Source organism: Periplaneta americana, chromosome 3 (genome assembly GCF_040183065.1).
Source record: "Periplaneta americana isolate PAMFEO1 chromosome 3, P.americana_PAMFEO1_priV1, whole genome shotgun sequence".
NCBI lineage: Eukaryota > Metazoa > Arthropoda > Insecta > Blattodea > Blattidae > Periplaneta > Periplaneta americana.
In genome coordinates, this window is record NC_091119.1 from 124,941,961 (window position 1) to 124,999,331 (window position 57,371).

Below are 57,371 nucleotides of genomic sequence, written 5' to 3' on the forward strand. Positions count from 1 at the left end.
CACGGAATTAGAGGTACCACGGAATTAGGCAACTTTTCCCTATATCAGATGGAAATATCCGGTTAGAACTCCGGTTTCCGATCTTAAGCTTCTCCTTTCTATAGCTAGAATTTTTTTGGTTTCCCAATTCTTGGTAGCCTATCTCATAGCTGGTGTAGATCTCCAAGCTCTCAGTAAAGCCCTCATCAAGTTGTCATTGGAACCTGTTTGATTATAGGCCTACAGGGTGTTAAAAAAAAAGTATTCAATATTTTAGGAGGTGCTAGTATGCATCAAAACAAGAAAATAATGTCTAATAAACATGGGTCCTACAACACATACTTTCTGAGATCTGAACACTTGTTCATAGGAGGTGCTCAATGTGACGTATATTATATATATATATATAACATTTATTTTATAACATTTTCTTCAGTAACAGATGAACAGATGTGGATTACAGACTAGTTTTAAAAATATCCATCGTCAACCTTCACTACTGTTGAGCACGAAGAGTTGATAGATATTTTTTCAGTCTCCACACTGAAAATGACATTCTCTTCCAGGATTCTACCACAATTAGTTCTGGAACAGTGTGGCAAAGTAGTGCCGAGAATTAAATAAGAAATCTATGACAGTAATTATTTCTCTTTTTGCCACATCGCAGCTTTTCGAGGAAGAATTTTCAGCTTTGGCGGCAATAAAATGCAGATATAGGAGCAAAGTTAACGTTGAAAAGGAGATTCGCTTAGCTATATCAGAAGGTGTCCTCGAATTCGATGTTTTAATGTGACGAGAAATAAACTCAATAATTTCATTGAGACTCGTGTATCTCTGTTAGGTAGTTTCTAAAATTATTGTAAAAATGTGTAACCCGAATCACGAGTGTCACCATTGTGAAAGACATTCGCATTTGATGATGTTTGTATGAAGAGTCTCATATCACGTCCAATGTGTTTTCTTTTTCAGAACAAGTTTCATGTACGAATATCCATCCATCCATCCATCCATCCATCCATCCATCCATCCATCCATCCAGCCAGCCAGCCAGCCAGCCATCCATCCATCCATCCATCCATCCATCTATTTATTTATAGTTCACAAAAAAGTACATAAACTTAATAAATTACAATTAACGTACACACGAATAGTAATTATACACAATAAATATACATTAATACCTCATTTTCCATTATATATGTATTTCAATTCATATTGGCTTTAATTTGCACTTACGTCTAGTTTTAGTGCAGGTTTCAACCTAGCACGTTTATTTAAAACAAAACCTTAAAGCTTATTTACATATTACTTTTGAAAATTCTCTTTCTTATTTTTTTTACTCCACAATAAACAAGTGTACATCAATCGTTCCTGTTACTCTATTTATGTTTAACATAATAACTTATTATTTTTACATAATAACTAATTATTTCAAATAGTAAATATCGCTTTGAAGTTAGCAGATGTCGACATAAAGTCAACAAAATTATATATATATATATATATATATATATATATATATATATATATTTATATTTATATATCGGATTTATAAAATGAAACCATCTGCCCTTCAATAAGGATGACCACAAGGGTTTTTTTTTCATTTAATGTTTTATTTAACGACACTCGCAACTGCCGAGGTTATATTGGCTTCGCCGGTGTTCCGGAATTTTGTCCCGCAGGAGTTCTTATACATGCCACTAAATCTAGTGACATATGAGTCTGTCACATTAAAGCACACTTAAATGCCATCGACCTGAGCCGGGATTGAACTCGCAACCTCGGGCACAGAAGGCCAGCGCTATACCGCCTCTGCCACCTAGGACGACTGACCACAAGGATCGAGAAAACAAATATATATAAGTTAACAATGAAACAATTAAATTACATACAGTAAACTTCAAAAGAAAATTAAAGTGAAGGTGAAATCATATTACTTGAAATAAAGATGAAATTGCAAAATTTGAACTGAATCCTTCAGAATTTCTCTAAGGATTTTCTCAATGTTGTAAAATGTGAATCCCTTTGATTTTCCGTGTACTGACCAACGATTAGTCATGATGTTATACTGCTTACTAAAATAAGGAATGCAAAGTTCATAGATCAGTCTCTTTTCATCATCAGTAAGTTTTGAATATTGTGCATCTCTTTCATACCTGATAGTCGGATCTAGTATTGTTCCTGTGTTCTTTTCTATCATTGACAACAATATCTGCTCGTCTTGTTGAGTCATCTTCCGAGATACAATGCACTTCTTCATGAACTTCTAATTCTTGTTGTCTTAGTATGTCAGCAAGCATTGTCCTTACCCTGTGATGGCGGTTGTTCCGCAGTAACTCAGTCTTTCGGCATAAACCCAACACATGTCCTAGTGTTTCAGTCTCGCCACAGTGGAAAGGCGAAATTAAAACCATAAAATAAAGGACAAGATGTTTCGCCAATATGATCAAACTGTACACAGGAGGTCATGTAGGCTTAGCTCATCGATTTTTTCTTATTCAGTCACTTTTATAGTGTTATTCTAATTTCGTATTTTTACATTTAAAAGAATGCGAGTTAGTAATATTAATGGCTTTTTCCTTACAAAAGCACCAAATTGAATATGAATAATTTCTTCTAAATTGTGAATACAATGACGTCGCACGGAAAATGTGACACGTCAAAGGTCGCGCTGTCTCAAAAGGTTTGCGAATCCCTGGATTAAGATACTCTCCTTCCCATACATCCTTATCAGGAATAATGCAACCCGATGTTAACTGTTAACTGTTCATTGCCGCTTATTAACTGGTGGTTCACGCCGCTTTGCGCTCCTGCCTCACTATAAAAACACGTAGTGTAAGTCTGCTGCTACCTTTTAGTTGGTTATTTAACAACGTTGTAACAACTACTAGATAACGTCAATGGGATTCATGATAGCGAAATGGTATTTGGTGAGATGAGACCGAGGATTCGCCATAGATTATATGATATTCGCCTTATAGTTGCGGAAAACCTCGGAAAAACCCCAACCAGATAATCAGCCCAAGCGGAAATCGAACCCTTAAGCGCAACTCCGGATCGGCAGGAAAGTATCTCAGCCGACTGAGCTACGCCAGTGGCTATTGCTACTGATGCCGACAGTTTGAAAAGGTGAAAGCCTTAACTTCCCGTTATTCAGTGGACTTCCATAGCCTGTAATAGGGATGATTATTTTTACTTTAATGATAATAGTGGTTAGAGCACTGGACTTATAATCCTGTGGACCCAGGTTCGATCACCGACGTACCTCTGATTTTTAACTTGTGTTGAGCAAACCCGTGGTCCAGGTAATACAGGAGTTTTATCCCTTATCGCCTGTGACATCCCAACAAATCTCCATCATCATCTCATCTCATCGCGGGTGTAGCGTAGAGCAGCCTCCTGTGGCGCACCCTGGGCAACGACTCTGTCGGCAAATTGGTCTACGCAACTGGCTTCATACGGGTGAATGATGAACAGTTAAAAAAATAAATAAAAGAGGATAAGGAAACTGTGATGGTGAACATAGTGACTATCGTTGTGCTTTTGATCGTGATTATAATTGAGAAGGACACATAGCTCAGGTTGTCGTTGATGCATAAATGTCCTTCTGGCAAATTTCTCTGTTATGCCTATTGCAGAAATGTAAAAATTAATTTAGGAAGTATAATAATAGCAATAATAAATGCCGATGACGAAACTGCTTATTGATGATCGTGATTGTCATAGTGGTTTTGATTGTCATTATAATTGCTGTATAAATGTAAAAATCAATAATTATGATGATGATAATAATAATAATAATAATAATAATAATAATAATAAATAACCATAACGAAACTGTTGTATTGATTATTGTGATTATCTTTGTAATTTTGATTGTGATGATAATTACTGAAGAAATGTGAAGATAAATTTATAATAATAATAAAAATAATAATAATAATAATAATAATAATAATAATAATACTTATGGCTTTTAAGGAACCCGGAGGTTCATTGCCGCCCTCACATAAGCTCGCCATCGGTTCCTATCCTGAGCAAGATTAATCCAGTCTCCATCATCATATCCCACCTCCCTCAAAGCCATTTTAATATTATCCTCCCATCTATATCTCAGCCTACCCAAAGGTATTTTTCCCTCCGGCCTCTCAACGAACATAAATAATGATAATAATAATAATAATAATAATAATAATAATAATAATAATAATAATAATAATAATAATAGAAAGTTACACAAACACAGAACTGTACGCATTATATTCTTCACCTGACATAATTAGAAACATTAAATCCAGACCTTTGAGATGGGCAGGGCATGTAGCACGTATGGGCGACTCCAGAAATGCATATAGAGTGTTAGTTGGGAGACCGGAGGTAAAAATACCTTTGAGGATGCCGAGACGTAGATGGGAGGATAATATTAAAATGGATTTGAGGAAGATGCGTTATGATGGTAGAGACTGGATTAATCTTGCTCAGGACAGGAACCGATGGCGGACTTATGTGAGGGCGGCAATGAACCTGCAGGTCCCTTAAAAGCCATTTGTAAGTAAGTAATGGAACTATGATAGTGTGAAGGTAAAGCGTGAATTACGTACAAAGGGTGGGGTGCTAACAGGGAAACGGGAATAATACGAGAAACCCTGCTTTAACATCCTCTTTGTTCACCAAATATTTAGCTTGGATACTGGAGTTTGAACTGGAGTCCACAGCATGGATTCTAGGCACTATATGAATGTTCGCCACGGGCGCTTTATGTATTATAAATTTAACAGAATTTGCCCAAGTTCAAACCCAGGTTCTATCAGTAAAAAAACAAGTACCAGTAACTGGCAGGGGCTCATAAGAGAAAAAGAAAAGAAATGAAACACATGAATAACGTTCATTACGTCGCGCGGCGATCACTGCACATTTAAGTTGTTAGATTAAAAACTCAGATACCCAAACAGCGGACTCCCGCTATCGGATGCACTGGAAGCTCTTCCACTCTGTAGGCCTACATACGAGATTTATTCCGCACGTGCTACATGTCCCGCTCATCGCGTGGATCCGATGCTTGGTGACGTGTACACAGAGCTGTCTGCGTCCCTGTCAGGGACAGAACAGACGTGCCGTTGTCTCGTTTCAACTCCGCAGTACGGGAATGCCACAGCGGGCAGGAAACACCTCGTTGTATGCAGACTGCAACAGGAATGTTTTCTTTTTACTGTCTTCATACCAGTGTATGGATAAAAATTTGTTTTTAAATTTAAACTGAGAAATGCGTCTCTTTGCATTGAGACATCTCGTCATCGAGGTAGTCACCCGCCAGCGTCCCGACTCAATCACGCCGTCTACATGTCGTCATAGCTGGAGTTCGTCGTGCGTTTACCATGATTTAAGATTGATACGATTTTCAACGTGGTTGGAGATACAGTGTGTTTCACTCGCAGGAGACACCAAGCTATTCATTGCTCACTACAGATATGCAGCAATAGAATAGCTGCCGAACGCAACTTCGGATCGGCAGGCAAGCGCCTTAAGGTACGATCACACGTCGCTACTTTTGCAGCGCTGCAGTACAAAAAACTGCGCAACTCTTGTACTGCGACGTGTGAACAACGGTGCAACCCGAAAAGTAGCGGCTGCCGAACCTGCTGCTCGCTACTTTTCCATGCTGCGCGCAACTTAAAAGTAGCGACGTGTGAACAGAGTTCTCAGGGTTGCAGCCGCAGCATTTTTGATATCGGTTTTGTTGAAACTTTTGCTGCGGTTGCAACCAGTGTTACCACCCAAATGTGTCAATGATACTTTTATTGTTTGGATATATTTTAATGTTAAATGTGATTAAAATAAATTATTTGTAACAGTTATTAAATACACAACACTGTCTGAGCATAATTGGTGACGATATAATGCATTTCTTAAATTTTCCATATCGTAGTTCCAAACAGGAGGGTTGCCAACATTGATTACGTGAATATACTGTTGGTTATCATTTAAGTATGTTGGCGTTTTTAAAAGCTTTAAGTAAAAATAATGTCAATTTCTGAATACTAGATAAGACAGAAAAGCAAATAATAGATAAGGAAGCTTTCGCATGAGTTTCTTAATAATGCGAACATAACCACAAAATGTATATTGAGAAGTCAACACGGAGATGGGAACCTGCAGCATGACTGCGGCTGCAAAAGTAGCGCCTTGTGTGTGAACAGACTCGCAACCTCCAGTTGCAACTTTTGCAGCACTCGGGTTGCGCAGCACGAAAAGTAGCGTGCAGCGCGCTACTTTTGGCTTACGTGTGAACACGACACGCAACTTTTGCAGCTGCAGTATAAAAGTAGGCGCTGCAAAAGTAGCGACGTGTGACCGTACCTTTAGCACACAAGTGGCAATGTCAATCAGACGCGGGCAAACTAGTATAATCATGATTACATCCGGTAACGGAGAGGGTTCTGACGTCACGTTCCTCCCACCAACTTCTACCCCTCTGTTAAGTCGATGTGACGGATTGTTTTTGCAATGTTGAATACTCATAAACGCCCATTCCAGGTAGATTGGGAAGAAAAATTATTCTGTTGTGCTCATGGAGAAAACGTGATATGCTTACTATGCAACAAAATCCTTATAGGAACGGACAGAAGCAATATATACAGACATTATATACATGCCATAAGAATCACAGCTTAATTACAGGTAAATAATCGTAGTTTGAAGTTTAATACCTACACAATAAGCTAAAATAATAATATTAGCTAGATCATTTTTCTGTTTTCACAAATTTTTAAACAAAATTTCGCTCTATATTTTCTATTTTCTTTTCATTCCTCTCTATATCAATTTATAGGGCCGGAACATACGGAGCAGCTTGAAAAATTAAAAACCGAAATATTAAGTAACCAGAATAGAGAGGAGGCGAATGCCTTGACTCAAAAGCAAAAGGAAATTCTTGCCAGTTACATAGTTGCACGGGAAGTCGCGAAATGATTTAAAACTTATAGTGACGGAGAATTTGTTGAAACATGTTTGATAAGTGTGGCGAGTGTTATATCTCCTGAAGAAAAGGAACAATATGAAAACATTAGTTTGTCTCGTCGTACTACAGGGAGAAGAATAGAAGATATTTCATATCTGGTGGATGAGCAATTAAAATCTAGTACTTCCCAATTCATAGTGTATTCACTTGCTTTAGATGAAAGTTCGGACATTGCTCAGTCAGCATGGATCTTAAGGTAATTATCATTTATTTTTATATCAACTTCTTATAATAAAATGTGTACAATTAATTTAATAGTAAAACATTGATGAGAGCATGCTTAACACACGGCAGAGATAATGTGTGCTCATACCTTATATTATGTTTCTCGTAGAGTTCGCCACTGCACATGAAAGGGGTATAGTACATTCCCCTACCACACAAACTCTCCTCTGTGTGGCGGGTAGTATCTCAAGATCTACCCACCACTGCACTAAGGCTGGTATTCATAGTCGACACTTTATATCACCACTTTGCAAAGTGACACTTTTGACGAAAGTGGCTTTTTCATATTAGTGGTATTCATAGACGATTGAAGAAGTGCACTTTACAAAGTGTCACTTCACGCCAGCAAAGTGTAGAGTTACAATTTGGTTGATAACAGAAGTCCCACAATGCCTTGCAAAACAAGTGAACAAACAATAACAAATTAATGTGTAACCCACAGATTATAATGCTTGTGATTTGAGTTGAAAGCCTAATTTATCGCACGAGAAAGAAAATATATATTTAAAGTTGTTTTATTTCAGTTTCTAGTTTTCGCTGCCGATAGTTTAGATTATTTCAGTCAGTTCAGATATATAATATTTTATTAAATAGATAGTGATACTGCTGATGAAATTAGGTTAGGTTTTGTACAGTACATAGCCGATCCATTGATTTATATAGTTAGATTAAGTTTTGTACATATCTTTTTCATTGATTTATATAGTTAAGTTAGGTTTTGTATGTATCAGTTCCACTGATTTACATAGTTAGGTTAGATTTTGTACATATCTTCTATTGGTTTACGTAGTTAGGTTAAGTTGGACTGAGTAGGTTAAGTTTTGTGTATATATTTCATTTATATCGTTAGGTTAGTTTTTGTATGTACCTGCTTAATTGATATATCGTTTTATTCCCTTTATTTTCATTTTTGTCTTTTTCGTGAATAGTGAATAGAGATCAAAAGAATGAAATAAGCACATTAGGCCTATTGTTGCTATTATTATTATTATTATTATTATTATTATTATTATTATTATTATTTTCGCTCTCTCTTGTTTCCATTATTGGCTGCTCTTCAGGAATATTTTTAATGCCAAATTTTTCTACAATGCAAAACAAAATAGGCCTAATGATATGAGATCTCTTTTCATAGTGAGGTTATGACTGCACATGAACTAGAGACAGTATCTCAGCAAAAGCAGCCTATCAGATGTATTGCTTACCGGCATGAAAATATATATTATCAAAATAATGATTATATGAACATCAAGATAAATCTTATCTCATAATACAGGTAGTCAAAGAAAATAAAAATCGTTTTAAACCTAATATAATTACGAATCTGCTTAGAAAGCAGGCATGTGAGATCTCGCAATGCTAATTTAAGATAGTTATGTCTACATTAGATTGAAGTTAGTTTAATATTATTTAAGTTAAAAAATTCGTTTCCGTAATAAAAATTAGGTTATATATGAATATCTACCTACATATCACTTCAACGAATTGAGGTTATAAATATACGAATGTTACTACAGAAATACCTTAACTATAATACTACAGATATTAATGTATGGTACATAGCTGTGGCGTAGAATTTTAATGTAGTCAATAACTGTATTATTGGAGGCACTGGCAAACCTCTATTATTCGTTTTTGTCAACAGGTCATCGAAAAGATTAGCAATCTCAATAACAGTTTTTTTATCAAATCGGAATCGTTTTTTTTTAATTCTATATCATTATAAAATTCCACGAGATTGTCTTTAGGCCTATCCCTAATGTAGCACTTTCGTACATTGTCCACTAATTGTGCCACCTCTCCCGCATGTTCTAATAAATAATTCGACAACTTCCAAGATGTCCGCCATTTTTCTACAAAGTGACACTTTCGGCTCAAAGTGTGGTCGGAAGTACACTTTCATCCAATGTGATCCTTTGCACCAAAGTGTCGACTGTGCAACGGAAAAGTGATCATCTGCGTCTTCCAAAGGACACTTTAATCGAAAGTGTCGACGATGAATACCAGCCTAAAACTTCCTTCAGCGTACACACTGAGCGTATTCCGAATCTCAGCGCTGAGCAATCTGATCGCATCACGGTGTTCCGAATTTCACCGATGGCGTCACTGATGCTCCACCGGTGTCGCACCAGTGCCATCAGCTTGCAGAGGTGGTGGCAGTCTCCATCAGCCGCCATCAGTGAATCTGATTGGTTCTTGTATAGGGCGGGAATTAGCAGACGAATGACATCGTGCACTGTTGTGTCATGGCGGTGTGTTCTGCATTAGTTCTGCTGTATTGTTTGTAATGTGCACAACGTAAAAACAATATGTTAATGGTTTATGAGCGAACATGTTAACGGACCAGTTATTACTACTGGTTCAAGAAATAAATTGTTTATGCTCTCTTTTCTTTGAACGAGCAAAATTTTGCTAGCGTAGCACAGACAACTTATACAGTCGCCATGACAGCCATCGATCCTTCCAGCAGTTTTGTTCCTATTTCGCTGCAGCGTGACGTCATTGTTGTCCACCGGTCCGGTGAGATTCGGAATACGCTGACTGCTAACGGTAACCGAATTCACTACATTCCATCAGAATATAAGAAGTATAAGAAATAAGACTGATAAACTCCTTGTATCTTAGATTGCGAACATTTAAATCCGAATGTGCTATGTAGTTATGTACCTATTGCCGAACGTCATATGAAACAACAGGAAATATTGTCTCTCTCACTGGAAGGATATAAATTAGGTGCTAGTTATTGCATACAAACTCTTCAGGATGGAGGCGTGAGTATATTTCTTAGATTTGACCTTAATTTAAAAAATATTGATATTTCACATTTTTGCAAAGTTGTGCTGTTGAATTAGAAAATGAAACATATCTCTAATGTCTATATAGAGCAACATCTGAAGACTACGAAAATTGTATTCATTTATTAGAAAAGACACTGGAATACTTACAGAAACTGAAACGTGAATGCATTATTTGCGGAGACATCATTGTCGATTACCTAACAGAAAGAAATAGGAAAGATCAACTAAAGTCATTGCTAGCATCTTTCAATTTAATGTACACAGTAAACTTTCCGACCAGAATAGGAGGAGATTCAGCTACTGCAATAGACAACATATTTATTGGAAAAGAAAGAATAGGTATATCTCAAACAACCCCAATAATTAACGCTCAACTCTCAAATATAATAAATATTAACACGTCATCAAGAAACCAACTAAAGTGAGATTCAGAACTATAAACAGAGAATCATTAATTTTTTTTAATAAATCTTAAAAATGAAACATGGGAATCAGTATACAGTCAAACTGATATGAACAGTAAATTCAACGAGTTCCATAAAACATTTCTAAATATTTTTGAATCCACTTTTCCTGTAAAGTATAAAAATGCAACAATATGCAACAATAGATGGATTACACAACGTATTAAAATCTCATGCAAAGCTAAGAGATCATTATACTCGTACATATAGAGCAGAAATAATAATGATACAAATTAAAAAAAAAGCACTATAAAATTATTAAAAGATATTACTTACTTACTTACTTACTTACTCACTTACTGGCTTTTAAGGAACCCGGAGGTTCATTGCCGCCCTCACATAAGCCCGCCATTGGTCCCTATCCTGAGCAAAATTAATCCATTCTCTATCATCATATCCCGCCTCCCTCAAATCCATTTTAATATTATCTTCCCACCTACGTCTCGGCCTCCCTAAAGGTCTTTTTCCCTCCGGCCTCCCAACTAACACTCTATATGCATTTCTGGATTCGCCCATACGTGCTACATGCCCTGCCCATCTCAAACGTCTGGATTTAATGTTCCTAATTATGTCAGGTGAAGAATACAATGCGTGCAGTTCTGTGTTGTGTAACTTTCTCCATTCTCCTGTAACTTCATCCCTCTTAGCCCCAAATATTTTCCTAAGAACCTTATTCTCAAACATCCGTAATCTCTGTTCCTCTCTCAAAGTGAGAGTCCAAGTTTCACAACCATAAAGAACAACCGGTAATATAACTGTTTTATAAATTCTTTCAGATTTTTCGACAGCAGACTGGATGATAAAAGTTTCTCAACCGAATAACAACAGGCATTTCCCATATTTATTCTGTGTTTAATTTCCTCCCGAGTATCATTTATATTTGTTACTGTTGCTCCCAGATATTTGAACTTCTCCGCCTCTTCAAATGATAAATTTCCAATTTTTATATTTCCATTTCGTACAATATTCTCGTCACGAGACATAATCATATACTTTGTCTCTTCGGGATTTACTTCCAAACTTATCTCTTTACTTGCTTCCAGTAAAATTCCCGTGTTTTCCCTAATCGTTTGTGGATTTTCTCCTAACGTATTCACGTCATCCGCATAGATAAGCAGCTGATGTAACCCGTTCAATTCCAAACCCTCTCTGTTATCCTGGACTTTCCTAATGGCATACTCTAGAGCAAAGTTAAAAAGTAAAGGTGATAGTGCATCTCCTTGCTTTAGCCCACAGTGCATTAGAAACGCATCTGACAGAAATTGACCTATACGAACTCTGCTGTACGTTTCACTGAAACACATTTTAATTAATCGAACTAGTTTCTTGGGAATACCAAATTCAGTAAGAATATCTTATAAAACTTCTCTCTTAACCGAGTCATATGCCTTTTTGAAATCTATGAATAACTGATGCACTGTACCCTTATACTCCCATTACACAAAGTAATCCAAAAAAAAACTAAAGAATTACACTATAATACAATACAAAATTCTAACAACAAAATCAAAACAACTTGGAGCATTTTCTTACAATAACTGATTACCTCAACATCCACCAAGATAATGTTACTAACAGTTTAGACTCTTTAACACAATATTTTCCGACAAAATTCCCAAATATTCAAATACTTCCAACAAACAGACAAAAAAATAATTGGAATTATTGAAAATCTAAAGTCAAAAAACTCCTCCGGGTATGATGAAATAACAAGCAAAATATTAAAAACGAGTTCACGAATTATAGCTGGACCACCAAGTTATTTATGTAACTATTCAATGTTCAATGGTATATTCCCTGAGAGATTAAAATATTTAGGGCCGTATTCATAGACTTTTTAGCAGGGGCTTCCGGTGGATGATCAGCGTTTTTCGTATTCATAAACCAGTGTTAGCGATACGATATGATTTAAATTCTGTACAAGTAACCAGTGGATAGCCGGGGCTAGCTTAGTACGCTCGTAGCTCGTGCTGCGAAATGTCTATGAATAGCACCCCAAGCGGTTATTCCTATCTTCAAAAAGGGAGAAATAACGTCTCCAGAAAATTACAGACCCATATCACTTCTACCAGTCTTCTCCAAAATTTTTTTAAAAAGTATCGTATGAAAGATTATATCATCATCTAGAAAGATACAACATTTTAGTCCCAGAACAGTTTGGATTTAGGAAAAATAAAGGCACGGAAAATGCAACAATTAGTTTAACTGACAAGTTAATAAAAAAATTACAAGTTGGAAGGATTTTCTGTGATTTATCCAAAGCATTTCACTGTGTAAATCATAAAATGCTGCTAGACAAATTAGATTATTATGGAATTAAAGACATTGCACACCAATAGTTTCACTCATATCTCATAGATAGGAAACAAAGTCGAAATCAACACAACTATGAAATCTACTTCGACATGGAGAACTATTAATAATGGAATTCCTCAAAGATCACTATTAGGTCCCCTACTTTTTCTAGTGTTCATAAATGATCTTGCCCCCTAGTAAAAGATGTAGGTCATCCCATATTATTTGCAGATGACACAAGTATAGTAATTACAGCCAGTAACTCCAACACATTCCAATCTTCAACAGAGGAAATTCTCCTCAAAATATGTGACTGGTTCTCAGTCAATAAATTAGTATTAAATTGTTACAAAACTAACATAATTCAATTTAAATCCTGTCCAAATTCAACCTCGCAAATTTCAAGCGCAATAATTAACAACAGATCCCTAACAGAAACAACAACAGCCAAATTTCTTGGTTTAAAAATCGATAATGTGTTAAATTGGAAAAATCATATTAAAGAAATTGCCCCCAAACTAACTCCAGCATGTTTTGCTATTAGATCTATGCAAAAGATAGTAAATATCAATACCTTAAAAAGAATGTACTTTGCACACTTCCACTCGGTAATGAGTTTTGGAATACTATTCTTCGGAAATTCCACAGATAGTAACAGTATATTCCTACTACAAAAAAGTAATTACAATAATAGTAGGTGCCAAATCTAGGGAATCACATAGAACTATTTTCAAAAAACTACAAATAAAGCCCATGGCTTGTCAGTATATTTTTTTTCATTAATAGTCTTCCTCGCATGTAATCGTGAAAACTTTGTAACTAATTCAACAGTTCATAGCATAAATACGTGTAACAAAAATGACTTTCATACTCCATCGGCAAGTCTATCGTGCTATCAAAAAGAAGTGCGTTATATGGCAGTAAAAATTTTTAATAGCCTCCCTATGAATATAAAAAATGGAATTCAAAAGATAAGATTATTTAGGGGCAAATTAAAGAAGTACTTAATTTCTCACGCCTTCTATTCTGTAGGTGAATTCGTGACATTCAACAACGCTTCATTAAATTGATTTTAAAACTTTGTGTTCTACTAGTAGACAATATTGTAAACCTCTTCTGTATATATTTCAACTAGACTGTGACTATAAATTAAGACTTTATAGTAGTATTAATTTTTTGACTTGTTCCATATTCTAGCTGTGAAGCAATGTACGAATACCATGGAATGTTAATAAATACAATACAATGGCAAAGAGGCAATGTTCTTTGCAGTTCAATGAAGTTATCCTCCACGAAATCTCGGAAATGATAGGCCTAATATTATAGAAAGCCTCCAACAAACTGTGCAAAAGCCGCTAAATTCTATATTTTCAATCGATTGCTTTAAGACAGCGTTTCTCAAACTATGGTCCGCGAACCACCTGTGATCCTCGAGGTCTGTCCTTGTGGTCCTTCAAAAAAGACAGAAGAAAAAATAAAATTCAAACGAATTGCGTATCACACTATAGCTTAAAATCTCAGAGTTTGGAAATGACACATGGCAATCGAATTTCACTTTTTCTCCCAGTACTTCATTTTATGAAATTTATTACCCTACCTGTCTATCGACTTCCCACTCTACTCTCAGCAACAAAAGAGGGATTTAAAACATTATATACGTGGTGTTGTCCACACCTGTGGAGTAACGGTCAGCGCGTCTGGCCGCGAAACCAGGTGGCCCGGGTTCGAATCCCGGTCGGGGCAAGTTAACCTGGTTGAGGTTTTTTCCGGGGTTTTCCCTCAACCCAATACGAGCAAATGCTGGGTAACGTTCGGTGCTGGACCCCGGACTCATTTCACCGGCATTATCACCTTCATTTCATTCAGACGCTAAATAACCTAGATGTTGATACAGCGTCGTAAAATAACCCAATAAAATAAAATAAAATAAAATAAATAAAAATACGTGGTGTTTCTGGACATATTTTCCCTGCACGTCTGGCGCCGCGCCTGTAACCAAGCCAGAGACCACCCGAATTCATAACAGAGGACCAAAGTACCGGACCTTAATTCAATTTTAAAATATAAATATAGGCCTATTGGTATTAAAATATGCTACGAAAATGATAAATTTGCTTTCGAAGGGAACAAGAGTAAGGTGGTCCGCGGAACTGTTCTGACTTTAAAAAGTGGTCCCCACTTCAAAAAAGTTTGAGAAACGCTGCTTTAAGAAAATGTAGAATAGGAGATGGTTAAATTAGAAAAGTGCGTTAATTTTATTGATTTTTCCTCGCAGTCTATTTTTAAAAAGGGCTCGGGACACACATAAATATTTAACAAATGGCTCGCGCGAGCCCTCTCCAGCACACCCCTGTTTGTAGCAGATAAATAATTGCCTTGGAATGTCTCGCGAAGCTGGAGGAGCAGTCCGTAGCGGAATTGCACTATGTCCGCTGACCGACAGGCACGAGCCACAAGACGACCCTGCCCGCGACACAGCAACCAGCCTCCATCCATCAGTTTCATCTGCCAACTTGCTGCTTGCAGGGCTCGAGGGAGAGGGTATCAGTTACTTGACTTAGCGAGGGCAGGTGTCAGCGTTGATTACTACTTCGCGACGTCAATCTCTGTAAGCGGAAAAAATAAACGTAGACAGCATCCCCTGTCTACCTGTCTGTCTGTCTCTCTTGTATTTTGCATTTTGTCTTAACTACAGAACTACCTACCTTAATTGTATGTCTTCCAAGCTGTTTGTCTTATTTATCTTCCAGTCTGCCTGTCTTAGATTCTGCTTGTTTTACCTGTCTCTCTTTTTTCCAAATTGCCTATCTTATCTGTCTTACAATATTTCTGTCTTACATGTCTTCTACTCCGCCTGGCTTACATCTCCATCTTCCATACTGCCTGACTTACCTATCTTCCAGTCTGCCTCATCTTTCACACTCTCTATCTTCTCTCTCTCTCCAAGTCTACCTGTCTTATATCTGTTTTATTCTGCTTGTCGTATCTCTCTTTCTTTCAGTCTGTCTTCTGTATATATTTCAACTAAACTGTGACTATGAATTAAGACTTTTTAGTGCTATACAAGGCCTCAAGGAAGAACATTGTAACTGACATTTTGAAGAATTTGAGTTTTAAGCGTAGACCTAAAGGTTTTATAAGAGACTATCTGTGGTATAAATATGATTAAAATCTGTTCGATGGTTGGGCAGTAATAGCGCAATACTGAAATATTGTAACCAACATTGGTACATTTTATATGCAGAATAATATTGTATCTGACTTAAGAATTTTTCAAGTCTGTATTTTCGCAATACTGACCCGTTAAAATTATTGTGACATACTATAATCTTCTCTGTAGGAAATGAAGGAATAATTAAATTAGTGGATGCAATTTGAAAGTAATGTATTTGCATTCTGCAACATGTATGTATGTATGTATTTATTCACACTGCAATGGACTTGTTAATTAAAATACACTTAATAATAATACCAATAATTAATACAAATAATTAATACTAACAATAATTTATAATAATAATGATGATAATAATAATAATAATAATAATAATAATAATAATAATAATAATAATAATAATAATAATAATAGGGAATATCCTAAATTAAATGAAGCACGATCACTTAAAATAACATTTAAAATAAATCTAATTTGTATCTTAAATCTAAGTTCGAACTAAAACCCACTAGTATATGTTCATATCTGCACAAGTACCTTTCCACACATTACACTCATTTCGCTGTCAACTCACTCACTGCACTGGAACTACGACACATTTCACTGATTCTATCTTGATTTCACTAACACTTCAAAAACATTTCACTGTTCAAATACTTTGCACTGCCACTATAAACTATAAAGCTTCCCTGGCAGGAACACGTTTCACTGACACAACACACTTCACTGACACAACACACTTCACTGACACAACATAATTCTTCACTGATACAACACTTCAATAACAAAATATCATTTACATCCTTTACATACTGTGTATAATGTAGCCGTTTTACATTACAAATAACATAAGAAAAGTTAAAAGAAAAAGAACCGTTTCAACTCTCAAGAAGACAGTCCACTTTTATTTACATTTTACCTGTTGGCAATTGAGAAAATAGTGTGTAGGTCTGCAAAATGATTTTCCTGCATTCTCTCGATATTGTCGTGTCCTCTACTACGAGAAGGGCGGATAGTTTATCTTTGAGAAAATCGCGAGTTATATCCGAGAAAATCGCGGGTAATCCCACTTCTGAAAACCAAAATATTTTGTTGTGCCCTTTAGGCATAGCAACAAATTTATCAAGACAACACAAACGGATTAGACACTGCATTGTACTTCCTAACTTTCTGACATGATTTATATACTACACTTGCTTATGGATAAGAGGGATTCCTTATTTAGAATGTGATCTAAGGCTTTCGAAATAAACACAAGTTTGAATATTCACTATTACTAAGTTTATTAACAAAAGGACTGGACTTTGACTTCTTGTTGACTTCGCTAAACTGTACGCTGTAATCTGTAGCAACAGGAAGCCTGTCGCGTGTTATAACTTATAACGTTATGAGCATGTCGTCACAGATTAATCTGAATGTTTTAATAAGACAAGTACGATTTCATTACTTTCAAATAAAGTGAAACTATATTGCTTATGGTCATAACAAAGTTATAATGTTTGCCATAATCCTTGCGCACAACAATATAAATTATATGTGTGTAACAGCTATGCAGAAAGTTGATAAAGGAACAAAATTAATTTGTGATGCGATGTACAAATACACTGGAATGTAAATAAATATAATATACTATACTATCTGTTTTCTACTTTGCTTGTTTAATCTATATGTCAAACTTCTTGTCTTATTTGTCTCCAAGTTTGAATGTTTTTTCTCTCTTTTTCTCTGCTTGCCGTATACCTCTGTCTAATTTTCCATACTGTCTGTTTTAGCTTCCAGACAACATTGCCAATCTTCAAACTCAAAACTATGGAATTGTTGTCTAAAAATTATCACATTTTCCACAAAATTATCGCAAACATACAATATTAATAATAATAATAATAATAATAATAATAATAATAATAATAATAATAATAATAATAATAATAATATCATACTATCAACACTTTACACAATTATAAATAAACTTTCAAACACTTCTCGCACAGAATCAGTGATTAACCGATTGGCAAATTATGATACAAGCTTACTACTAACTGGGAAGCTCTCTTCTGAGAATCTTGACGAAAAGGGGGTAGATCTAAAACATTTATTCAGAGAGTATCAATAGAATAGAAGAAACTTAAATGTATTTCATTATTGTAATAATTTCTTTATAAGAAAGCAAAGTGGAATGAATACAGAAGAATAATATGATTAAGGAAAATTATCGCATTATCCTACAAGTGTTATCACATACCGCAACAGTGTTAAAAAAACGCATAACGCGATAATTTATCACATGATTGGCAACTCTGCTTCAAGACTGCCTGCCTTACTTGTTTGATGTAGGTATCTTTCACACTGCCTGTCATATCTGTCTCCAAGTCTGTCTTAGCTTCCTTTTGCACTGTTTGTCGTGTCTGTCTTTGATACTATCTTTATAACTGTCTTCCAGTCTGTCTGTGTTATCTGTCCCCTAACCTTATCTTACCTATCTCTCTCACAGTCTTTCATTTCTCCAAATTCCTTTTTCACATATACACGGTGTGTCAGCTTTAATGTTTAATATTTTAGGAGCGTTTCAGTCCAACATGCCTACAGTAAATGTGAATTTAAATAATTTAAAAGATTATTGTTCCAGAACAAAACTTCTTGCGGTTCCGAGCATTATACGATGGAGAGTCAAAAAGTAACCTTAATAATTATTGTTCTATTAATATTGGATATGTATAATAAGACTATAAACACTGCATCACTTATCAACATAGTATAATAGGAACACTTGCATTGAACGAAGTGTTTGTAGCCTTATTGCACATGTTCAATTAATAAAACAATTATTAAGGTTACTTTTTGACTCTACCTCGTACCTCCAACTATCGCTCATGTCATGAGCACAGTCTATGAATTATCATTAAAGTATATGGATGCATACTGCTCATAATTTGCTTGCTTAATGTTAAGAAGAAAATACAATTATTTTGTTTTTCTAAGAATGTACGATAGTAGTTAGGGTTCTTTTCACCACTGTATTGTACTTCAAGTTTTGTATCTGTAGCTCCATACAAGGAATAAAACATGATTATGTCTTGGAAATTTGGTTTGGTTTTGAATGCTTATAAGTATAATGACCATGTATGACATACTCTCCATAAGTGAGTAAGTAAGTTTTGAATTGTATCAGTTTCATAAAAAAGAGATTAAATGTTTTAAAAATATTTATTTTGTTGGAAAAATGAAGTAGGGTCTAAAAAGTCACAACTATTTTAGGCAGTACAAAAATCCTCCAATAGATCTCTTTGTACATATTATATAGTATAATTAAATATCATTTAATAATTTCCATTCAGCTCTTTAAGTTAAAATACGCATTTTTACAAAAAGTTTAAATCTATCTACTAATAATATAAACGGTAGAGTTCTCTATGTGGTAGAGCGATAGGCGTTTCAGTATTTTGTTTATGTATGTATGTATGTATGTATGTATGTATGTATGTATGTATGTATGTATGTATGTATGTATGTATGTATGTATATTGAATTTGGTATTCCCAAGAAACTAGTTCGATTAATTAAAATGTGTCTCAGTGAAACGTACAGCAGAGTTCGTATAGGTCAATTTCTGTCAGATGCGTTTCCAATTCACTGCAGGCTAAAGCAAGAAGATGCATTATCACCTTTACTTTTTAACTTCCCCTCTAGAGTATGCCATTAGGAAAGTCCAGGATAACAGAGAGGGTTTGGAATTGAACGGGTTACATCAGCTGCTTGTCTATGCGGATGACAAATATGTTAGGAGAAAATCCACAAACGATTAGGGAAAATACAGGAATTTTACTTGAAGCAAGTAAAGAAATAGGTTTGGAAGTAAATCCCGAAAAGACAAAGTATATGATTATGTCTCGTGACGAGAATATTGTACGAAATGGAAATATAAAATTTGGAAATTTATCCTTTGAAGAGGTAGAAAAATTCAAATATCTTGGAGCAACAGTAACAAATATAAATGATACTCGGGAAGAAATTAAACACAGAATAAATATGGGAAATGCCTGTTATTATTCGGTTGAGAAGCTTTTATCATCCAGTCTGCTGTCAAAAAATGTGAAAGTTAGAATTTATAAAACAGTTATATTACCGATTGTTCTTTATGATTGTGAAACTTGGACTCTCACTTTGAGAGAAGAACATAGGTTAAGGGTGTTTGAGAATAAGGTGCTTAGGAAAATATTTGGGGCTAAGAGGGATGAAGTTACAGGAGAATGGAGAAAGTTATATAACACAGATCTGCACGCATAGTATTCTTCACCTGACATAATTAGGAACACTAAATCCAGACGTTTGAGATGGGCAGGGCACGTAGCACGTATGGGCGAATCCAGAAATGCATAAAGAGTGTTAGTTGGGAGGCCTGAGGAAAAAAGACCTTTGGGGAGGCCGAGACGTAGATGGGAAGATAATATTAAAATGGATTTGAGGGAGGTGGGATATGATGGTAGAGACTGGATTAATCTTGCTCGGGACAGGGACCAATGACGGGCTTATGTGAGGGCGGCAATGAACCTCCAAGTTCCTCAAAAACCAGTAAGTATGTGTATATGTATATATATATATATATATATACACACACAGTATATATTATACAGTATATATATGCATCTTATATAGTATGTGTGTATGTAGAGAAACAAAATTTTAGCCACCTGAAGTTTCCAAATTCCAGTTTCCAGTGCTTACTGAGCATGCTCAGTGTGTTATAACTGGAACTTGGAAAATTCAGGTGGCCTAAATTTTGTTTCTGGGTCTATACAGTATGAATGATGGTGAAAGTGTCCTTATTCTGCTTCAATACATGTTTTACATCTCCGAATAGTGTTCTGAAATAATCGTATAATTTCTTCTTGCGAAATGTTCATAAATTACTTGTATATTTACTGCCACTTTTTGTGTAACTTAAAACTACAAAAGAAAAAAAAAAACTCGCTGTGATACACTTTGCACCGTTCTCAAACAGTTCGAAAAAATACAATAGCTTGCAGTATAATATGCACAAATGAGTAATCCCTTCAATGTTCTAAAAAAATATAAAAACACAATAGCTTGCACTACATTACGCGCGATTGAGTAATCCCTTCAATAGCTCACAATAGACTGAGGTTAACTACATGCTTACAACTTCCGACAAGAGCTCTTGAATTTCGTCACTGAGGGAGACAAGGTTTCTGGGATTCTCGTGGCGTCACACACGGAAGACTCTGTATTTTCCGGAATTGCAATGGTGTTCCAGAATTATTACAGTGTTCTAAATTGTCTGTATTTTCCGGAATTTCAATAGTATTCCAGAAGAATTACAGTGTTCTAAATTGTCTTAGTTTCTATATCAAACATAGAGTATTTTTAAAAGATGTGTGCAATGTACACCACAGTTCTGGGCGGCCTACGTGCCCTGCGAGTCCCAGTTCCTGGACGCCGTGCAGCTGACCCTGGAGCAGATCGACGTGATTCGCCGCCTCACCGAGAAGTACCACCCCACGCTCATCCTGTGCACCTCTGTCGAAGGTGAGTACTCGTGTTAGAAAAACTTCGAACCAAGTATCTCTGCACATTAGATCTCTAACAGAATATGTGAGGTATAGCTATTGCCCTCTGCCATCTAGTGCTTACCATCAAAGCCGAAGACGTAGCTATAGCATTTGGATTGCATTCAAAAGTATTGCTTGGTCAGTTTATCTTGAATAAGAAGCAATTAATTCCAAGTTAAAAAGAAAAAAAACTCAAATTTCACAAGACATACGAATATATATATATATATATATATATATATATATATATAATTATTTAATGATTTAGTAGAAATATTAGATACTCTCAGCAAACCGAAGTTTCTATTCTGTCTCCCTTTTTTGTCCTCGGAGTCTAGTTGTTAGCCTACTTTTAGATCCAAGATCTGCGGGTTCAAGCCCGGCTGAGAGCGATGAAATTTTAAAGATAATAAAATCCTTAGCATTGCTTCTTTCGGATGCCTAAAGTTGGGAGGAACGTATCGTTAATTTAAGGCACGATAAAGAACCCTGTCCCAGAATGAACGGACTCGAGATAAAAATTTTCGGTCATTTCTCACTCACGTCAAAATTCAGCTTTGGACGTAGCCAGTGAGCCTATATGAAAGTATAAGAAGGTGTCAGCTTGTTTAACCCTTCACCTGTTATAATCCATCCAATCGGCTCCAGTTGAGACTTTTTAGTAGATCATATTGAAATGATTAAATTATAGCAGTAGTAAATGGTGTCTAAGTCATTTTATCATCGGCACATGAACCACAAGAGTAGAAACCACCTGTACCCGTTACCAACCCTAATTTGTGTACAGTCCGTCTAACATATAAACGTAAATGATGACGGATAGAACCACAAGTTCCCCTCCTTTCCATTCAATTAAAGACAGCTTCAATCAGCTTCTTTTACACTTGCATACCACTAGAACCTAGACCTAAGAACTTGCACAAGTTTAGATAGTAAGAACCATTACTGTTCGCTTATAAAATAAGGATACTCGTTTAGGGTTTTCTGTGGTTTGAGAGGGCGCGGCGGATCGAATAGTGCGAACAGATTGTATAATCTTTTCGCTGTTAGAATAATCCTACAGTAAACAATAACACTTGACTGAAATGAGACTTGATTGGTCGCAGCTTGATGCCACCGATTCTCAGAGCGTGATCCTGCCCACTCCTGTACATTCTGTTTCTTTTAAACATTTCCCGTTACTCGTCAAAGTAGACGTAACCTCACTACTATGCATCCGTTTTCTTAAGAAATAATGACTTTCTACTTAATTAAATTATTTTAAACTTTCGTTTAAGGTGTCAATAGCTGTTGGACTAACGTATTATTCCTTTCTTGTATTCAACCACACTCACTGAGGATGCAGAAGTCATAATACCACGTGCTTAAGCAGACAACAGGTGGCCCGGGTTCGATTCCCGGTCGGGACAAGTTACCTGGTTGAGGTTTTTTCCGGGGTTTTCCCTCAACCCAATATGAGCAAATGCTGGGTAACTTTCGATGTTGGACCCCTGACTCATTTCACCGGCATTATCACCATCTCATTCAGACGCTATATAACCTTAGATGTTGATAAAGCGTCGTAAAATAACCTACTAAAATAAAAAAAAATAAGCAGACAACAAGCTGAAGGACAAGTGACGCCAGCTTGTTAGAACAGACTACCTTGGTATTGCTCTTTCTATTCGTCCGCTTCGTTAGGAAATTCTTAGTAAATAACGAACATAAAAGTATTACTCGACCGAGGCCAGTGGAGTCCTGCAGCCCGGAGCGCCACTTCTACTGCTCCTGCGTTCGTAATACGTCATCGCGATAGTTCACATTGCGCCCGCTGCTCCACTCGCCTCGGTCGAGTAATATCTTTTATTTTATATAACGTTGCACATATGAGACAAGTTACATGTTTTATCGTATTTACCTGCTAAAATTCAAATTTTCTTTTAAAATAAATACAAGGTTATGGCCTTCAAATACAAAACTGTATTTTCCTGCGTCGTATAAGAGTTTAGACTAGTAGCCAATCACAGGTATGACGGCCACGTGCTTGAGTTTACATTAGGATTATTGTAACAGCGAAAACATTATAGAAAACGGTAGAAAGGGAAGAAATTCGGTGCTGCCCTAGGACTCAAGAACGGTTGGGCGGACTGTACAGCACGTCTAATGGCTATTGTAGGCAACATCATCGGTTCTTAAGGCTCAACTCACACAGACCACAACTTTGAGATTATTTTGCAGTTTTTGTGCTGTCGGCGGAACTGACCACACGCGAACTTCTTTTTTGTGGTCGCTTGAAGTCCATATCGACCACAGACAACCACACCGCAAGCTTGCTATTTGCCTAGAAAGCGTCTATCGTTTCCAAGGATACGGTGTAAAAGCGTCTGTCGTTTCCAAGGATACGGTGTAAAAGCGTCTGTCGTTTCCAAGGATACGATGTCGGCGGCGAGTGGTTGGCGTGTGGTCGGCGTGTCGCACGTGTGAGTTGCACTCGAACACCGACAGCAACAATTCTGTTGTTGTGCTGTGGGTGATACCGACGTCTCACGACCACAGACGTCGACAATGACTTCAGTTTGTGGTCCGTGTGAGTTAGCATCATCTGTTTCCATATAATTCAATACTAATTCCTGACCGCCCACAGCACTACCACATAGAACTGCAAAATAATCGCGAAGTTGTGGCCCGTGTGAGTTCAGCCTAAATCACTAGAGACAAACTTACAAGCTATCTTTTCCTCCACAATACGTATGCTGAATTAGCCGTAGTCAGACCCATATTTACCAATGGGCAGACCGGGGGGGGGGCATTTTTTGCCCGAAGGGCCTACGAAACATTCGCGAATTTTGTAATGAGTGAGGGGAAAAAACACTTTAAAAGTCGGTACTTAACATTTTTTCATGTAGTTCTCTCCGAAAAAAAAATCATGATACGACATTCGAACAAGCCGAAAACGAATAAAAGAATACTTTTGCTACAACAAAGCGATTACGAATTCATCTGTGAAACGGCACGCGGTGTTGTTTTCATTCTCAAAGCAATAATAAACATGTAGCATTCATTAAAACAGCCAGTAATATTTGTATGGACTTAGGCTAAAAGAAATAGCGACAATGACATTATTTTAATATAAATATGCACCAATATGTCAAGATTAAATCCCAAATATCTCCGCAGTGCATATGAAGAGAAGGTATATGTCACTGTTTATAGTGATTCGTCCGTCGGGGATGGGGACTTTAAGCTTGGCGGCACCCTTGGTGCTATTCGACAGGAGTAGGCGACGTGCCGGCACCGGGTTTCCCTTTCTCCCTTCCTCACCTTCATCATCATCCTCACCCATTCCCTGCACTACACTTACACGAACACTTACACTCAACCTAGTACACGACATAACTCTTCACAGATATACATCATGCATAACGTGGTCCGCCGGAGTAGTGTGCAACTTGGAAATGGGTCTATACGCATTATACGGCACCCAAATCACGCAAGTGAAGTGGGTAGGCATTAAATACACACATTTAATATTATAAAAAAATAGTGAAAAGAAATTGACAGATTAACAGTTACTGGTCGTGTATTTAGGGTTTAATATAGCATACCCGATCAAACAATTGCAAACGCCCTTACTCATTTTTCAAACTGCGCAGTGCTCACTGTTGAACTATTTGTGACCCACTGCGCGGAAAAGGACCTAAATTTGTGAAAGCAAATTTTACAGGAGAACAAAATAACGAGTTTGCGGTGTAAAAACTGCATTTCTATGTTTTGACATATTGCGCTACCTGTAGGCTCTCTTTACATACTAAACTATAGGCATCCAACAAGGAAAACTCAGTGCGCAGAAACCAGCGGGAGTGACTGTCTCCCACAGATGACGTATGCTCCCGTTCCCAACATGCTCTCAAGCCTACTGGAGGGGGTAAGAGGGGTATAACATGCGCGGCGCGAGGAGTTCGAGCTGAGTTTTGCTTGTAAGATACCTATAGGACGTAGTTTTATTATTGGTCACAAAATCGCGCAAAATGAGTTTTACTGACTGAATGCCGACAGCAGAAAAGGGACCCAAAGTCGTTCCTGGGATTATAACATTGCCGATTTTAGGTCCCTTTCATTTTGTATTATAATCAGCTGTTGTCTTTGATTTAATGCCATGGAGAAGGAAATTAATGTAGAAGGTTTAAGTGGCGAATTTAAAACTTTTTTACTGACTATTTTACATCACGTGACAGTGAAAGTGGAACAGAAAATGACGTGGAGAATGACAAATCTGATGGCCAGCTAGAATACATTGTTTCAATTATTTTAAGTTCTTTATGTTTTCTGTATGTATTTCAAATATAAATTCTATCCTGTAACTTAATGTTTAATATATGTGTGTGTTGCATTTCATATTAATTTGTTTATGTTCACTTTACGTTCAACTCATTTTATATTATCAATCAAACACAGCGTACAACATAGGCCCTACTAACACATAAATAAGAAAAGTTAATGTTATTTTTACCTTCTTATTTCATGTATAACTCATAATAACTATATAGTGCTTCCTAAATACCTAAATCTTTCATACAATTGCTAAAAAGAAAAAAAGTGAAAACTTTAATTGCATTTTTCTCGAAACACAGGCTACATAATGTAATATCAATATTCAATAAGTATTATATTAAAAACTATAGCACCTAGAACCATGATTTTTTTAAGTGCTCAGTATTTCATCCTCTTTTTGAAATCACAAAAAACAAAAAACAAAAAACAAAAAATGAAAAATCCTACTTTAGGTTCCATTTCCTGCAACTGGTCACATTTACGTTTATTTGCAGTTGCATATGCGAAGTGATGGTTGCCTGGTAGGTTGGTCAGTTGGTGTGTCATTTACTGATTAGTTAATTATTAAAGAATGAGCTGCCATAGAGTTAAATTAAGTGGTACGCAATGCAAAAAACAATAGGAAACACTTCATTAATTTCATCTTTTTATTAGTTACGTACTGAAATATAGTTTCAGTTTTGTTTGGTTTTACTTATTTTTCATTTATTTTTATTATATTTTATTTTGTTTTTCGCTTGCTTTTCAGTAGCTTAGGGCGCTCACCGATAGGCAAGTGGGTAGAGCGTCAGCTAATGACCCCTCGTGTAGGCGGCACGGTAAGTAAGAATATACTTCTTCAAATATTTGCTATATTGTCCTGAAAAGAATGGAGCCAGGTACTTTGGAATTGCTCCTCGTTTTGTGAAGATTTAAGTAGGATTAAATATCAGAAAATTGGGCAAACAACATACCTACCTCTTTCCTATCTCAATCCACTGCTGAGGAGTAACGGTTAGCATGTCTGATCGTGAAACGAACGGGCCCGGGTTAAAATCCTACCCATTAAGAGCAAAAGCTGGGTAACTTTCGGCGCTGGATTCTGGATTCATTTCACAGGCATTATCACCTACATATTACTCAGACATTAGACAACCATCGGAGTTGATAAAGCGTCGTAAAATAAACCAATTTAAATTTTCTTCTGCCTCAGTGCATTTATACAAAAGAACAGAGTCTGTTTTTCTCGACGGAGATTCGGGTTTAAATCTCGGTGAGTTTTTGATTTGAATTTGTACCTCAAAAACAACGTTCCATCTTCCCTCCTATTGTGCACTCAAGGAACCGCTATAATAGGAAAAAGACTCCATTTCAGCGCATCATTTCTTCCTAAAAGAGCATGCTTGAGTGAATGATGTGCAGTCAAGTGCCCCCCCCCCACCATTGGGAGTTAGGACTACATTAGTTTTAATGTTATTATCTTTTTTTTTTTTTCCATTGATGGATATTATTTATTGAAGTGTGGTAGTTTCAAATTGCACTTCTGTATCATGATTCTCATGTATTATCCAATTATAGGAGAAAATGAATAATAATCCCTTACGCTTATAAGTTCTATACATCTGGGGAATAAAGTAGAGCGGTCGGAGCGTGGTGGCGACACCACCATACTCCGACCGCCATTTATTCTGGGTAAAAATCCTGTACTCAATTTGATAGGAGCTGAGTGGAACCTAAAGCAGTCCTCTAGACCGGCAATAGAATTCACGTTGTAAGGATAGCAGGATTTCATAAAGCCTTACAGTCCTACACACCGGCAATAGAATTCACGTTGTAAGGATAGCAGGATTTCATAACGCCTTACGTCCTATACACCGGCAATAGAATTCACGTTGTAAGGCTAGCAGGATTTCATAAAGCCTTACAGTCCTATACACCGGCAATAGAATTCACGTTGTCATTCTAGCAGGATTTCATAAAGCCTTACAGTCCTATACACCGGCAATAGAATTCACGTTGTAAGGCTAGCAGGATTTCATAAAGCCTTACAGTCCTATACACCGGCAATAGAATTCACGTTGTAAGGCTAGCAGGATTTCATAAAGCCTTACAGTCCTATACACCGGCAATAGAATTCACGTTGTCAGGCTAGCAGGATTTCATAAATTCTTACAGTCCTATACACCGGCAATAGAATTCACGTTGTAAGGCTAGCAGGATTTCATAAAGCCTTACAGTCCTATACACCGGCAATAGAATTCACGTTGTAAGGCTAGCAGGATTTCATAAAGCCTTACAGTCCTATACACCGGCAATAGAATTCACGTTGTAAGGCTAGCAGGATTTCATAAAGCCTTACAGTCCTATACACCGATAATAGAATTCACGTTGTAAGGCTAGCAGGATTTCATAAAGCCTTACAGTCCTATACACCGGCAATAGAATTCACGTTGTAAGGCTGGCAGGATTTCATAACGCCTTACAGTCCTATGCACCGGCAATAGAATTCACGTTGTAAGGCTAGCAGAATTTCATAAAGCCTTACAGTCCTATACACCGGCAAAAGAATTCACGTTGTAAGGCTAGCATGATTTCATAAAGCCTTACAGTCCTATACACCGACAATAGAATTCACGTTGTAAGGATAGCAGGATTTCATAAAGCCTTACAGTCCTATACACCGGCAATAGAATTCACGTTGTAAGGCTAGCATGATTTCATAAAGCCTTACAGTCCTATACACCGACAATAGAATTCACGTTGTAAGGATAGCAGGATTTCATAAAGCCTTACAGTCCTATACACCGGCAATAGAATTCACGTTGTAAGGCTAGCAGGATTTCATAAAGCCTTACAGTCCTATGCACCGGCAATAGAATTCACGTTGTAAGGCTAGCAGGATTTCATAACGCCTTACAGTCCTATATACTGGCAATAGAATTCACGTTGCAAGGATATCAAGATTACATAAGGCTTTGCAGTACTATATACCGCCAATAGAATTCACGTTGTAAGGCTAGCAGGATTTTATAAAGTCTTACAGTCCTATATACTGGCAATAGAATTCACGTTGCAAGTATATCAAGATTACATAAGGCTTTGCAGTCCTATATACCGCCAATAGAATTCACGTTGTAAGGCTAGCAGGATTTTATAAAGCCTTACAGTCCTATACACCGGCAATAGAATTCACGTTGTAAGGCTAGCAGGATTTCATAAAGCCTTACAGTCCTATACACCGGCAATAGAATTCACGTTGTAAGGCTAGCAGGATTTCATAAAGCCTAACAGTCCTATACACCGGCAATAGAATTCACGTTGTAAGGCTGGCAGGATTTCATAGCGTCTCACAAGTCCTCTGGATAGGAAATAGAATTCACGTTGCAGAATTTTATAATGTCTTACAGATCTACCACATAGAAAAAATAATTTACGTTGTAATTTACGTTGTCTTACTAGTCCTCTACATCGGAAATGAAATTCACATTGTAAGGATGGCAGAAGACTAGGCTCCTAACGTTTCACAGTTCCCTTACACTGGAAATAGAATTCATAATGTAAAGAAAGCAGAATTACAAAACGTCTTATAGATCATCGGGAATGGATGTCGTTGAATGGGTAGCAGAATTTCATAAGATAATAATAATAATAATAATAATAATAATAATAATAATAATAATAATAATATCTGTGGCGTTATATCCCTTTAAGGGACCAGACCAACCAGCCGGTTGCTGGCCTCACGCCCACATGCCGAAGCAGAGGTGGACGATTATCCAATAAATTTGCAGGTATCGTGTGGTTAGCATCCGTTATAGCTGGCTTTCGTAACCGAAGTTCGCTACCTTTGTAACTCCCCAAGTGCATCACGATGCTGAGTGGGCACCTGTCCCATACACTGGTCGAAATTTCATTAGAAAATATCTTCCCACAAGAGTACTCGAACCGGCGCGCATTCCGTAATCCGAGTCTTAGTCAGGGTGTCTTAGACCACGACGCCACGGCGCGGGACTCGTAAGTAAAGGTAAGAAGTTCGTACCAAAACAAAGATTTCAGAATGTGTGCAGCTACGCACATAGATCATCTCGGCTCTATTGCACTAGTTGTCTGCTGTGTATACTACGTATACTCTGTTAACATAAACAACTCACACTATGTTCGTAAATGTGGATGGATGACTTTCGTAACTACATTAAAATAATATGCACAGTAGAGAAGTAGTTTCATTACGTGCTAACGTTTGCAGTGGAGTTGTGCAGTTTAGTGAGCGGTTTTTTTAACATGGCAGAATTTAAATCTTCCAATGAAAGGAAGTTGAATGCAGTAGCTCAGGATTTACTGATAATCATATAAGCCTCTCAGCAAATGGAGAAACATATTACCTGGAAATTATGTAATGTCTTTACATTCTGTAAACAGTGAATATTATTTCAGGGACACTGTACTACGAAATATTTATATACAATACTTTTCTTTGCATGTGGATACAACAATCAAGAGAAACATTCTACTTCAAAATTTGACTCAAAATTTACATAATTTTTTGCTTTCTCGACTTATGTATGATGTTGGTATGTTTCAATATCCCTCCAAACAATCGCCTGCAGCAGTCACTTTGCTGCAGTCCAGAAATATAAAGTGACTGATGCCACGAGATGTGAAATAATAATTATTGTTCAAATATATGTACCAAACTGCTGAAGTCCCAATAGTCATTAAAGCAAAAAAATGAGAAGTGTTCTTAAAACGAATTATGGATTTAATGTTAAGTGCCATATACGAAATGCACTATTAGATTCTGTCTGAAAAAGTCTATTGATTACCCTATTTAACTTCCTTATTTGGATTTTAACATTTTCAAATTGGAGCAGATATATAAATATGCATTATTAACTTTCTTTCATAAGAACAAGAAAAATTTCAACACATACTGGAATAATCATAATACGGGAAGGAACATATTATTTAATTTCACAAAATCCAAAAGTTCAACGGATGCTGGTATGAAACATGGGTTCAACTATGGCTTAAAACTATACAACTAATTTCTCTGTACCCTGTTTTAGCTAACATAAGTACGATTAAATTTAAAACTTAAAATTAAAGAAATTATTGAGGGAACTTAACATAGGGTTAGATAATGAATTGCTAAAGATTAGTCTCATATACTTGTGAATATTGGTTATGTTATAAACTTTTTCAATTGTGATTACATGTTATAATATAGGCTCTTGTTTTTGTAATCTGTTCTATTTTATTGCTTATAATATGTTTATTTTGTCTTCTTCTTTCTACTTATCTACAGTGCGGTTTTGAACTCCCGACCATGAGTGTTTGCTCATACGAGGGTAAATTCTTTAATTTATATTTCTGTTTTGTTTAAATATTTGACATGTTCATTTTTGTTTGATGTATATAATAGTGTTTTAATGTATTTTGTTTCTGTTATGTTTAATATGTGTTTTTATGCTCGACCATGCCGAAATGTCCTAATTATACACCCGGTAGCTGTCCTTTAATGCATGTCATTAAAGTACACCTACTCATTAAAGTGCAGGTCTTCAGCCAATGATAACTCAGCTTACAGGTGTTCAGCCAATGACAAGTCAGCTTTGTACAGTTATAAAACCGCAAGTATCGATTATTCTCGGATATGCAATCGAAAGAGAATTAGCGAAAAGTCACGGAGGCTGGAAATCCAATACTGTCGCAGAAGGTTATGTTCTGTTACTATAATAATTAGCGTTAATTGTAAATAATATTCAAATAAATTCAATTTGTCATCTCGTTTTTCAATGTCGAATTCAATAATCAAGGTTATAATATTATAATATTATCAAGTTTAACGGGACTACGTCAAGGTCAATGACATTATTGTTCCTCGGAAAAAATCAATACTTTCGCGTCTGCGCACATCTCACAATTCACGACCTAGAACAAGGTCACTTCCGATCTTGTCAGATACCTACAAATAAAATGTATACATCTGAATACCGGTAATTTCAAGTTAGAAATATGGTCGAGCATAAAAAGTCGTATGAAACTCGCCTATAATGGTAATTAAGAAGCTCGTATGAAAATTATGAAACTCGCTTGCGCTCGTTTCATAAATATCCATACTCGATTCTTAATTACTATCATTATAGGCTCGTTGCATAATGTACTATTATAGTTTCTTGATAATTAATTGTAATAATAAAATTTGACAAAGCTGTTGTTCGCTTGGTGATACAATAAGGAATACTGTACCATATTTCAGATTTGCTCCAGTTACGTCTTGCGTACATTTTCAGGGTACAAATATTATTTTTCTGAACATAGAAAAGTATATTTTTTTATAAACTGAAAAAGTACATTATTATTATTAACTGTAACAAGGTTAAATACATATTATTAGTATTTTGTTTGTTATTCTTATATGTATGGGTGAATTATTTTATGTTAAAAATTACGAAAAATGTAGGCCTAATTGCCAATTATTGTTTCTTACGCAATGTTAATTGTTCATTTTCTTTCTGACTCTAAGGCCATGGATCATTGGCACAAAGAGAAGTTTGGTTACCACCCGACTATAAATGTTTCTTTTGCTGGTTTGTTGACGTTGAGAGCTTCGTCGCTGCGGTAGATATATAGTCCAAGCTCACACAACTTAACAATTTTGTACGAACTTCTTACCTCCCCTCATAAGACTTCAGTCAACTTTTTTGTAGCCCCTTAAAAGCAGCAGTAACGAAAATAAGATTCTGTCTCATTGTGTGTTCCTTGGGTATCTCTCTAGTAGAAGACATCCCATAAAACAATCTTTTGACTCTGCTGGTAATAAGTTGAACACAAGAATGGTTATTTTCTGTATCGTTTTTATATACTTCATTGAAATATCTGCAACTAGCAATAACTGTGATCATCAGACTGGTACAGAAAAGGAAAGTGTTAAGAGCTTGCTCCCGTATGTTGCAGAAATAAAAGCAGCACACTCCAACGGGCAGTTGTGCAGCCTGATTGGAGTGGAGGGCGGACACTCGCTGGCCAGCAGCCTCCCCGTGCTGCGCACGCTGTACAGCGTGGGTGTGCGCTACCTCACACTCACCTCCAACTGCAACACTCCGTGGTCAGTCCCACTCCTGAGACAAGTGGCTCTTAAATGACAGCGTTTCTTTCCATCCTCCTCTATTCAGTTCTGCTCTTCTTCTACTTTCGTATGTTATCTTTTCCCGCCTGTTCTATTTGTTCCTACGATGTCATTCTTGCATTCTTCGTTTCTCTTTTTTCTTTCTTTTTTATTTGGCTTTTTTGTCAGTTATTTAACTACGCTGTATTAACTATTATATTATTAACGTCGATGGAATTGGTGGTGGTGAGATGGTATTTGGAGAGATGAGTCTGAGGATTATATGATATTCGTCTTATATTGGGAAACATCGCAAAAAAAAACTAACCAGGTAATCAATCAGCCGAAGCGAGAATCGAACCCATGCCCGAGCGCAACTCAGCAGGTAAAAGCGCTACCTCCTGAGCTACGCCGATGGGTGCTTTTGCTTTTCAACTTTATCATCCTTCTCTTCTCTTCTCTTCTCTTCTCTTCTCTTCTCTTCTCTTCTCTTCATCCTTGTCTTTCTACTTTTCTTATTCTTCCTCCACATATAATCGTTCTTTTCCTTCTCTCTGTTCACATTCTTTTATTCTCTTTTCCTTCTTATCGTGTGTTTCTTTTTATATTTTCTCCTCCTACTTATTTTTCTTCCCGTTTTCTTTTCAATCTCTTCATTTTTGTTCCTCTGCTACTCCATCTTTCCTCTTCTTTTTTCCTCGTGTTCTTCTTCTTTCTTCTTCACCACATCTTATGAACTTTAAATTAAAATATTGGCAAGGAATTTAAGGAAATCCAAAGGATTGCGTGAAATGTCTATATTCCAATTAAAGTAATATCGCAGACTAGTATATACAGTCACGAAGCTTGAGTTGATGAGCGTACTGGAAACAATAGACTGTGCAGGTACTATTTCACATTGTCTGTAATGAGGTGATAGTAGCGATTCTAGTGGTTAGCAACTATTCATGGATGCACATTTACTACGTATTGAGCTTCGTGACTGTATATACTGTAGTATATACAGTCATGAAGCTCAATACGCAGTAAATGTGCATCCATGAATAGTTGAACTAGACTGTGGTAATATAATACATGTATTCTTGTACTTCTATTTAAATAATCGTAAGTTAGTAGAATACGAAAATGTCTTACAACTTTTTTCCTCTTGGCAGGGCTGATTCCCTCCTTGTAGACTCTCCAGGAAAGAAGCCGGAACACAACGGACTCACAAATTTTGGGAAGGTTTGTACGTTAGAGGAATTTTGTTATAACAATGCTGATCGTAGTGCTGGTTGTCTATGTAATTAGTACAAATAACAATACTTTATTTCGGAATATGTGCTGTATGTCTTTCTTCTTCAGAACTCTGAAGAATTCTTCAGAAGAAGGTCAATAACAGACCGAAACATGTTACCCAGGTACAATAATATTTAACACGAGAAAGACATATAATACATATTCCGAAGTGATATAGTGTCAAAAGTTGTGTAATCAAGATGAATACTTCATTTATAAATCTTGTCATCATCATCATCATCATCATCGTCGTTCAGTAAGCATAATATATTATAACTCCCTTCCAAAGAAATGACTGTTCTGTTTCAGAGTGTAGTTAAAGAAATGAATCGATTGGGCATGCTGGTAGATTTGTCACATGTAGCAGTACGTACAATGTTGGCAGCACTGGAAGTGAGCAGAGCTCCGGTCATCTTTTCCCACTCGTCAGCAAGAGCTCTCTGCAACACTACAAGAAACGTACCAGATCATGTTCTTAGGCTGGTGGTGAGCGAACTGACAACTGCTGTATTTGTAGTCTTAAATCTCATTTTCAAACGGGACAGATTTAATTTTATAATATTCATAATCACCACCACCAATTAATATAGTTAATTATTTTATTACTTGCATGACTATTCTTAATCCTTAAGATCTTCCAAATTCAGCGGCCCATACTTTGATCTCAGGCGTGAGCGAAGATTTACTATATCTCCATTCCATGTGACTGGCTATTTGTCCTTTGACTGTGAATGTCCCGTGATGTTTCCGCTGAGACTCTGCGTCCTGTCAGAACCAGAGAGATGCGCAATATGGATATGTCTAATGCTCATCAAACGAAATTCCCTCTTGCTGTGGCTTATTAGACGGCATAACAGGGGAAGTAAAACAGAGAGCCTAACTTCGGATTTCTCTTATATTGTAACCTGCATGATTGATTTGTCTGCAAAGTCGGGTTATATACTGTATAAATTTTGAAGAGAAGTGAGGAAAGACTACTTCTCTGCCTTGCTCCTTTATTCATAAAAATCCACAGAGAAATCTCAAATTCCATATTAATGTCAATTAGATTATGGGGATATAAATATTATAATATTATAAATAGCTGTCATAATTTGATCTAGCGTTCTATCATTTTCCATTGTCTCCATAACTTTGTTTCTCTTAGCAGACACAGTACTTACTTATGGCTTTTAAGGAATCCGGAGGTTCATTGCCACTCTCACATAAGCCTGCCATCGGTCCCTATCCTGAGCAAGAATAATCCAGTCTCTACCATATCCCACCTCCCTCAAATCCATTTTAATATTATTCTCCCATCTACGTCTCTGGCTCCCCAAAGGTCTTATTCCCTCCGACCTCCCAATTAACACTCTATAAGCATTTCTAGATTCATTCATGCGTGCTACGTGCCCTGCCCATCTCAAATGTCTGGATTTAATGTTCCTAATTATGTTAGGTGAAGAATAAAATGCATGCAGTTCTGCGTTATGTAACTTTCTCCATTCTCTTTTAACTTCATTCCTCTTAGCTCCAAATATTTTCGTAAGCACCTTATTCTCAAATACCCTTAACCTCTTATAATACAGTATATTTCAGAATTCAACCGAAGAAAATTTTCTTGTTATAGAAGGATTGTAGACAAGGAATTTGAGACGGGGAAACCAGAGTATCCGACGAAAAATATTGGAGTTACCAGGTGTTAAATTGTTTACATTTGATACTCATAAACCAATATTAAAATGAAATAGGGGTATTTGAACGTTCGACCTCATTCTCTGACAGAAACCATCTACAGTGTTTACTGTATCGATTGTGCCACAAAGACATAGCATCATTGCGTCCGACACATTTCAAAATGCACCGCTATGCCACGTATAGGTTCAATCAGTGGGGTACTGGCCCACAAAATATTTCACGCCATTATGTACAAGTTTGAACCTGCAGACTCTTAGTTCCCATCTCAAAATACTTACGTAGGACCCTACACAATCCCTTAAATTTCATCGGTTGAATTTTGAAACATCCCGCATAAATAATATTAAATGTGTCTTAATATTAAATTCTCTGTTTTTCTTAATTAAAATTGTCATTGTGAAATAACTGTCATAGCAAGATCGACTTCTTCGAAAACCATTTTGTTCTTCATTACATTTGCTTTCATAGCAATCGTTTAATTTATTATGCATTATATTTGTGTAAAATGTACAAGTATAATCAGAGTTAAGTGATCAAATTTGTCTGTAATTATCACAGTCTGTTTTCTCCCTAATTTGTAAACGGTTATTAGTCAATCTCCAGGGGGTTGTGCTTTTACTAAATATAAATACCTAGGTACAGATATTTATTAATAAAATTAATTTTGTGTAGTTCTCATCACTGGCGAATTATGTCTTACTAGACCCGATTTTTCTCATCCCATATCTTCTACTCCGTCTGTAATATTGGTGTTGTTGTTATTATTATTATTATTATTATTATTATTATTACTATTATTATTGTTGTTGTTGTTCTGAACGTTCGCTCATGTTCATTCTAAAAACTTGTCGAATCAAATTACTTTCCTTTCAGAACGACAGCATAATACAAATTTTTGAACCAGAAGGAGAATGAGAAAATTTTGGAAAAAATAAAAGTAGAATCAGTCACTTGAATAATTGCTTATCCGTAATTTATTACATATTTATGGGATCTATGTAATTTTAATAAAAAATGGACTAAAACGAGTATATGGCTAGGTGATATTGTCCATTCAATAATATGTTTCTTTCACAGGCCTTAAAAGGAGGATTAGTCATGGTCAATTTCTACTCTCAGTTCCTTACATGTCGCAACACTGCCACTGCTGATGATGCTGTTGGTAAGCCTAAAATCTCTATTCATTTCCAGTAAGAAACAGTTTTATAAACATAAAATTACATTATAATTATATGAAATTTTTAACTGAAATATATATTTATATACGTATATATGTACACTTAAGCCCTTAGGGGTATTGATATACATACAGTTTACCTTGGATCTTTGATACAAACAAAAACGAATGCGGTTAATATAGAAAAGAGTATGTTGTTTTATAGTTACACCACAGTCTAGTATATAGGCCTACAGTCACGAGGCTCAATATGTAGTAAATATGCATCAATAGATAGTTGCTAACCACCAGGATCGCTAATATCGCCTCATTACAGACAGTGCGAAATAGTACCGGCACAGTCTATTGTTCCTAGCACCCTCACAACTCAAGCTTCGTGACTGTATATACTAGACTGTGGTTACACCATGATTGGTAATGAAAGAAAAGTTAACCCGATTCTGTATTTACATTTTTTAAAGAAATTATGTCAGTTAAAAAATTTCATTTTGATAAAATTGAGTATCGGTCTATGATAAAGTAAGCCTACCTATTTATGAAAGGGTTGTCTGGCAAGGAAATTTATATGGATGTGGCGAATACGTTGAGGGATCATTGTCTTTTATATTCCATAATAAAAAATTGTGTTACGGAATTTAAAGAGGAAGAGCGGAAATCAAAGGTGAGCACCGTGTTAGAAAACCTGTTTCTGTGACCAGTCCAGAACATCGATACCATGTATGACATGATTTTGAAGGATCGACGAATTGACTGGAACATATCAGAGACTTTGAAAATTTCATCGTACATCATGATTTGGGTATGAGAAATGGATCCCTAAATTCCTAAAGGCTGATCAGTAACAACTGAGAATGATAACTTGAAAGTCACTTTCGCCGCCGTTTTGAAGAGAATTCTTCATTTTGATCGTATTATAACTGTCAACAAAACATGGATCAGTCATTACGATCCAGAAGCGAAAGAACTGTAGAAGGAATGGAAACAATCTGGTTCTCGCGCATCAGTTTTTTTTTTTTTTAAAGACCAAGTAATTATAACATATGGTACTACGTATAACGACAAAATTAAACTGTATTATTTTTCATTATTAGCTAAGGACCGGGGGGAAAAGAAACTGTGATGAAATATCGTAATAAAAGTTCCAAAGTTGTGCTATTCTTTCAAGACATGCACCCGTTCACAAGTTCCTGATTGTGTTGAAGAAAATTGATGAAGTTGGATTTGAAGTGATTGACCATTCCTAATATTCGACAGATTTATTCCCCTCAAAGTATCACCTATTTCTGAAACAAACGAACAAAAATTTGAACGGGAAGAATTTTTCATCGAATGAAGCAGTAATCATTACCATAGACAAATATAACATTACTAGGGACCGGATATTCAGGTGCTAAAATTGGGAAAATATTTATTTTAATGTGCTAAGAATCGTTAAAATATGTGAGAAAACGGAAAAATAATTATGTTTTAATTATTTTATGTGAATATAAATTATATGCAGTACTTACCAGCATAAATTATGCTGACTCTCCAACTGCTCAAGAATTACAGTAGGCTACACAATGAGATTCATCCTCAAGTTGTCCATCAGAAATGACACGATTATCCCGGAACACTGCCTTGTACTGAGAAAAAACCTCGATGTTTTTGAGGCGAGAAACCATTAGATGACTGAACCACGAATGGATCTTCAATATAGGCTACAAAGTGGGGCATAAGTCATAGCCTGAATCAAGTCTAGTATACACTCACGAAGCTCAATACGTAGTAAATATGCATCCATAGATAGTTGCTAACCACTAGGATCGCTACTATCGCCTCATTACAGACAATGCGAAATAGTACCGGCACAGTCTATTGTTCCTAGCACCCTCACAACTCAAGCTTCTTGACTGTATAGCCTATACTAGACTGTAGTAGTATTATGCGCGGGTTTCGATTGTCATTAGCAGGGAAAGGATTTATATGTAAATACATATTTACTTATAAAGCTAATATAATTTATATTTTGCATTATCTTTATGTTTCACAATGTGTAGGGTTGAAAAATCCTACTTTTATTTTCCATATTTTTCCATATTTTAGAGTTTAGTACATATTTTCGTTAATTTCCATATATTTTCCATATTTCATATAAAACAGTCCATATTATATTAGGTTTAACAATAAAACAAAACAAAATTCCATTAACTTTTAAAAATACATTTCAACAATAGAGATTTAAACACATGTTCAGTAATCCCTTTAACATCAGAGTTATTTGAAAATTAGCAGTCCTATCAACAATGGGAAAGTAAGTTACAAAACTGTATTAATTTAATTTAAAATTTTTAACAGACTTCAGTTGTGCAGCTCAACAGTTAAATGCCAGTCAGAGTACACATAGGTTCAGTTTTGTAAATCATACTATAAAGACGGTAAATATGCCAAAAGTACGTCATTCAGTCAATTTAAAATCAAAACTAACAAGTTACATTTCAGAATTTAAAGAAGATGGTTTATCAACTGACAATAAAATATTATTTTGTAATTTGTGTCAGTGTGCAGTATCATCTACACAAAAGTTCCTGGTGCAACAACACATTACAACTAGTAAACATCAGGCCAACAAACAACTAAATTCCAAGCAGAGACAATTGTTTTTAACACAACCAACAACATCGAATGTAAGATCTGAGTTTAACATCAACCTGTGCCGTTCTCTCATCTCTGCTGATATTCCTCTCTACAAACTAAAGAATAAGGTCTTCAGGGAATTCCTTGAAAAATATACTCAACATACAATCCCGGATGAGTCAACACTTAGGAAGACGTATGCTCCATCCATCTACGATGAGACAATACAGAAGATAAGAGATGAAATTAAAGATAGTTCAATTTGGGTTTCCATTGATGAGACTCCCGACAAAGAAGGTAGACTTGTTGGTAATGTAGTTATCGGTTTGTTAAGTGAACAATATTCTGAACGAATTCTTTTACATTGTGATGTTCTAGAAAAGTGCAATAACAAAACTATAGTTAAACTGTTCAACGAAGCTATGGGTATCCTGTGGCCAAAGGGTATTATGTACGATAATGTGTTATTCTTTATTAGCGATGCTGCCCCTTATATGGTCAAAGCTGGACAAGCATTATCTGTTGTATATCCTAAATTGACTCATTTTACTTGTGTGGCGCATGCATTTCATCGTGTGGCAGAAGTGGTCAGAGACAATTTCCCTAAAGTAGATTTGTTGATTTCATCAGTGAAAAAAGTATTTCTCAAAGCTCCCAGTAGAGTTAACGTGTTGAAAGAAATGTACCCTGAAATTCCATTGCCACCAAAGCCAATTTTAACTAGATGGGGTACATGGCTAGAAGCAGTTGAATATTATGCCGAACATATAGACTCTATTAACAATGTTCTCCTTGCATTGGACTCTGAAGATGCAGTCTCAATTGATACTGCGAAAACAGTTACCTGTGACATAAGTGTGAAGAATGACTTAGCTCACATTCAGCATACATTTTCATGCATCATAAAAACGCTCAAAAGTCTCCAAAATAGGCACCTTTCACTATCTGAAAGTTTTGAAATTATAAATAGTACTGTGGAACAACTGAATCGTGGTAGAGGTAAAGTTGCAGATGCAGTAAGAGCTAAGGTGGACACTGTACTTTCAAAAAACCCTGGATATGAAGAACTACAAAAGGTTGTTGCTGTGATGAGTGGTGAATCAACAGTGAAGATTAACTTGGACTTATCCCCAGCAGACATTGTGAAATTGAATTATGTACCAGTTACTTCTTGTGACGTCGAACGCTCTTTTAGTCAGTATAAATCTATCCTCAGAGACAATAGAAGAAGATTCACTTTTCAGCACTTGAAAGAAATGTTTGTAACCTATTGTTATGGTAACAGACAATAAAAATTGTGTTTTGTTGAAACTACATTGGAAGATAAGGTACGTCCATTATATTTTTTGTTTAGTTTGATTAAAATGTACCAATATTTAACGTACATAGTCATTTTTTTATAATTTTAAGTCCATATTTAATTCCATATTTTGGTAAAAATCCATATTTAATTCCATATTTTGGTAAAAATAACTACATATATATTTACATATTTCATATATTTTTAGTCCATATAAATCCGTTCCCTGGTCATTAGCAACCATGGCATCGTGCATTTTCCGTTGAGACTTAAAAAAGAATAATGAGTCACCCATCTCTGTGCAAAGGATATTTCGTCGCCACTTCGAGCTAGGACGTCATGACAAAGTCCCCGACCATCGGACGATTGTGAGATGGGTAGAACAATTCCGTATCACTGCATCATGCCATGACAAAAAAAACGCTTCGCAAAACACAACAAACGTTTGAGGAGGTGCAAGAGGTCCAGAACACACTACTCCGAAGTCCTCAGAGATCTGCCGTTAGACACACTTTGGCACTGGGAATGTCGGCATTTGAAGAGTGTGATATTGACCACACATCCTCAAACATTAGCTAACCTCAAGGACAAGAACTTATGGATAAAGTAGTTGTGTAAAGGTTTTCTCCAAATTACTAATTGGATTCCCCCTGCCGTTCTCATTCACCATGCTTTATTATTGTAATGTCTATTACCAGTGGCGGCTCGTGAACTTGTGGATTGGGAGAGCTGCAGTAGATTTTAGTACATACAAATTTCACTTCTTGATACCATTACTAATAAGTATAGGACAAAATAAATGTACTACATATCGAAAAACCAAAACTTCCTGACTTAGTTGGGAGATGTCTGTGGCATCATTTGCTAATCGCTAAAAAAAAACTAATACCATCGATTTCAGTCTGAATTTCAGATCGGCAGACACTCAACTTACAACCTACCAGTTCATTCTGAATTGTCTTAGAATTACCTTTCAACAGTGGCATGTTCCAAATGATTTTTGAGAGGATCATTTAGATTACTCGCGAACTGTAGCAACCCACGAAATACACCAGGGTTCTTCGAATCGTTTTTTCATCATGTCCCCTAAGAGGAAGTTTATATTGGCCACAAAATTTGATACAATCAATATTTTTTAAAAATAATTTCACGATTTTTTCTCACTTCTTGATTATGATTGAGAATGTTTGTTCTGTTCATTTCACTTAATTGCACAGCAATATTAGTTTTGCCTAACATAGCCAATGAAACAACATTTTTCAGGTGAGACTGCAAAGATTCGCGCATTTTGCTTTTTAGGGGCAGATGTCCTAAATGTGTTACACCACTCCTAGTCCATGCATCATCACTACCGAAGAAGAGGCAAGGAAAACAAAATACAGATTTTTTTTTGTTCACATCCACGTAATCACAAATGCTTAGCGTAAATTTCATTGTTATACTTATATATATATGCACTATTTCGGCTGGATGAAGCTTGAGTAAGACTTAAGTCGGGTAACGGACGACCCTTTAATTTCACTTCATTACATCAATCTTCTCCGCAAGGGAAAGTTGAGAAAAATAAAATTAATATTCTGTAATTCACACACACTCATGCTTGCAAATTTGCACTGGTTAAGTTACGGTATTAAGACGTCACATCAAAGCAACACTCAGATATACTGATGGTCAACAATTTTCTAAAACTGGAAAAGAAGTCTCTTTCCTATTTTACGCGCTATATCAAAAGGATTCTACTCGTGCAATCATTTTGAGTTAAGGCAAATATTAGGTTCTGCTGGAGGCTGGATATATACGTAATAATAAGGCAAAAGAGAATATTAATTTCGTTATATTAACTCGATAAGATTCTACAACAATACGTATGTGAAAAGAAAATAAAAATTTTGTCATTAAGTTTCAAAGGAATAGAGAATCCATTTGACGCAGCATTACAATACCGGTGTGGGAGGGGAGGAAAGATCTTCCCTTGTAGCCTGGCTCTGCAAGCCACTGCAGCGAAATTGGGTTTTAAACAGCGGCAGTTTCCCTCTGCTTCCCTTCACCTCTCTACCCCCTGACCGTCAAGACACACACTCTACGAACTGCCCACCCTGCAGATCCCAGGACGACTTTGAATGCAGTGTCAATTCCAATACAGTCGACGCGCAAAAAGATAATGCATAAGATAATAGTACATATTCCCGGCCAGATGAAATATAAAGCAATTTACCAATAAAAGCTGTAACAATTCTTCTACAAATTAAAATAAATATTATTTTTATTTTCCTGTCAAAGCAGGGAGTGCTGCAGCTCCGCAGCTCTTATGGACGAGCCGCCCCTGTCTATTACTTTTCATAATTTCATATGTATTTGAAAAGAGACGGTAAATATGTAATTACTAATTATTTAATATCACAGTCTAGTATATACAGTCACGAAGCTTGAGTTGTGAGGATGCTAGGAACAATAGACTGTGCCGGTACTATTTCGCATTGTCTGTGATAAGGCGAAATTAGCGATCCTAGTGGTTAGCAACTATCTATGGATGCATATTTACTACGTATAAGCTTCGTGACTGTATATACTAGATTGTGCTAATATCGTGGACACATTAATTTGAAAGCTATAATATGATCGTTAAAAGAGAGTATCGGCTTTTATCCGCGATGTTACAAACAGGCACAAGGCAGCTCCATGTAACACTGTTCGAAATTCTACTGTCTAGTTTTACGCCAAAGTTGTAGTTATAAGAACTAGATTACTCTGAATATGAGGATTATGTTTGAAATTAGTCTAAAGCGAAATTGTGATCCTTGTGCGAGAAAGACAACAGCACACTACAGGCTCACTTTGTGTGCTCAGCGAGATGACTCAAGTACGTACTTCTCTGAGGATTGCCACGGCGATGTAAACAAACTCTTCAACGTGAGAAGAGGCATTTAAAGTTCTGTTTCTCTTTTCAACATTTTAAGTGCTCTTAAAACATCTTTTAGCGGCTTAAATATAATGCAATGAAATATCCCAAATTCAATATATCTGTGAGTTTAATTAACATTGTACACATTTTCTTTGCCTTTCATGCACCATATTGAATTGTATGAGCTACCTTACGGAAGAATTTAAACCTTATTCACGCAGTATATAGAAAACCTTGCAGAGTTTATTTTGAGATGTAATTCAGTCAGCTGACTCTTCTGAATAAATAGGGCCAGAACTCGATCCTGAATAGGCTCTACAAGAACCAAGACGAATACAAAGTTTGGAAGGACAGGTTTTCTATGAGTGCTCATATTTCCTCTGTCATCGCAATTTAATCATTCCTCATTATTATCGGCTCTGAATGCCGTTGTAGTTATGAAGAAGACTGGATAACACCAGAAATAGTTTTAAAAAATTCTTGAAGATCAGCATATTACAATATGGGACGAGGATGAGGAGGAAAGTGAATCTGTGACAAATGATAGCAGTGATGCTGAACCTGACAGTGAATGAGGTAAGGCTAGTGTTAATAATAACAATAAAATGTCTTGTCTTATTGTTGCTGTATTCATTGTTACAAGTTATCATCCGTTTATACAACTGCTGCTAACTATCGATCTTCTTAAGTGCGACACAATCGGTATATAAATAAGTCACGGCTCATAAATCGTTACGTATTCTGCCGATTATTTCAACATTCGAGCTGGCGCATCTTTTTTTTTTTTTTGTGTTTAATATTGGTCGACCAGCAAACTTGCTATACAGACCACTGTTAAATGATGGAATATCACATGCAGAATATCATGTTGAGGTTGGCTCTAAAGGCTCCTCTAATTAATTTAAATTAATTAATTAAACATTTTTGTCAATTATGTGAACAAAAATATGATGATTTCTGTGTCAAATTTATGAAGAGTCGTCAGTATCACTAAGAAGGATGTCTTGAGGGAGTTTCCTTTTAAGTCGAGATGGCTGACAAGATCTTGCTCCAATGTTATATGTCACAGCTCCAGTAACACAAGGAAGTTTGTTGAAGAAAGATTTTGACATTGAATGGATGTACTATTCTAGTGGAAGAATTCCCAATTCTTGATGTAGTTGTTGATTTCTCACAAACCAGGGGGCATTTGTTGCAGTACGCAGGAACTTGTTCTGGAGAACTTGTAGGCGATGCATGTGTGTCTTATTTGCTGTCCCCCACACTGGCGCTGCATAAGTTAAAAGAGGTCGTACAAGCGAGGTGTAGAGTAGCATTGAACAGTCCAATCCAATTTGTGAACGTCTATTAACCAAAGGGTATAATTTTCGAATTCTAGAAGAGGTTAGTGTGACGATGCGAGTTATATGGGCATTCCATGTAAGTTTCGTGTCTAATAATATTCCCAAATATTTGACAGCTTCTTGACTGGAGAGCCATGTAACTTGTTCATTTAGAAGACCCAAAGGAGGTGGATTATGAATAGGCCTTAAAGAGAAGATTTTAGCTTCTGTCTTGGTAATGTTGAGTAGTAATCTCCAGTCAGAGAACCATTTAGACAGCTCCTGTAAGGATGTCTGAAGAGTGCTGATTGCAGTATGGCGCATCTTTAATAGGCCTACTTGTCTTTTTTTTTCACTAAAATTTTTTCCTCGCATAAAGAACGCACTCTTGTTATTAAAAAAAAGTGATCTATTACGCGGGTAGATACTAATGTTCCAAGTTTTAAGAAACAGTTTTCGACCATGGCTCATGATATTAAAATTTGTTCTCGTTTTCATTCCTGCAGCTCATATCAACCACGTGCGTCGAATAGCAGGTGTGGATAGCGTGGGGCTCGGCGCAGGATACGATGGCATCAATTTGTGAGTACTGACGAGCATTAAAATAAGTATTGTTTAAATTCGACCAAAATTGAGCAGCTTGTATTAAAATAAAAGACTATCACATAATATAAAATAATTTAAAATGTAAGCTAATTTAGAACAAAAATATGAAATATCCCGAAATTGATTTGATCTCATTTCATACAGTGTTTCAGAAAGACTGGAAAAACCTTCCTTCGTAGGATTGTAGGGTAGGACATTTGGAGCAATTTGAGATAGAGTATGCATTTCCGCTCAATCCCTCATTCATGCATTCCCCATCTAACGACTCCAAATGCTCTACCCTATAACCCCAAGAAAGATTTACAATCTTTTTTAAATATTCTCTATATGACACATTATAGACTTTGAATCAGACGTAATTCGAATACAGCAATTACTACCACTACCACCAGCACTATTATTATTATTATTATTATTATTATTATTATTATTATGACTAAATATTATTATTACTAAATATGATTATTATTATTATTATTATTATTATTATTATTATTATTATTATTATTATTATTATTATTACTACATGTATCATGAAAATATTATTTCTTATTTCAAAACTTTTGCCAATTGGACATGACTAGTGTTTCTACATATTTGCAGCAGTATTAATGTAATATCCCAATAAATTGTAATCTTTACATTTATCTTTTACTTACAGGCCGTCTTCCCATAATTAGCTTTGATATTCCCTTCTCTCTAGTACTTTCTTCACTTGTACAGTCCATTGAATACACTATTCTTTGTTTCATTAAACACAAGCCTATATCTTGTTGCTCAAATTGCATCATTTTAGACACTTCTTTGAGAATTAAGAGTATATTTTTACGATATAACATACTAAACGAAAGTGAAATGCGACAGTTACTTTTATTGTAAAGAAAACAAAGCAATTGGAAAGCTAACTACAGGTGTGTTACTCATATTGTCTTTTCTAGCACTCCTGAAGGACTGGAAGATGTGTCTACTTATCCTACACTCTTTGCCGCTCTTATTGGAACAGGGCAGTGGAGTATAGAAGACCTCAAAAAACTTGCTGGCCTCAACTTTTTAAGAGTCATGCAGGAAGTTGAGAAGGTATCTACTTTATTACATCTCAACAGACCTTTCAAAGAAGAGCTACGTGGATAGTTCCTGCCAGTGGCGGTTTCTCGGGGGAGGGAAGGGAGGAACGTCCTCCTCACATTTTTCTTCTTTTGAAAGTAAATACCAAATGAAATATATGCCTTGAAATTCGAGGAAGATTCGATAGTTTTTAAGTTAACAGCTGTAAGAAAACCTCGGTTGATCGAGTTTTAAACGACGCGCAATCATGTGCTGCTAGAAAACTGTGAGAAATATGCGAGATTGTTTGTGTGGAGGAAAGTCAATTCTCTCCTCCTTCACTGCAGTTAACACACAGACAACAGTGCACTAGCGGCGAGAGACAGAAACAGAGTTTTAAAGTAAGTAAATGAACGGAGAGGGAGGAGATCCTCCTCTGAATCAGCGCATGGGCGGGAAATATAGAAACCGACTGGTCGTGCAGCAAGCTCGCTACCGCTGCCATCTAACGATGCTGCATTCAACAAGACTATAACACATCTAGGAGGAGGCACAATAAAAACAGTTTTAACGCAAAGCTATGAAAGACACCATATAAACTTGTGTTTTAAATTATAAAACGAAATATATTATTCATTGCACTTTATATAAGCTACTATTCATGGTTTGAAACTTTCGAGGATATCTGAAAGCTGAAGTTAGATTTATATAAAACAAAGAGGAAGTAGTTCTACGTTAGTATCGCAGATCTTTTTGGCTCCTGAAATTCACGTCCATTCATTGTGTACGAGACAGGACAACAGCCAAGTTGTCAGTTTTGTACAAATATATTTGAAATTGAAAGTACTCGAAACTACATTATTTTCAACATAAAAAAGTAATTGGTCACATGCAGCTTTGAACAATAATGGTAGTATGACTTTACAAGAACTGACATTCTTCAAAAGCATGTGATACTGAACTTGTAAAATGTACCTGTGGCAACATAGACCACGTGAGTGGGTGCAGTGTTCTCGCTTTCCTAACAGATTATTTCCCATTCCCACTTCCGTACAACGGTTCTGGTTATGTGTTAGTAGCTAGTCTCTTCCAACAGGTGTGATGCTGTAGTGTGCGCGAAATATGATGCGAGTTTGTGAATTTCCTTGTAATTGTTAATTTGTGCAATTATCCAACAATGAATGGAAGTGAAAACATATTTTGGACAACTTAGGAAACTCAGTTTACAAGAACAGATTATTGCTATACAAAAGAGAAGGCCAACCTAACACTATCAGATCTTACAAGTATGCATGTAGGCTAATTTGTAGCATGTTTCTCTCAAGATTGTGTCATTTTCCGCTGTTGACTTCTTTCCTCCTCTTAAGAAACATGCAGGAGCCGCCACTGGTTCCTGCTCTAGCATGCAGTAGTGTTTGAAGAAAAAAGAGCTGTCAAGGAGAGGTTGTCACATTGATGTCTCAGATTTTTTTGCGGTATTATTGAACACTCGTGTCTCAGCTTTGTCTGGTTTTCCCGAAAATTATAATTTGGACAAATGTTTATAATGTTGGTTTTGAAAATAGCATTTTTCGTAATTCAGGAGCTTGCGGCTGTTTTTTTTTTTTTTTTTTTTTTTTTTTGCAAAATATCATTTAAAAATAGAAGAACGTATGCTTCGATGTTTTCGTTAATAATTTATATAGGATAAAAAATTGTTCAAAAATCATAACATCACTACTCTCCATAGTCTCTTTTCACACGAAATTTCCTCGCGGTTATGCTATGTATACAAGAATAAAGAAAATGCCGAGTTCGAGTTCACGTAATACAGATTCAAGTGCACTAAAAAATCTCTTATCACATATTCATTTTATATTATATTTTAACGGCAAAACGTGGCGTATAAGAGCGAAAGCCGGGACACATGTTCCATTATTTGATGTAGTTGCAGAGAATAGCCCCAAACAAAACTATGACATCGGTATTGTAATCTCTCTTTGTGATTAAAATCTGTACATATTTCAAAATCACGGAAGGGTAAACGTGATCAAGGATGAGAATGGTGACTTGCTTGCAGACGCTCATTCGATCCTGAACAGATGGAAAAACTATTTTGGACAACTACTAAATATACATAGGCCAAATAGGAATGATCGGGACGAAATTGAAATACAAACTGCTGAGCCATATATACCCGAACCCACACTTTCTGAAGTCGAAATTGCGATAGAAAATCTGAAAAATTATAAGTCTCCAGGTATCGATCAAATTCCAGCAGAATTAATACAAGAGGGTGGAAGCGCATTATCTAACGAAATTTATGAGCTTGTACTTGCTATTTGGGAAAAGGAAATTAAATTGTACCAGATCAATGGAAGGAGTCCATAATCGTACCTATCTTTAAGAAGGGGGAAAAGACTAACTGTAGTAACTTTCGAGGAATATCACTTTTGTTGACGTCGTACAAAATTTTGTCCAATATTCTTTTGAGAAGGTTAACTCCATATGTAGATGAAATTATCGAGGATCATCAGTGTGCTTTTAGGCGTATCAGATCAACTATTGACCAGATATTTTGTATTCGACAGATAATGGAGAAAAAATGGGAGTATAAGGGTACAGTGCATCAGTTATTCATAGATTTCAAAAAGGCATATGACTCGGTTAAGAGAGAAGTTTTATATGATATTCATATGGAATTTGGTATTCCCAAGAAACTAGTTCGATTAATTAAAATGTGTCTCAGTGAAACGTACAGCAGAGTTCGTATAGGTCAGTTTCTGTCAGATGCGTTTCCAATTCACTGTGGGCTGAAGCAAGGAGATGCACTATCTCCTTTACTTTTTAACTTTGCTCTAGAGTATGCCATTAGGAAAGTCCAAGATAACAGAGAGGGTTTGGAATTGAACGGGTTACATCAGTTGCTTGTCTATGCGGATGACGTGAATACGTTAGGAGAAAATCCACAAACGATTAGGGAAACCACGGAAATTTTACTTGAAGCAAGTAAAGCGATAGGTTTGGAAGTAAATCCCGAAAAGACAAAGTATATGATTATGTCTCGTGACGAGAATATTGTACGAAATGGGAATATAAAAATTGGAAATTTATCTTTTGAAGAAGTGGAGAAATTCAAATATCTGGGAGCAACAGTAACAAATATAAATGATACTCGGGAAGAAATTAAACACAGAATAAATATGGGAAATGCCTGTTATTATTCGGTTGAGAAACTTTTATCATCCAGTCTGCTGCCAAAAAATCTGAAAGTTAGAATTTATAAAACAGTTATATTACCGGTTGTTCTTTATGGTTGTGAAACTTGGACTCTCACTTTGAGAGAGGAACATAGGTTAAGGGTGTTTGAGAATAAGGTGCTTAGGAAAATATTTGGGGTGAAGAGGGATGAAGTTACAGGAGAATGGAGAAAGTTACACAACGCAGAACTGCATGCATTGTATTCTTCACCTGACATAATTAGGAACATTAAATCCACGTTTGAGATGGGTAGGGCATGTAGCACGTATGGGCGAATCCAGAAATGCATATAGAGTGTTAGTTGGGAGGCCGGAGGGAAAAAGACTTTTAGGGAGACCGAGACGTAGATGGGAAGATAATATTAAAATGGATTTGAGGGAGGTGAGACATGATGTTAGAGACTGGATTAATCTTGCTCAGGATAGGGACCAATGATGGGCTTATGTGAGGGCGGCAATGAACCTCCGGGTGCCTTAAAAGCCAGTAAGTAAGTAAGTAAGTACATATTTCAAAATATTTTCTCATTACCTGAAATTATAGAAGTTCAGTACATAAAGCAAGTATTGAGACAGATATTTTCCATCAGATATTTTCATGGAAAATATCCATTTCTACGCAGCACTTGTTTAGAATTTATGCATATTCAATTTAAAAAATGGTCGTAGTTCTTGGGACACTGATGAATACGCAACACCGCATCGAAATGGGCCATCTGTCCAAGATATATAACTTTTTAAATAAATTTTAGCACTTCTTAAAGTGTCGACTAAACAATTTTAAGTTTTTAAACAGTGTGAACTTGAACTAGAATCAATAAAAAAAATAGTGTACTTTTAAAGGATATCCGTCCTCTTCTTGGATAAACACATTTTCTGGAAGAGAAATTTACCTTCTCAAATATTGATTAACAGTGCTTCCTAAAAATTATCACCTCTTTTAACTTATCAGCTTTAGTAGGTATTATTTTGATCCTAATTATGAAATATGCTCACTGTCTTTGGAAACTAAATAGGCCTACACATTGGCTTTAACGATAAGTGAATGTAATACTACTCAGTAATATTATAAACTCTTGTTTTGAGTTGCTGTTCTGCTTTTAATAAAATGATATAGTAGGATGTTTGGAAACTAACTTACGATTGTTATTAACAAGTCTATCTGTGTATGCATTGGTACTTATTGTTAGTGAAGTAAACAAAATCTACTTATGATGATAGAAGCATATGGGCACAGATATTTTCAACTCATCACAATGAAATCGATTTATTTCAACGTTTTCTTTAGGCCCTCAAATAGTTGAACATCACTCGGAGACGATTCAGGTTATAAAAGGGCTGCCGAATTATTTCCCATCCATATCTTGCACCAGTATTTTTCTGGTATTCACAGTATGCGATCATGCATTATGATACCGTACAAAATTATTTCATGCGAAAGCAAAGCTAGAATCTTCCTTCTAATAGCCTTTCTCAGATGTTACAAGATACTGCAATATCACTCGACATTTACAGTGTTCACCCTTTCCAGAAACGGCATTCAGTACGTCCTGTTTCGTTCTTTAAACTATCCCGGAAAACATTTGCTGATTGACCATTCGTTCCCTTGCAGTCCAATTTCCCGAACATACAGTGTACCTCTGGCTCTTTAACTTACCGTACTTCTTTGCAATTGATGTGGTGTAGCTATTTGCATTCTATGGATATAATGGTGAAACATTTCGACGTCAGTAAGAATTCAGCCTTCCTCCTAATAATTCTCCAAATGTGGCAGACTCAGTTTCATACATAACATTTTATTCTCTTCCAACAGTTTAATGTGGCATTTGCGGGCTAAAACTTCGCGGTATTGAAAGATGTCATGATTAAATCAGGGACTCTACCTTGGAACAAATTCGTTAATCAATTTTGAATCTTGCGTACACTACTTTTAACACTTGAATATAATTAATTAATTAACTAGTGGACTTACTCGTGTTAATTAATTAATTAAATTCGTTCAATCATCAAACTGATAAAATTTAAACGCCCGCCTTCTTTCATCAGTCTGTCAAATCACGTCACGTTGTATCGTTGTATATTGTAGGTGTTGACATTCTATGGAGGCCTAAATGTCCGACAAAGAATTTCAGAATTGGAGACGAAAATTCATAACTTCAGTGCTGTAAAGTTTCCCACAATTTGTCTGAGAGTTTCCGTCATCGCGTGACGATTCTCCTCCCCCCTCCAATAAAACTTACTGATATTGTAAATTTTTATACTGAACAACAATGTAATTTTATTATCTCAACAATAGGATTTGCTCTCCACACAGTAATACAGTATTCGTTAGTGCACTCCACAGACGACAATGACAATTTACTTGGACTATTACGAACAACAATGAACTGTTAATCTTAACTAATATTCACAAAGCACTATTTACAACACAGAACTGTCAGTTCTCAGTTCACAGCTCGTTTGTCTTGGCTAGTTCTTCTAGCTCAGTCACTCGCGTTCACAGAATCTCGAACCCCAGACCTTCGGAGACGATCTGCTGAACTTCGAACTCAGGACCCCCAACTGCGGTCCACTGCACTCGAACTCCGGGCTTCAGGCTCCACATTTACGGACACAACTCAAGTCGCGCTGGCTTCACTGCTACACAAGACTAACTCGCTTACTGTCCAAATCTGCCTGTAACAACACTGGCTTACTTACTGACTGACTGACTGACTGACTGACTGACTGACTGACTGACTGACTGACTGACTGACTGACTGACTGACTGACTGACTGACTGAATGAATTTCACTTGCGCCTTCTCTTTTATATAACCAAACCATAGTTACGAGAAAGTTCGCGGTCAGAATGAATAATCTGGATATTTCCACTTCGACGGACTTCTGGACGATTCGGGAGGGTCCGTCCCCCCCTTCACTCCGCAGTAGCAGTTTGCTTCCTTCCCCATTCAGCAAGTAGCAGATGCGCGCGCAACCTCCCCTCGCCGCAATACACCCCCCTCTGCCCTCTCAGCATGCAGATGCTCCCCGTACCAGCGTTTCGTCTGCCGCGCGCCCTGTCGGACACGCGTTCGAACCCCGGTGCAGCTGTCACAATATACTGAATTTTCCTTTGAGTAGGTACGTTTAATTTAACCTCAGAATTTTAAACTTCGATAAACATTGTTCTTTTAGCATTTGATACATACACTTCTGGATACTTAACATTGTTGATATAATTTTGCTCTTTCGATAAGCTTTACAAACTTAAAGCTCTCAGAAACTTTATATCAGTACTGTGTTATTATACAGAGTGAAAGGAGTAAAGTAGCCTCGTTTAATTATTAGGCAGCGGCATTCCTTTTAAGATTTGTAGGTCTTTATTGCATGCACCGATAATAAAATGAAAATGCGACGTTGTCACGTCTTGTTTGTGGCTGCTATATATTAATATAACATGGAACAAGTCACACTGCTAAAATTTGCAACTCTGGTTTATATATACACTCCGCGTGGAGAATTAGAGCGGCCTTCAAAAGACTTGACGACAATGGTCAGCGCGACATAATTAAAATTATTGAAACTACAAAGCTTCCGTCCATACACTCCGCGTGGAGTATTAGAGCGGCCTTGAAAAGACTTGACAACAATGGACAGCGCGACATAATTATTGAAACTACAAAGCTTCCGTCCTCTTTGACACCGCTAGCCTACTAATTGAACGTGGCTACTTTATAACTGCATCAATTTAAGAACAGAATCTTTAGTTGTAAGTAACAAAAAAGTCAAATGTCGTTTTGGTATTTGAACAACGGTTTAGCCGAAAAAAAAAATTGTCTGAAGTTTGAATCCCATTTATGGTAAAACTATTGCGTATGAGTGTTAAGATATCAACGCGAAGAACAAGCCGAAAAAAATATTCCTTTGTCATTTCTTCAAAAAATGCTTATTTTGTGTAATAACGTACAAAATGAACTGATGAAAAACGCATTTAGTGTGACGGAATCTTTAGGGTACTCTGGCATTGCTGCACTTACAGGTTTCTCGGCAAGTGTACACTGTTTATCTGCGTTCTTACGTTGTAACTCAGCAGTAGCAAGTCTTATGCCAGTCTGTTCGTAGAATTCTAAAGGTGAAGTCAATTAAGGACATGCCATAATTTACTAATCGCGAGTACCCAGATATGCTTCTAAGTTATGGGGAATCAAGAATTGTGCTGTCCACTTCCAATCTCTCAAAAGAAACTCGATTTTTTCATAATAATAAAATACTGTAGGTAAAGAAACGGTTATTCGAACTTATCACTAGTTTTATTAATTAATTCAGTTATACTCCTTTCCCTCTGTATATTATATTTATGTAGTCACTCGATCATAGAAAACACTGCAATCCAATGGACCCTACATATATTTTTCAGTCTCGCGGACACATCTTGTGTGTTCCTCCAAGGTTTAAGAATAATTAAGCTTATTTATCTAGTCATGTGTACCTTGCAGTGACTTGCAGTAAAATATTGTTAAGTTTTTAACTTGCCCCAATAGATTTCAAAATGATCATCCGTATAATACGGAGAACATAGGATAATTATTCAAGTTTTAACATTTTGTGTACAGCGTGTTAGTATCAATGACCATGATTAAATTCGAGATATGGACTTACAGATCAACAATGTTTATAACTGGTGATTCATAAATAATTATCATTGTATAATTACGTACCGTAAATAAGTGCAATGGTGTTGTATCTGAGCAAATGAAATTGAATAATTGGTAAGGAAAAGTAGTGAGCTAAATATAACAACAGTTAAATACAGGTAATGAGTAAATTTGATGGGAAATGTGAAATAAGTCAGGAAACAGAAAAGTGGGCCCATTTTAACTTTGGCTACTACTATTCCAACAAAGTCCCCTACTGTCACCGCTCCTGTTATTTGAAGTTCTCGTCCACCGGACATAACATTATTGGAGTCCTGTATGTGGAGTTATGTCAAGGTCATTATCAATTTTATCAGTTCCTGTTATCGATTATCTATAGGTAATCATGATTACATATTGACGTACTACTCAGACATGGTAAAAACTTGAATATCGATGGGACGTTTTCCATTCTACTCAGGGTGTTTACATTGAGATGTACTAAGGTACGGTCACACGTCACTACTTTTGCAGTGATGCAGTACAAAAAACTGTGCAATTCTCGTACTGCTACGTGTGAACAACGGTGCAACCCGAAAAGTAGCGGCTGCCGAACCTGCTGCTCGATACTTTTTCATGCTGCGCGCAGCTTAAAACTAGCGACGTGTGAACAGGGTTCTCAGGGTTGCAGCCGCAGCATTTTTGATATCGGTTTTGTTGAAACTTTTGCTGCGGTTGCGACCAGTGTTGCCACACATATGTGCCAATAATACTTTTATTGTTTAGATTATTTTAATGTTAGATGTGATGAAAATAAATTATTTGTAACAGTTATTAAATGCACAACACAGTCTGAGCATATTTCTGACGATATAATTTTTTTTTTTTTTTTCTGTAGCATAGTTTCAAACAGGAGGGTTGCCAACATTGATTATGTGAATATGCTGTTGGTTATCATTTAAGTATACAAGCGTTTTTAAAAGCTTTATAGTAAAAATAATGCCAATTTCTGAATACTAGTTAGGGCAGAAAAGCAAATAATAGATAAGTAAGCTTTCGCATGAGTTTCTTAATAATGCGAACATAACCACAAAATGTATATTGAGAAGTCAACACTGAGATAGAAACCTGCAGCATGACTGCGGCTGCAAAAGTAGCGCCTTGTGTGTGAACAGACTCGCAACCTCCAGTTGCAACTTTTGCAGCACTCGGGTTGCGCAGCACGAAAAGTAGCGTGCAGCGCGCTACTTTTGGCTTACGTGTGAACACGACACGCAACTTTTGCAGCTGCAGTACAAAAGTTGCGCAGCAAAAGTAGCGCCGTGTGACCGTACCTTAAGGTAAAGTAAGCTAAAACCATGGTGCATGTGTCTAATTAAATCTGCTGAAGAATTTCGAGAGAACTTCATGTACAAGCTATTTAAGAACATATTAATGGCCTCATGGCGTTAAGTTAACATTATATTAAATAATGTAATGAGTTGTGTGATTATTTGTATGCAGGTAAGAGACGCAATGCGAGCAGCTGGAGTGGGTCCATATGAAGACGACGACACAAATTTGAGACCAACGCAGAAGAACTGTTCTTCAACGAATCTCTTCTGAGAACAATATCATCGAGTCATAACGTGAAGTTATTACTTGAAGAAGACATCGAATCTGTGTCGCAGCTGAGAGGCCCAACAGGGATAGCGAGTCACACAAGTCCATGCAAGAATAGCAATATCTCAGAGCTCAGGTGACATTGGTGTGTTCACAAAATACTGTACAGTACGTAGTAGGTCGGGAAACCACATCTTACTTGCATCTTACTCTACTACAACTTATTTGTATATTTTAGCTTTAAGGAGTTGAATAAGGGCCCATCCCTACCAGGAATATAAAGTAATGATATTTTGTATCACCTTTTACACAAATCTAGACATTAAATTTGCCATTTTTGAAGATCATATAAAATGTATGGTGATTGAAGAGCTAATGGAACAGGTTTTTTTCTATCGATTTAATAACATCCGATCGTCTCTGAATAGTTTTTTGCAGTTGAAGAAGAGCATAATCTTTGTCTTGCTTGTCAAGGATTCGACACTTGCCTTTTCCGTATGTTACTGATTCTATACAATAGATCCATACAGCGGATACTTTTCGATTTTGTGCAGAAACTTATTTACTAAAAATAATTGCACAACCATTTGACAAACCCCCGAACGTGGAAGACCGTGGTTTTTTGGGAGCTTACCTTCCTCTTGGAAGCTACTTTCACTAAACGAGATCTTTCTTTCTGGAATGTATTTTTTATTGAAGTCTTCAATGTTTTAACTTTTCACGAGCCAACATCAGATTGTGAGATAAGAGTTGTGAATCAATCTTAGCTTCTTCTCACATCTTACTAATTAGATTTCCTTGGATAATGAGCCCGTCTGCTATGACAACATGGGACTTCCAGGATGAGGAAGAGGAAACGACGTTACATAAATAATTCCATTTATAATTAATGGTAGACAGGAAATGATTTAATATCGCATGGTAGATAGAAAAAGGATTTAATTCACATTTTTGACATGGATGTTTGAATTTCGAAGTGTCAAGTTTCGTAAAATTCTAGATATGAAATTTTGCCAAGGTTCTTCGAGGACTCTACATGCCAAAAGTGACTTAGTACTGGAAAAACACGAATTC

General features: G+C 36.3%; 1 protein-coding gene across 1 annotated transcript; it reads left to right on the top strand.

The window, feature by feature from the left end:
- Positions 1-15,207: 15,207 nt before the first annotated feature.
- Positions 15,208-56,300, top strand: LOC138697050 (dipeptidase 1-like). Its single transcript, XM_069822644.1, has 9 exons — positions 15,208-15,390; positions 21,369-21,501; positions 32,772-32,922; positions 34,077-34,146; positions 34,510-34,686; positions 36,955-37,039; positions 45,701-45,776; positions 46,739-46,877; positions 56,199-56,300. Exons 1-9 carry the CDS (start codon positions 15,208-15,210, stop codon positions 56,298-56,300), a joined length of 1,116 nt encoding a protein of 371 aa, XP_069678745.1.
- Positions 56,301-57,371: the final 1,071 nt, after the last annotated feature.

Bases quoted from the DNA above. Each gene is read 5' to 3' on its own strand.
- LOC138697050 (XM_069822644.1), top strand. From the start codon at position 15,208: ATGTCCGCTGACCGACAGGCACGAGCCACAAGACGACCCTGCCCGCGA. The intron at 15,391-21,368 runs GTAAGCGGAAAA...TGTACACCACAG, and splicing joins ACTTCGCGACGTCAATCTCT to TTCTGGGCGGCCTACGTGCC. The intron at 32,923-34,076 runs GTCAGTCCCACT...TCCTCTTGGCAG, and splicing joins TCCAACTGCAACACTCCGTG to GGCTGATTCCCTCCTTGTAG.